Consider the following 72,089-nt stretch of genomic DNA (forward strand, 5'->3'; position numbering starts at 1 on the left):
AGATGAACACTGAGGTCTAACCCAAAGAATGTTCTAGCATATCAACTGCTACATTCCTTTTAAAAACTGTAGACTTTGGGGTAGTCAGATTCAAACCAGCTGTGGCTCGGTTAGGATCCCCAGTTGCCGACAACAGAGCTCACGTAAACTCTAGTTTAAATAGAAAAAAGACTTTTATTTTCAAAAGGAACTTGCACAGTTCCCAAATTCTGTGGGAGGGGGAGGGAGTAAAACCCAGGGGCGATGCAGCCAGGTACAACCCCCAAACACAGACGGACCGTGCCACAGAAAAATCCACTGCCAACTCCACCAGACACAGAAACTCAGCTCACACCACCAGCCCTGAACTCTGGCCGCTAGAACATCCACCACCATTCCCTTTACACACACACACACACGCATGCACACACACACACACACACACACGTGCAGGAAAATGTGAAAGATACACATTTAGTGACAGAACAGTAACTGCACACTAGCCCACACGCATTCCCCCTGGTACATACTTCCCAAGGTGACTGACTTCAAATTCACAGTATTGTGTGGGACATCCGACCGGTGTCCCAGCTGCAGGCAAGTCAAATCAAGGACGTGACCTTCCCTCTTAAAGAAACAAGAATCACATGGCAGGAAGGTTCCCCCGGATGTAGGAAAGGTATTCAGAAGATGCCGGACAGCAGAAGCATTGCTTCATTTCTCTTGTTGTTCAAGAAATCTTTGAGTGCCTACAATGTGTCTGCTGCTCTTCTGGGCCCTGGGATAAAACAACAAAATAGGGAAAAGTCCTCTTTCGTGAGAGTTTACGTTCTAAAGGGGCAGCCGGACAACAAACAAGGGAGCAAATAAATGTTCAACGTGTCGGATGCTGATTAAGTGCTACAAAATAAAACAAGCAGGAAAGAGGGGCAAAGAATAAGTGGGAGCCATCCTGACAGGGGGGTCCAGGACACGTCACTAAGAAGACTGCACTTGAGCAATAATACATAGTCTACTACCTCCAGGCAGAGACACCCCCAGCACATGCAAAAGCCCGGAGGTGAGCCAACTATGTTCTACACACCGTGATAAGTCTCACGGACCCTTTAGGCGGACGTGCGAAGCCCAGAGTCGAACTCTGTGTTATCTAGTATTCCTAAGAGCTTTAACATTTTTCCACACTTAAAATTCCCAACTCGCAACGGTGGGGGCCCGCAAGGCGCTTGTAAAAATCCAAGACTACTGAAGGAGGCCACCAGCAGGAAGCAGAGTTGCTTCCACCGTGGACACAACGTGTGCGGCTGTACACAGAGGTGGATTCTGGGTCAGCAAGAGCCAACCCTGGAGTCGAGGCCCTTGTTCCAATTCTGTGGTAGCTGCTACAGTAGCGTCTTATAAAGACAGAGATGTCCTTACCGCCAGACGCCTGTGTGTGGAGGGCAACACCTGACAGTGGGTGGATGACACTCCCCACATACTGACATCAACTCATTCTGAAGAGTAGCAAGATCAGCATTTGTACAAAGCAGCAAATGACTTTCTGCGCAATGTGTAGGAAGCGGATATAAATCCTGCCTGTGGCTTAATGTTATTTCAGTACGCACATTTCCATTCCCATACATGTGTTCGCTTGCTCACTCTACCGGCAGACCCTCAGTTAGGAGTTTGAGAAACAGCTAAGAGTTGGATGAAGTCAGAAGAGGGAAAGGATATTTGTTACAGATGATGTGAAGCCTCACAGAAACCAAGGATGGGAAAATGCTGGAAAAGAGACTCGAACCTCTATGGGCTCACTCTCTGCCCCATTCCTCTCTTCTCTCTTCTACTTTCTACACATTGGCTTCTGTTTTTCTGGTTGGAAACATGGCAGCCAACAGCCCTAAGCTTTACATGGCACAGTACAGGAATCTAAAGGGTTTGAATTCCAATAACAAAATTTCCAAGCATGAACCCTGTGATATAATAAAGAATATATCTGGGCTTTGTCCTTGGTTCCTTGCAGAGTTTCAAAAACCGTTGGAATTTCCTGAATGATAAATGTCTTTGTTATGTTAATGGAGTGATTTTTGGTGAGCTCCCGAAGATCAAAGATGGCTTCTGGGACAGCCTTCACTGTCTGGCTGTCATCAGAAAGACTTGGCATGTGACTAGACAATTGGAACTTCTCGGGAGGAAATGGGTGCTGGAGACTGAGTCTAATCACATGGCCAAAGATTTCATCAATCGTGCCTCTTAATGAAACCCCAACAAAAACTCAACACCAAGGCTCTTTCTGGTTGGTGAAGATAGAGATGTGCCAGGGAGTGAGATGCCCTGACTCCATGGGGAAGAAGCATGGAAGGTCTATGCTTGAAACCCTCCCAGACCTTGCCCTGTGCAGATTTTTCATCTGGCTGTTTCTGAGTTGTGTCTTTTATAATAAAATTATAATCGTGAATATAGCACTTCCTTCAGTTCTGTGAGATCTATTAAATTATTGAAACTGAGGGGTGCCTGGGTGGCTCAGTCGGTTAAGCATCCAACTCCTGACTTAGGCTCAGGTCATGATCTCGCCGTTAGTGGGTTTGGGCCCCATATCGGGATCTACGCTCACTGCACAGAGCCTGCTTCGGAACTTCTGTCTCCCCTTTCTGGCCTTCTGTCACTCGTGCACTCTCTATCTCTCTCTCTCTCTCTCTCTCTCTCTCTCTCAAAAATCAATAAACGTTAAAAAAAATACGGAAACTGAAAGAGCCATAGAAACCCCCAAATTCAGAGCAGGTCAGTCAGAAGTGTGGCTGACCTGGGGACCCCACTTGCATCTGGTTTCTAAGGTGAGGGCAGTTTTGCAGAGGACTGAGCTCTTAACCTGTGGAGTCTGGTGCGAATTCCAGGCAGTTAATGCCAGAATTGAATTGTAGTTAACCCATTTGGGAAGGGAACAACAGACTCTGACTAGCCAAGCCTAATTAATGAGGCCAAAATAGTGGGGTAATTTGATTAGCCCAGCTTGGATCTTCTTCCCACCCCAAACCAATGAATAGTCACATCTATAAACACAGCGACATCTATGGCAATCACACAAATTTAGAGGAGAGGGACACTTCCTAGAAAAGAGGTGTTTTCTCAAGCCTACTCAGATATACAGACGGCTCTCCGAGGCTAGAAATTCATGCAATCATGCCACGTAGCTAGTACATGTAATCCTGAACTTCTAAAATGAAAAAAAAAAAAAAAAAAGACACTTTCAGCAGCTAAAACGTCTTATATTAAAATTGAGAGTTTATAAATAGTAACTGGATCTTCTAAACAATCAGCTGTAAATTCCATGTGTCTAGGAAATTATTCGGTGTTTTTCTCAAGTATGTATTTTCTTTGGCAAAATAGATGAGTAGTCTCCTCCACGCAGCCCCGAAAATAAATATAAGGCCTATTCTGGCATTACATATGCGAGAGAGTAGTTTCCCATGTGGTATTGTGGTAAGCTATAATATGACTGCAAAGAACTAAAGCCTTGTAGATCTAAAAGAATAAAGACGGGGGTGAGTGAGTGGCTCAGTCCGTTAAGCGTCCAGCTTCAGCTCAGGTCATGATCTCACGGTCCGTGAGTTCAAGCCCCACATTGGGCTCTGTGCTGACAGCTGGGAGCCTGGAGCCTGCTTCGGATTCTGTGTGTGTGTCTCTCTCTGTGCCCTTCCTTCCCCCACTTGTTCTCTCTCTCCCCCCCCCCCCTCAAAAATAAATAAGCACTAAAAATTTTTTTTAAAAATAAAAGAATAAAGGTGAACATGATCTATGTTCAGTCACCAGGTACACACAAGAAAGAGGATGCTTTTACCCTGCTCTGCTACTGTCTGCCTACACAAGTCTGCCCTCACACCCTGAGAATGTGTTCTGTATCTCATACCACCCCAACACAGTACTTCATATATTAGCTCTTAGCTCTCTCTGTTGTAGTTGTCTGGAAATTCATCTGTTCCCCCAGAACACTCTACAGGAATTGAGAACACAGGCTGCCTTCTATTCTGTTTAGTCCTCAAGACAAGCGTAGTGCCTAGGACACAGAAGGAGCACAATAACTATCAGTTATATTTGCATTGTTTGTCTCTGGCAATGACCTAAATCCTCTTGAGTGTTGGTTTGCTTACGAGTAAAATGAAGGTAATTATAATCCTTACTTCACTGGGTTGTTATGAGGACTAAATGCTCCATAAATGCTGCTGTTGTTGCTGTTGATAACTGGGGCCCAGTCAGTAATCATTATTCACTGATTAGAAGCCATCAGGCCCAAAAGCAAGCTATTTATAGGTGGAGAAATCACAAGAGAATATTTCACAAGAGGTCCAAGTGACTGTTCTCAAAATAAGCAGCAAATGAAATCGCACTATTCAGACAGACGTCCCCTTTCCTGGCATCTCCATAGTCATTACACCCTGGGTATTATTAGAGCTTTTAAAATACATGTCAACCTATATTTACTACCTGTTACTCATTTGTTTGTAACAAATCACCAATGTAACTTATTAGAAGTCAGATAATATAATTTTAGTTTACTTTCTGCTGCATGTTTAAAAACTTTATTAGATTTTGTGGCATTGCAATACAGAAAACGACAATTCTGGTGCTTTTTCTCTTTGTTTCATTAAACGACTTTGCTCCAGAGTACTTGACGTTTGTTGTTTGCTTTTTTAGCAGTCCAGCTCTGTTCCTTACTAATTCATGTCCTCTACCCTGCAATGTTAGTCAATAAAATAAACATATTATGGAAGCAATTTATAATAGACACAAATTATGTCATTAAGAAATCATTCTTATGCTTAGGCTCTATGAAAATCAAGAATCATAACATCCCCTTAGTGCCATAAATTTTTAAGAAATTTCAAGACACACACACACACACACACACACTTTGAAAAGAGCAAATACACACGAAGTTCCAGCAGGCAAAGAAAATCTCTTTTTAACCCAAAATAACAATAATTCTTCGGAAGGAACCTCTGAGATGTCATCTAGAAAATAATGCTACTAAAAATAATGACAGGTGCAAGCTGAGAATTAGAACTATAGTTACACATGATACCCAGGCAACCCCTGAAAAAAGAAAATGATCTGTTTTCAAAAGTCATACTTACTGGGGCACCTGGGTAGCTAGTCAGTTAAGCGTCTGACTCTTGGTTTCAGCCTAGGTCATGATTTCCTGGTTTGTGGGTTCGAGGCCCGTGCTTGGCTCTGAGCTGACAGCTGTGGAGTCTGCTTGGGATTCTCTCTCCGTCCCTCTCTGCTCCTCCCCCACTGACTCTCTATGTCTCTCTCTCAAAATAAATAAACATTTTTCTTTAAAAAGTCACACTTGTCAAAGATGTATTTTGTAATTAGTAACGGCAATGCCATTAAAAAAATTTTTTTGTGGGGCACCTGGGTGGCTCGGTCGGTTAAGTGTCTGACTTCGGCTCAGGTAACGATCTCGCAGTCTATGAGTTCAAGCCCCACGTTGGGCTCTGTGCTGACTGCTCAGAGCCTGGAGCCTGTTTCAGATTCTGTGTCTCCCTCTCTCTCTGCCCCTCCCCTGTTCATGCTCTGTCTCTCTCTGTCTCAAAAATAAATAAACGTTAAAAAAATTTTTTTTTAATTTTTTTTGATGGAGAAGGAGAAGAAAGCTCACCAGCTAGAATTCAAATGTATTACCTTAAATAAAGGTACTTGACACTTGCCAACCACTGAATTAATTTGACAGAAAAACTGAAGTTATTTGAATATTAATTGCATGATGAGAATTTATGTTGGCCGGAAGCCATTTTTAAGAGCTTATTACTTTAAGGTGATTTCTAAAACTCTTCCATTAAGAACACTATTCCAAAACTCCCGGAGTGTATTTAAATGTGGAGTAAGCTGTCTACTGCCCAGAAGACCCTGCAAGCAGTTTCATTGAAAACACGCTGATAATGCCTCTGTCCTTTCAAATATACAAAAGTGATTTTGTTACTGAAATCACACATTCTGTCCTTAATTGAGATTATAATCGTCAGTCTTTGCCCCAAACAAGTTCTTAGGGAATTATACACCAGGTCGTCTACTTGATTTTGACCCACGGTAAAATGTCACAATTTGCCGTCCGTGATCACAACTTTGGCATCTCGATAGTGGCATGCGAGGCATGTCGCTTCCTGAATTGTTGCCAGCTAACGTTCATTTTGATATATGACTATCACCAGGGAAATTCAGACCCGTTCAGCCACTTATGTCTCACGTTAATACTCCCAAGAGGTTTTATGAAAGGCGCCAGCATTGCTACCCATTAGGAGTTGTCATGCAGTGTTTTATTTTGATATTTTACTTCACTGATTTTCATCATAGTTTCCTACCTAGGTTCCAGACACTATGACTGCATTCATAAACTTGCATATAATATGCATGTGAAATCATATTTCCTTCTTGGACGTGTTAGCAAAATTCCATCTGTCTGTTCCTTTTTAAACTGCTGAGTTTTCCACATTGAAAAGAGAATTGGGTTACAATTACCTACTGTGGCTTTTCATCAAAATAACGTTTTAAGTTGTATGTAATATTGTTCCATGTTATCCCTTGCCTGGGGAGTTTCAAAGATCTCACACACCCAGATTTTTCTACAATGAACCCAAAGACAGATTAAAGCATTTTCAAGTTGACAGGAATTTTTAGAGATTTTTCTAGCCTAACCCCGTCATTTTTCAGATAAGAAAGTTCAGCTCAAAAAGATTAGAGAAGCAGGAGTGCATGTGGGTGAGAATGTGAATTCTGGGGCCAGACTGCCTGGGTTCAAGGATGTCTCCACCACAGTCTTGTGGTGGGACGTTGCCAACTCACTTCACTTTTCTGTGCCTTCATTTCTGTGTCTGCAAAATTTTGACAATAATATCTGTTATATAGGGTTTATGTAAGAATTTACATGAGCTAATAGATTCATTACTAGGAAAAACAGTTCTTCTCCAGGCCCATAACTTCAGTGAAGAGGGAATTTCCTTAAGTACCCCTTAGTATGACCTTGGAAGAAGGGGTAGAATGGGGGAGCCCAGATCTTTGCCCTCCCTTTATCCTGGGATTAGCTACCCACAGAAGACTCAACTTTTGTTCTCTTCAATACGGGGTGCCCTTAGGATGCCCTTCAGTGGAAAACCTATCAGTCAACTAGCAAAGCCCAAGACTGAATGTAGAAATCTATCGTATCCCAGGGCTCAGCATTTGGGAGCCTGTCGTTTCTTGCCAGGCTGTCTGATAATAGCTTCATTTAAAGGTGATATCTGGTTCTCCATCTGACCAGTTGTTCTCTCTCTCATTTGGTTCAGAACTCTGGCAAGAAAACACCAACATAAAGTGCGTAGTTCAGAATGCTTCACACAGAATGAGCACTCAAGTAGCATTAGCTGTTAACCGTCATTATTGTATCTTGCTCTAAGTTGCTTCAACACCAAAATTAACATTACAAACCAGATCCCTTAATTACAGTGCTAAGAGCTGATCTATGAACAGAAAAAAAAGGACCTTTGATTATTTAATACAGTAGGGTCATATAATAATGTTTCGATTTCACAGTTCTTCAGATCCACTTAACAATCAATCCCTGTGCCCTTATTTGAAGCAAACATACGCTATAAATATTGACCAAATATTCTTTGGGACCTACAATTCAAATAACAGTTATTTATATTTTTGCATAAAATATTTAAGTCAGGGGTGCCTGAGTGGCACAGTTGGTTAAGCGTCTGACTCTTGATTTCACCTCAGGTCATGATCTCACAGTCGAGACTGATCCTTGCGTCGGGCTCTGTGTTGGGCATGAAGGCTGCTTGAGATTATCTCTCTCCCACACCCTCTGCCTTTTCCCCATTTGTGTGCATGTGCTGACTCTCTCGTTTAAACAAATTAAGTTGTATCTTGATATTTTGAGATACAAAAATATGGAAGTAAAAAAAAAACAAAACAGCCACGCAGTGTTCGTTTCTCACATGAAGAACCCACATTTCTTGGATTTGAGTTTTCAGTTTAAAAAATGCTTCATTCCTCATTTTTATAATTTGAGGTTATATTTTCCTCTTAAATTTGCTATTTGGCCCTCCCCACAATTACATATACATAGACACACACACATACACACACTCCGTATAGACCATACACATAGGGGGAATATTTTACTTGTTAGTAAATTTATTTGTTTTAATTTCGTAGTCTAATAAGAATTTCTATGAATGTTTGTACAGTAGAACAATGAATAAGAGATTTTAAGTTTCTTTAGAGAAATTCCAAGATCTTTTTCAATTGTGTCATTCATCATAAATCAGACCATATCAATTCCTTACTTAAAACCTCCGACATCTTCTCACCCCATGTAGAATCAAATCCTCTAGAGCCCTTTATGATCTGGCCCTGCCTCCTCTCTGACTTCACCTTCGGGGAACCCTCCCTGTCATTCAGGGCCTTCCAGCCAGTTTACCTCCTCGCTGTGCCGGGACATGCCAAGAGTATCTCCATCTTGGACATTTGAACTTGCTCTTCCCTTTGCCAAGAACTGTCTCCTGTCAGACATTTGCTTAGCTCACCCCCTCACTTCACTCAAATGCTGTCTCTCAGACCATTCCTCACCATCTTTGTTCAAAGGTCCCCACTCTCACACTCTATCACTCTGTATCACTTTATCTTGTCTCATTATCTTCATAGCCCTTATCACTACTTCATAATATATAGAGGTCACTTATTTCTTTATTTTTTTGTCCCCCCCTATTAAGATGGGAGTTACAAAAAATTAGAGATTTAATTTACTTTACACCTGTATCTCAAGAACTTGGCAAATATTAGGCACTCAAAAATGTGTTGAATTGATAAATAGCAAATGAATCCTTGGTGTGCCAGTACTTAGCAAAGTCCCCGGCTCATCGTGAGCACTGGATAAGTGATGGCTGAATCAATGAATAAAATGTTTTGTTCAATCAAAAAATATTGCACCCGGAAAAAAAGGTGTGACCCACGTGTCTTCAGACGTCTTAGAAACTTACCGGAGACAGAATAATTTTTAAATGATACATAATACTGCACTAAGCTGTATGCAATCAGTTCTACAGTAATTGTGTCTCAATCAATGATATAGCTAATAAGTTCATGACTGCTCACAAAGCAGAGTCTGATAAAGGCCGGAATTCTCAAGTCAGAATTCACTAGGTAACCATTTGAGATAAATCTTAAAGGACTTATCAAATTTGGATAGATAAAGAGGAGTTGTTGGGGGGGAGAATATCACAAGTAGGAAGAAAAAAAGCCAGTCGTGATGGAATTGTATTTTCTTTTTTTGTTTTGTTTTGGTTTTGGGTTTGGGCTTTGGGTTTTGGGAACTGTATTTTCTTAATATTTTTTCAAGTAAAAGTTTTCTGTTGGAAGTACAGTTGACTCTTGAACAATAAGGGTTTGAACTGCACAAGTGCAATTACACACAGATTTTATTTTTAATGCTTTTATTTATTTTTGAGACACAGAGAGACAGAGCATGAGCAGGGGAGAGGGCAGAGACAGAGGGAGACACAGAATTGGAAGCAGGCTCCAGGCTCTGAGCTGTCAGCACAGAGCCTGATGTGGGGCTTGAACTCACGGACTGTGAGATCATGACCTGAGCTGAGGTCGGACGCTTAACCGACTGAACCACCCAGGTGCCTCCTACACACAGATTTTTTTAAATAATACAATACTGTAAATGTATTTTCTCTTCCTTTAATTTTCTTAATAACATTTTCTTTAGCTTACTTTATTGTAAGAATACAGTATATGATTCATATACAAAATATGGGTTAGTCAACTGTGTTGACATTGGTAAGGCTTCCAATCAACCGTAGGCTATTAGGGGTTAAGTTCTGAGGGAGTCCAAAGTTATATGCAGATTTTCAACTGTGGGGAGGGGGGGGAGTAGGGGGGAGGTGCCCCTAACCCTTGTGCTGTTCAAGAGTCAACTGTACATAATATAACAGATTGCATCTCTTGGGCAATGTTGAGATTCTCATGATATGAAGTTTAGAATTAGGAAATAAAAATTAGAAGTTAATTATAATCACCCACATCTTTCTTCGTGTGCTAATATGCCCAATTATTTTTGCCTAAGGTAATTTAAGTAGAAGTAATTTAGTATCAGTATTAGTAAATTCTGCCTATTTAGAAAACTAAAATGCTTGTAGAAGAAAGGTTTTTAATATATTGAAGATATGGGAAGGGTACTGGAATATCTTCACATGGCCATATCCATAAACCTCATGCTTTTTATGATTACGAAATAAGTTATTGAAGATATTTTTAGAAATACTCATTATCTCCGATGTGCTCACTGTCTTAGCCTGTAGTTGACTAATAAGTAGCTTAAAAGGTATTCTCAGTTGCTTGTAATTCAATGTGGTAAAGCTGCTTATCAAAGTATGGTACCTCCACGTCCTGAAAGAATTAGCGTGGGCTCCAAAATTTCAATAGGTTACACCTTAGTGAAGGATCAGGACAGTATATAATTTGTAAGAATTCATGCTTCATTGCTATATCCTCATATTGAACTTCTGATGCTATTTGACATTAGTCACCAAGTCAAAGCCAACATCCTGTTAGTAGAATGCACCACTGCGTCCCAGGGGAGTGAGTCAAATTCTGAGCAGAGATACCGCTGCAACCGAGGTATATGACTCTCCACTGGTTCAAAAAAAAAAAAAAAACTCAAAAGAAATAGGTTTGAAGTGCACCATATTTCTTAAAAAACTGAAAAATTCGGGGCACCTGGGTGGCTCAGGCAGTTAAGCGTCCAGCTTCAGCTCAGGTCAAGATCTCACGGCTTGTGAGTTCGAGCCCTGCATCGGGCTCTGTGCGGACATCTCGGAGCCTGGAGCCTGCTTCTGATTCTGTCTCCCTATCTCTCTGCTCCTCCCCTGTTGTCTCTCTCTCTCTCAAAAATTAATAAACATTAAAAAATTTTTAAACAAAAAAAACCTGAAAAATTAAAACAGCTGAAAAATTGGTGTCTTACTGAACTGCAAGAATAAGTTAGTAAAATAATGCCCTCATTCAAAAAATAGTAAAGAATACCTGTTTCCAATTTCCTTCTTCCTCTTTCCAGTGAATATGTTGAAGCTAGAAAAGTGAAATAAACTATATTAAATAGAAATCCAATGGGTCTGCCTTCATTTGACATTATACAAGAACACATGCGTCATAGGAAAGGTATTTGTGAGGAGACCTTTCTTAATGAAATGGTCATCTTAAGGTCCCTCTACCCTCATTTTCCTGGAGAGAAACTTTTAATTTACATCACCATGCATGTTAACTGTTTTCCAATCAGTCTGTTATCAAGCATGTGGCATGGAAAAGAGTGTCTGCGTTTTTGAGGCTACCTGTATTCCCTGATCTTAGTAGATAGTAAGAGAGTGGAACCAATAATGGCTAAGGATTGAGTCAGAACTAAAAACTATATTTTTTCACTATCTGAACAGCTAAATTCCAATTTCATCAATCAGTTTCTTTTCATTTTCAAAGATATAAGCAGATATTATACAGATGAATGTTAAAAGAATTCACTGAATTTGCTTGAAAGATAAAGGCAATGTACAAAATGATAGTAAGACACATTTAACAACATCCGAATACAGTGACTGCGTGTAGACTCAGGATTTCAACTCAACAATTTGGAAAACATTGCTACACATGAAGTTTAAGCTGACGCTTCAAATTCTAATAATACTACCCATGAGCAATGTGGCATTTATTTAATCTTCCTCGATACCTGTCCTTACTGGAAAATGAGGGTAAAAGTTCTACCTCCCAGAATCACTGTGAGAATCAAATAAGATATTTCAAATGTGTATTGAGACAAAGTATGGGTGTGAAAATATTTCATAAATTGTAAAGTGCTAAGCACATGGTAATTGTAAATACATTTGATTTTTTTATTTGTGCAAAAGGACACAAAATGAGATTAGAAGGACATTCTATGCCCTTATCTAAAGCTGACCCATCCATTAATGTATTTGATTTTCAGTCTTCTGCCTATTCAAGGCCACACCGGCATTTCTCACCTCTCTATGCCGCATTATTAATGTTTTTCTTTTCAAACTAACCATTTCCTTCAACATACAAACATGTTGTTGTTATCCCATCTTTAACCACACTTTTATTCCCATCTTTGACTCCACTTTTCTTTGCACAAGCTACCATCTTTCACAACTCCCTTTAAGGCAAATCTCAAAGCATAGTCTAGAGTGACTATTTCAAATTCGTCTCCTCACATTCTGTCTTATGTCACTTTTGACGGACTTGCTGTCTCTCCTCTCTATAAAAAAACATTCTCATCAAAGTCACTGAAGACCCCCATGTTGCTAAATCTAAAGATCGATTCTTTTTGTTCATGTTACTTGATCGAGCAGCAGCATTTGATACAATTGATTCCATTGATATTGGTATGTGATATCCTTTTTTAAAACTCATCTTCCGGAATACCACGTTCTTGGATTTCTTGCCACCTGGCTGATCACCGCTTCTCAGTTTCCTTTTCATAGTTTCTTCTCTTTTGCCAGATCTTTTAAGATGAACATTGCCTGGAGCCCAGTCTTTGAGCCTCTTCTCTTCAATATCTAGATTCACTTGTAGTGAGCTCAGCCTCACAGCTTTAAGTACTATCTGTACCACAATGACTCCCAAATTTTCTCTCCTGAAATCTAAATGTGAATATCCAAACTTCTATTCAACATTTTCTCTTGGATATTGCAATAGGCAGAGTTCTAAGGTGGTCCCTCAAGATTCCTGGCCCCGGGTATACATGCCCTGAAAAATCCCTGGGACTGTAAACATGATGAATCTTCCTCCTGTGGTGATATGTTACATGGCACAGTTAAATCTTAAAAGGCAGGGTGGGGGTGATAAAATTAAGAGAAATTTTAAAAGCAATCCCTTTTACAATTACATCAAAAGAATAAAATACCTAAGAATAAATTTAACCAACGAGGTGAAAAAACCTACATACTGAAAACAATAAGACACTGATGAAAGCAGTTGAAGACAACACAAATAAATGGTAAGGTATTCCATACTCATGGATTGGAAGAATGAAGATTGTTAAAATGTACAAAGCAATCTACAGATTCAATGAAATCCCTATCAAAATTCCAAAGGCATTCTTCACAGAAATAGAACAAATAATCCTAACATTTATATGGAACCACAAAATATCCCACATAGCCAAAGAAATCTTGAGAAAGAGGACAAGCTAAGAGATCACCCTCCCTGGTTTCAAACTAATATTACAAACACAGGAATTAAAATAGTATAGTATTGGCACAAAAACAGACACATAGATCAGTGGAACAGAATAGAAAGCCAAGGAATAAATCTCCATATATATGGTCAATTAATTTACAGCAAAGAAGGCAAGAATATACAAGGGGAAAGACAGCCTCTTTAATAAAGATGGGAAAACTAGTCAGCTACATGCAAAAGAATGAAACTGGATCACTCTCTCACACTATACACAAAAATTAACTCAAAGACTTGAGTTTAATTAACTTAAAGACTTGAATATGATACCTGAAACCACAAAACTCCTAGGAAAAAAGCCTACACATCGACATTATTTTTGGAAATAATTTTTTGAACCTGACTCCAAAAGCAAAAATAAACATGGGACTACATCACCCTGAAAAGCTTTGCACAGTGAAGGAAACCACCTACAAAGTGAAAAGGCATCCTACTGAATGGGAGAAGATATTTGCAAACCATATATCTGATAGGGGATTAATATCCAAAATACATATAAATTACAGAACTCCTACAACTCTATAGCAAAAAAAAATATTTTTTCAATTAAAATATGGGGAGAGGATTTGAATAGACATTTTTCCAAAGAAGATGTACAGATGAGCAACAGGCACACGAAAAAATGCTCAACATTACTAATCATCACTAATCAAGAAAACACAAATCAAAACCACAATGAGACATTATTACCTTACACCTGTTAGAATGGCTATTATCAAAACAACTAGAAATGGTAACTATTGGCCAAAATGCGGAGAAAAGAGAACCTTCATTTACTGTTGGTGGAAATGCAAATTGGTGCAACCACTATGGAAAACAGTACAGAGTTTCCTCAAAAAATTAAAAATAGAATGATCATATGATCCAGCATTTCCACTTCTGGGTATTTACCTGAAAAAAAAAACCAAAACACCAATTTGAAAAGACAGGTGCACCACTACGTTTATTGCATCATTATTTACAATAACCAAGATATGGAAACAACCTAAGTGTTCACTGATGGGTGAATGGATAAACAGCATGTGGTATATATGTACAATGGAATACTACTTGGCCATAAAAAAGAATGAAATCGTGTCATTTGCAATGACATGGATGGACATGGAGGGTATTATGCTGAGTGAAATTAGTAAGACAGGGAAAGACAAATACCATATGATTTCACTTATATGCAGAATCTAAAAAAACAAAACAAAACAAAACAAGCACTCATAGATAACAGACAGCAGCCTGGTGGTTGCCAGAGGGGAGGAGAGTAAGGAGGTGGGTGAAATGGGTGAAGGGGAACAAGAGTTACAAACTCCCAGTTGTAAGATAAATAAATCACGGTGGGGGGGGAGGGCAGAGGGGGGCGGGGGGGGGTGGTATAATGTACAACATGCTGACTACAGTCAGTAACATTGTATTGCATATTTGAAAGTTGCTAAGAGAGTAGATCTTGAAAAGCCTCATCCTAAATTTAAAAAAAAAAAACTAACCAGATTTACTGCCTTAATCATTTTCGGTGTATACAAATATCAAATCATTATGTTGAATATCTTAAACTAATATGATATTATATGTTATATTAAATAAAATAATATTTCCAGAAAAAGGCAGAAATAATATAGGATGGTTAAGCATTTGCTGTTACCTATACTTTAACCTAATCATCTACTCTTTTTGAAACAGTTACTTATGTTTTCTAGTAACAGTTTGTTATACATAGCTCCTTTTCAGGTTGCTTGATACTTAAAGTTCAGGCAAATTGTGAATAATTTTTTTTTTTTTAAAGATGGGGGTGGGAGATATCCAGGTGGGCCTGACCTAATCACATGAGCCATTTAAAAGCAGAGAGCTTTACACAATACAGAAGTATATCAAAATGTCAAATCACTTACCTTAAATATTTAAAAATATTATGTTAACTATACTTCAATAAAATTGCAAGAGGCGAATGTCAAGCCCAGTAAGAAAATGTGAAAAATAATAATAAATAAATAAATAAAAGCAGAGAGCTTTAAAAAAAAAAAAAAAAAAAAAAACAAGCAGAGAGCTTTCTCCAGCTGGTCTCAGAAAAGGAAGTGAGAAAATTGAAGCATGAGAGGAATTCAACAGGAGGGAAATTTTCCTTTGCTGAGGGAGGAGAAGGCCATAGAGCAAAGACCTCAGGGTGGCCTCTAGTTGCTGAGAGCAGCTCCCACCTGACAGACAGCAGGAGAACAGGGACCTGAGTCCTAGCACCACAAGAAACCGAGTTCTGCCAACAACTTAAATGGGCCTAGAAGTGGATTTTTCCCCAGAGCTTTCAGACAAGAATTCAGCCTTCCCGACACCTTGATTGTAGCCTTATGAAACCCTGAACCGAGAATCCAGCCATGCACAGCCTGACTTCTGACCTACAGAACTCTAAGTGGGTGTTATTTGAATCCACTCCACTTCTGGTAATTTGTTACACAGGGAAAGGGCAGGGCAAAAGAAAGAAAAAGAGGGAGAGGAAGAAAGAGAGGAGGGGAGGGAGGGAGAGAGAGAGGGAGAGAAACAGAGAGGAAGGAGGGAAGGGAGGGAGGGAGGGAGGGAGGGAGGGAGGAGTAACTAAGAAAATACAAATGTGTAACAGGCACCCCGAGCTCATCATTTCCGAAACTGACCTGTGATCTTCCTTCAGAGGCTTCACCTCATTCTTCCCCATCTTCATTGATGGTACCTCCTTCCTTCAGTGGCTTGGGCCAAACACTTGTATTGATCCTTGACTCCTCTCTTTCTTTCACAAGCCGCATCTAAATTGTCAGGAAATCCTGTAGGCTCTGCTGTCAAAATCTATCCGGGTCACAATACTTGTTAGTACCTCCTCTGCTGCTTTTGTCCAAAACCCCACCATCGCCTCTCCCGCATTGACGGCACCGGCCTTTTAGCCGGACTCTCCTGCTTCCCCCTTACCCAATGTCTGCTCTCAGCACAGTGGCCAGGGGAGTCTTTGTAAAACTAGAAGTCAGATCGTAGAACTCCACTGTTCACAATGCTGCCACGAGTCCTCGTTTTACTAAGAGCGAGTATGACAGCAAAGAGAGAAACAGGCTTCCCGTCCTGTGACCAGGATCCCGAAGAGGAAAAAACAAGGAAAGAGGTATTTGAACAGAAGTTCCAACAGAGTCTAATTTTACCTCCAGCCACACTTCTCTTTTCATTGGACAAATTTATAAACAAACTCGGTAAAGGAAAAGTTCCCGATTATCTCAACACCCTCGAATTTTCTGCGAACAGTAAAAGGGCTAGACAAGTCTCTGCTTTGAAAGCTTCCATTGGAAACTGTTGTGATTTAAAATAAAAAAAAAAAAAAAAATTGGAAATTGGAATTCGTTTCCAGCACCTCTGCTATTTCCCAGCCACAGGACCCTGGCAGGCCCTATGGCCTGTGAGGCTCAATTTCTCATCTGAAATGGAAGTTTGCGAGGCCTGCCCTGCCCCATTCACGGGGCCACTGTAACAATTAACTGAGATTCTCATGTTTGGGGAAAATGCTCTAACGAAAGAGCTCTGTGCATATGTATATCCTTATTTATCACAAAAGTGCTTAGCAGTTCCCTGGTGAATGAGTGGCTTCTCAGCACCTCATCACTCCTCCTGGAGCCAATGAACCTCCCTATAAAGTTACAAAGATTTCCAGACCTGCAGGTGACCCTTAGGCTTGGGTGCTGGTTGCTTACCCTGTGACCAAGTAATGAAGAGCACGTTATGGCTCGTAAATTTTCAGAGCTGTCTTTTTTTCTGCAGAATTTGAAACGAAGGCGGAAAGGGGGATTGGCGCTATTTGGTAAATACATCCATTCCTTCCTCTTACACAGCGATCCCAGCGTTCAGATGTCAGCTAGTATTACAACAAATTTCAACTTCTGCCTTTCTTCATTTCCACATCCCCAGCCTTGCTGAGGAAAAAGAAAATGACAGAACAACCCCAGGAAAGAGCAGAGCAATGGTCCCAAGGAGAAGTAGCATTGTAGGAATGTGCTGTAGGTGCCTGCGTGAGTAATGCTGGTAGCATGGTGCTCAGCCGTGAGAGGTTTCTGGCCCGTTGCACTTCCCGTGGCATTGCCATCACATGTGGTGTGCCTTCCCAGTGTGATTCGGATATTATGACAGAGGCTACAGAAAAAAATACAGCCACTAGAAGAGAAGCCTGAAAACCAAGTAGGAAAAACCTTAGAAGAAAGAGCGATTATCATAGTCTCTAGAAGCCACAGTTTGGATTCCGATGAACCACACCACACCCACCACATATGAACTCAAACCAGAGCAGATCTTCGTAAGTCGTTTTACAAGGCCTGCGTTCTTTCACACCTCTGAGCTGTGTCTAGGGTAAGAGCTTCATGTAGCCTTGCCGTATGAGGTATCTTCTGTCTCTCTCCAAAGTCCATGTTCTACCTTCTGGGCGTTGATCTCTAACTGGGAGGCCAGCCTGTGTGAAATTCATCATCTGATGATGTCTAGTTGGGTCTAGCCAAAGGGGATCATTACCAGGAGAGCAGAAGGAAAAGGAGAGCGAGATCTCAGGTTGTATCGTGCCCCCCAAACCTGCATTCTCACACCGGGGGCACCTTGGGCCGCTGTGTCCCTCAACCAAGGTCGCTGTTCATCTCAAAGCATTACTGCCCCTCCTCCTGGTACTCAGGTCTCCATGCCCTCCAGCTTGTCCCTTTGGGTCTAGGGATTGTGACAGCTCTGTTATTAATGGCCCTGAAAATACTTTCCGTACACCATCACCACTGCTTTATAAATTTATTCAACCCTCCTCAAGTTCTCCAATTTGCAGGTAGCATCTGTTTCTTGGTGAGCCCCTGCCTGATACAGTTGCCAATTGAATGAGCATGTCCTAAATATTTCTTTACCTCATTTGTCAGACACATGACGTAAAAGAGCCCCTCGGTAGAAATTCTATCTAATTTTAGCACATCCTATATAAGAAGCGTCTTTATATTTTAATAACTATATCCTTCGAGGGGTGCCTGGGTGGATCAGTCAGTTAAGCGTCCAACTTCAGCTCCAGTTCTGATCTCACGGTTCGTGGGTTTGAGCCCCGCGCGGGGCTCAGCCCCACATCAGGTTCTGTCTGGAGCCTGACAGCTCAGGATCTGATGCCTGCTTCGGATTCTGGGTCTCCCTCTCTCTCTGCCCATCTCCTGCTCGTGCTCTCTCTCTGTCTCTCAAAAATAAATAAACGTTAAAAAAAATTTAAGTAAAAAAAAAAAAGTAGATCCTTCGAATCTCACCTTAAATGTCTCTTCTTCCAACCTGTATTCCCCACACCACGATCTCTTTTGTAGCATCTTGCTTTTCTTTACTATTGCCTACCACAGTTTCTTGTTATATACGTTTGTTTGTTTTCGTGTTCAATGCCTATTGCCCACCAGATCTTAAACTTCATGAAGGCAGCAGCTATGCTCCTTGTCTTCAGCACTGTGTTCCTCACCAAGGCACCCTGGACCATGATTGATGTGCAATAAACATGTGCTGAGTAGGTGACTGAGTTAAAATAGTTAAGGGGGAGAAGAGCCATCTAATTCCTCATGCCAGACACATTTCAACCTCAACACCTATGTAGCTTGCCCCACCCCCCCAATACAGGTCACGGTTATCATCCTCCTTGTTCCTTGCCTGCCCAAATACAAGCATTCCATAGCACCTTAAAGCCCTCATTGGTCTTCTTCCTCTCTCTACTCCTGTACATGAGTGTTGCTTCCCTAAAATAGACTGTAAGCATCTAGAATATAGAATCTATGACTTAGATTTATTTTGTATCCCCTATCAAGCACTTTAAATAGGAAAATCTATTGTATGGAAACCAATTTGACAATAAATTTCATATTAAAAAAAAAAAGAAAAGAAAATCTAGGACTGAGTCCGCCCTAGGCCAAGGGTTCTCCACAATGGCGCCAGAGCTATACGGCTGACAAAAGGGGCTCAAAATAACCTATCAGAAATATTTTACGTAACTGTGGGATGGATAGAGAAGGTCTAAGACTCAGACCTCATTTCAATTATGAGGCCTCTGTAGCGCATAATCAAATATCTTGCAGGCCCTGACTCCCATTCTGCATCATTCAGCCACATAATTCTTTGCCGAAACAGAAACATCCCTCATCAAAAAATGTTTATATCCCAACACAGAAAAAAAAAAACACATTAAAAACTCCTTAGCACTATTTTAAACCTACTCCAGCATGCCAGAATTTTTGCTGTACGTGCATCTGCCACCACTGGACTTCTACTGCCAAGGGGATCATTTCTTTGCCTATATTCTCCAGTGAGGAACTTATAGATGCAGTTTTCAGATCAATCCAGTCTCTGGTAAAACAGAGAGGAAAGACAGCACAAAACCCTGACAGCATTACCTGCCAGGCAACAACTTTTGATTCAGCATAATTTAAATCATGTGTCTAATTACCTAGTTATTTCAATAAAGCTGTGTTTTGTATTGACTTTTGGGAAAGCCTCCTTCGTTTGTTATTTTCTCCTACCCTTATGGGAAAAAAAATTTAAGAAACCAATAAATTTTTGCAATAGTCAAGCTGATTTCAGAGCTCATGACAATTGTATGAGCTAAAGTGCCTGCCTTTAATGAGGATACACCCTTTTAAAATAGAAACTTGAAACTTTCAGAAGGATGTATTGAGAAGTTTATTCTATTCCTTTGTGTTTTATCTTCTTCCTGGTTCTTACAAACGGGCCCTTTTGGAAGAGAAATGGATTCTGCTTAATCTGCCTTAGATCTGATCTGGCTTCTGTGAGAAAACTGTAGATGAGACTGACCAGACTTAGCCACACTTTGGGTTCATCTGGCCCAATCTGCAACATCTACAAAAAGCATTTAACTTAACTTCTTGCATCCTATCAAAGTTAGACGCTGTTGAAATAGCCCTTGAATTATTTCTTACCCCAAATCATACAGTATAAGGCAAAGGCTCCAAACCCAGAAAGTACCGTTGCCCAGACTGAGAAAAGTGAATTCTAAAAGCCCCTTTTGTTTTCCAACAAGGTTAAAATCACAAGTTCAACATGCGATAATGCATAGAAGATTGATACACAGTGTGTATAAACATGGTGACAGAGAATACCAAGAGCCGTCCATCCCATCATGACGCAGTTCAAAATTTGACGTTTGAACTCTCAACACACTTGGCGAACTTCCGGTAAGCTCTACCAATCATAATTAACCACTAATGAAATTTTACTAGGAAAAAAATTACAAGCCATATTCAAAATCTCTTTATGTCTGAGGGAGCAAATTCTGTGAGAATGATTGCCTTCCTATATAAGAGACTGCCACAGAAAGGCTCAGAAACAAATCCGTCCCCAACAGCTAATAATTCACCTATTATCAAACCCTCTAGAATCATAATACCTCAGTCCCAACTGAGGGGCTGCAAATATGTGACAAAACAATTGATGAATGGCAGTGACCAACTGAATTGGTAATGTGCCTTGGGATTTAGGAACTCCACCCACCCTATGTGTGAGAAGAATTTATGAAGATAACATGACATGCTAATATATTTTTACAGCTTAAACAAGATATTCCATGCCATTTTTGAGCACCACACATAGTTTATCAATATAACTCTTAAGACCTTTATCCCCTTTTGTTTCTTTGCCGCTGCACATAATATAATTATCAAAAAGGTTAAGACTTACGAGTGGAAGCATTTGAACCCTAGACAGAAGCTCTTTTTTTTCCTTCTTTCTCCATTTCTGTTGTGTTCATTGGTTCATTTTGGCTTTGGTTGTTTTTGTTGCAATTGTCTGACTACAATCTTCAGCCATGACAGAAACATAACAAAAAATTGTAAATGGCTGAGATGTGACCTTTGAAAAACTTTATTCTTCTTTGTCCTTTGAGATGGGTCAGGTGGTACATCAAATCCTAAAGCACCATTGGCTAGAGTTCAGGTATCTTTCAGAAAGAAACCAAGGTCACCACCTCTGAAGGACAAAACTGTTCGTTCATAGGTAGAAAAGACATCAGCTCTGTCCTCTCCCGGCTGTTGGTGAATGTCAGATCTACTTCTGAAAGCTGTTTTCATTCTCTAACACAGTTGAGCAGTTAATTATAGAAAAGTACTTCAAGCTTCTCTGCTTAATCACATTTAAAGTATAAAAAATGTATGCTGCTATATTGAGTGGTCAAGAAAATTCTTGTAAATTGAAAGAGTTAATATATACCAGGCTTGTCACTGCTTGTGATAAAAAAGAACAAGCAGCTAATAGATGGGGAGTCATTAATATATGCCTCACACAATGTACTTTCCCTGAATTAGCTCACTCAGTCCTTACACAACCCTAAGAGATAGAAACTATTATGATGGCTGTTTTCTAAATGAGGAAACAAGCTTCTGGAGTTTAAATAAGGTAAACAAAAACAAAAAGCCTAGTAAGTGGAAAGGCTGGAACCTTGAACTCGAGCTTAATCTACTACAAAACCCATGGCCATTAAAAGCTAGATTTAACAGTTTCTGCAAAATTCATACACACTCCATGTTGCTTTGAAATTTTTCAAATACAGAGCATGCCCTGGAATAAGATTTAACCATACCACAAGTCCTTTAAAAGGAAACAAATATGAGTGAGAAACACCACCGATTGTGAACAGCACGGTCTTGAGAAATTTACTCAAATTCACTAGGGTTCAGTTTTCTCATGTGTATGAAGCTTACAAGATTATTAAAAGGTAAGTAAGATCACATGCGTCAGTACATAGTAAAAGACCAATAAATGGAAGCATTCTCCCCGTTAATCCATTTAGAGATTTTCAATATTTAAGATAACTCAATTCAAAAATAAATGACCTTACACATATTTTCCCTCTTTCGTGCCTACCTGGCATGTAGCAGGTGATTTCATGACTATCTGTTGGGAAAAACTGAGTGTTTCCAGAAAGCCTAAGCAGGAAAATATTATCTGATTGGAACTCTAGCAATGACTTCCTCCTATCACACTTGGCCACTCAAGAATTTGTTATGTAAAATGGCAGTAAACTCAGATAAAGTTTATGCTCTCATGTAAGAGCATATCACATTCTGACACTGAAACTTCAAGTCACCAACACACAACAGGTGACCTCAGACATCTACAGAAGCATCACTTTAAAAAGATGTGCAAATACATTGCTGATAGAAAAAGATTCAACCATAGGTCTAGAGCTGTCCCACCCACTGGCCACATTGACTACTGAGCATTTGAAATGTGATTGGTTCAAGGATGCCTGGGTGGCTCAGTCAGTTAAGCATTGCACTCTTGGTTTCAGCTCAGGTCATGATCTTACAGTTCATGAGTTCGAGCCCCACATCAGCTCTGCACTGACAGCACAAGACGTGTTTGGGATTCCCTCTCTCCCTCTTTCTCTGATCTTCCCCCACGTACTCTCTCTCTCTCAAAATAAATAATAAAACTTTTTTAAAAATATACATATACATATATGTGTATATATATGTATATATATGTATATATGTGTGTGTATATATATGTGTGTGTATATGTATATGTATATGTATATGTATATGTATATGTATATATGTTTGGTCCAAAATGAAATCTACTCTAAGAGTAAAGTAAACATTAGATTTTGAAGACTTAGTATGGGGGAAAAAATGTAGTATTTCTCACTAATAATTTCATATTGACTACATGTTGAAATAATTCTATTTTGGGGGGCGCCTGGCTAGCTCAGTCGGTGGAGTGTGCAACTGTTGATCTCAGAGTTATGAGTTCAAGCCCCACATTTGGTGTAGAGATTACTCAAAACCTTAAAAAAAAACAAAAAAGAAAGACATGATTCTATTTTGGATGTATCACATGTAATATTAACATATATGAGACATAACATACACTAATCTCTATTCATACATTATGGAAATTAATCTCACATGTTTCTTTTTATTTTTTAATGTGCCTATTATAAACTTTAATAATGTGAACTTTACTGGTTCACATTTTATTTTAATTGTTCAGTGCTGTCTTGGAGTGTTTACCAAATCTAACCAAGGCAATTTAAAAATAATATAATTTATTAGTGAAGAAAACAGAAAACACAGGTAAGTGCAGAGTCTAGGAAACAGATTAAAAATCATTCAGTATATCTTCGGGACTGTTTAGAGAGAAATCATTCAGTATATCTTCGGGACTGTTTAGAGAGAGTAAACTCTGACTTTTAATGAACAATATTACTTAGTGAAATGGAAATAATTCTACAAAAAAATTAATTATTGCATTAATTATTTATTTACAAAAAAATTAATTATTGCTGGGGCTGTCATAACAAAAACATACTGCAGACCGAGTGGCTTAAACAACAGAATTTTATTTTCCCACAGCCCTGGAAGTCCAACAACAAGGTGGGCACAGGTTTGCTTCCCTATGAGACCTCTTTCTTTGATTGACCCATGGTCACCTTCTCATTGTGTATTCACTTGGTCTTCCTCTGTGTGATCACAGGTATGTGTCCTAATCTTTTCTTAAAAGGACACCTGTCATATCGGATTAAGACTGAACCTTTATGACCTCATTTTACCTTATTTACCTCTTTAAAGGTTCAATCTCCAAATACACTCGTATTCTGAGGCATTGAGGGTTAGAACTTCAACATGTAAATTTGGCAAAGATACAATTCAGCCCACAATACTCAACTATAATAATTTAAAGGAAACCCATTAGGAATATTTGCGGGGAGGCGGGGGGGGGGGGGTTGTTCCTGATTATAGAAAGTTTCTAATATATTACGGATCTCCTAAGTGAATCTACCTAGCTAAAGGGAAAACTCACTCCAAGTGATCAATATTTGTAATCCCACAGACATGCATTTCTCTTTACAGAAATACTTTGGACCTCTACTTTCTAAATCAACCTCTTGTGGGTCTTTTTAATACGAATCAGTCTCCCAGAGTTTAACCCTCCCTGGAAGGTAATACTTTTCTCTCCAGACACAGCGGAGGCATTCTGAGCATCATTGTACAGTCCAGTGCAGGGCAAGACTATGGACCCAACATTCATATCAGCTGAGTTTTCAGTTACCCTAACAAAGCTCTTTATGATCTATTGCAAATGTTTCTGAATAGCTGGTTGAGTTGATGTGGTATGATAGTTAACAAAGTCCTCAAAATGACACAGACTTGAGATTAAATCCCTGCTCTGCTAGTTTCTAACTATATGATTCAAAGAAGGTTGTTCAGCCTCTTGCATCTCAGTTTCTTCATCCGTGGTAGAAGAAAAATAAGGATCCTCCTAACTGTACGATGAGGATGAGAATGAAATGCCGTGATTTAATGAACTTCCTGCTCCAACAAATTTGAACAACTAGTTTTCTCCATCATTCTCTATTTCACCACCTAACACCCAGGTAGACAAGAGATGACAAGCCTTTTCACTTGCTTTCTTTAGGAACTCTGTATCTAGACACTGTGTTTGGTTTGTGGCTAAGGGGCCTATACCCATTAACACAAGCTGGAGTTGCAATTAAAGAAAAGTAACAAAAAAAGATTATGTTTTCAAAAGAGGTCTTTGAAAACGGCACCAAAAATACATTATAAGAGAAGAAGAGAGCACAGAAAACCAGTTTCACGAACCCCATCAGTAGATGTCTTGGGTGTAAGAAAAAGAAAAGGGATTAGAGAAGAAGTAGATTATTAGAAGTGTGTGGTTGGCAATATCAAAAGGGAATTCTGAGTTCAGTTTCCACCCAAAAAGGAATCCAGGAACAAACCCGGGGGAAACTGACCCAAAAATACTACACTCAGAGGTGAAACAAGAGCCATAAGGTGAGTCCAGCTTTCCTGACATATTGGAGAAACATGTTTGAACCAAATCTGAAAAAGTAAGAGCAAATTGTCTCACTTAATTGTAGGAAATAACAGGTGTTATGCCCCCCATGCATGCCCATTTGGGTTCCTTAGAATCCAAGAAGAATTTGAAAAATCTTGTCAACAAGACAAGCAATCTGGAGTGAAAAAATTGTTCCTGACTAGTCTTTCAGAAGGATTACCATAACATCTGGTTGGGATTGCATACTTACTTGAATCTTTCTTGAAAAACCTCTAACTTTAAAAAGGAAGCACTCAGTTGCTTCAGAAGTTGAGAACATTAATTACACGTGTTTTTTTTTTAATTTTCTGTCATTTTATGAAAATATATCCCACCAAGTAAATGTTGATCCTTATGTCAATGGTGAAAACAGCCCACTGAAGTGCTCTAGCTTTGTATTTCTTTTCCATGAGACTATTCTTTCTGTATACTGCTTGTAAGTTTAATCTAAACTACATTTGATAAAATTTTCCTTTTTTTAATTTTTTTAACATTTATTCTTTCTAGACAGAGCATGAGCAGGGGAGGGGCAGAGAGAGAGAGAGGAAGACACAGAATCCGAAGCAGGCTCCAGGCTCTGAGCTGTCAGCCCAGAGCCTGACACAGGGCTTGAACTCAGAAGCTGTGAGATCATGACCTGAGCCAAAATCAGGCGCTTAACTGACTGAGCCACCCAGGTGCCCCTCAAATTTTGTCCCTCAGGAACAAAACCAGTAATTGTGTTGTGACCCAAACAATTCGTATTGGTTTGTCACACTTGTCATTGTCTCATCACTAAGCCTGAGCCAGAAATCTTGAAGTTGCTGTAGGATAATAATATATCTGGCCTCTGATCCCACGAGGGTTTTTTAATCTGTGGTCAAAATATAGATGAGGATGTGGCTATTTGCGACGGTCATTGAATATAGAAATACTTTCACTTGGGTTCACAACTTAATCAGTTAATGCTTACATCCTCATGTCCCCTTTATGTGTTAAGTGGAGTTGAATGACTATTTATAAGAGACATCTAGAGACCAGATAGCTCAAACTTCTCTGGGAGATATAGACAGAGAGATGATAGATGATAGATGATAGATGATAGAGAGGGAGAGAGACCGAGATGATGATAGATAGATGACAGAATAGAGATAGATAGATAACGAGCTCTCAGTAGATAACAAAAATAAGTAAGGCCACCCTTTGGTCAAAGACAAGAAGAGCAATGTCGCCTAAAATTGAGAGTGAAAATGGGACAGAAAATCTTGAAGACTGGGGCACAGGTTCCAGCCAAACATTCTAACAAGCTCTGACATTTGCTTGTGTGCCTGAGAAGAACTAGTCATTCCAGTTTCCCGTATATGAATAGCCCTGTAATTAAAATGACTTTTTCACTTTTTTTAAATGGCAATTTTTTTTCCATTCTATGTCAGTCAAATGATCCCTGTACTTGTTGGTTTGCCCAAACCACACTTGAGCTGTTTGAGTAATCAGCCCATGATTTTGACTGATAGAGAGCCAGTCAAGAAGAAAAAAAAAAAGGTAAAAATTAGCAAAGAGTTCAGCCTTCCACTTTTGTTAGGTAGACATAGCCTTTGAATCAAGAAGTATGACATTTTCAGAAGAGTTCTCAGTACACATCGTAGATCTCTAATAGCAGCTACACAATGTACAGAGATATTCCATCACTATTAAAATCATTTTATCATCATCAGAATCATTCATGTCATTCCTTCACTTCAGCCAGGTGCAGAGGCAATTGCAAAGGTGTATTTTCAGGGAATAAATTATTACTGAGGAAAGTAAATGAATCTGTATAAATATACCTCCACAGGGAAGAGTTACATAAATAACAACAAAGCAATGCCCAAAATTCTGCAATCCAGAAAGGATGCTGTTTTATAACCAACTGATTACAAATATTTATTCCACACCTACTGTACATCATATTGGTCCTTTTGGGGGGTAAGTCAAATATAGAAAACAGTGATAAAAAAGACAGTTGCTCCAAGCATGCATAGTGGGTGAATTCTTCCTGATTATCTCTGTCTACGTGAGGAAATAAACATAGCTGAACCCCTTTGATGTGCCAGACACTGTTAAGTGCTGGGAATATAAAAATAAATAAGATGCAGTCCCTGCCACAGATGAAATCACAGTCTAATGGGAGAGAGACTACAGTTCTTACCATCTAACGTGCTAAGCTCTGTAACAGCATGACAATGATGGACAAGATACTAACACAACCATTTCACATAATCGATTCGGTTTGAAAATAAAACTGAGCATATTTTAACAGCAGCTGCAGTAGATGTGGAGTGATAGCTCCATTTTGTCTCCATCACCCCACGTGGAACTCAATCTCTCTAACCCTCGGAGGACTGTTCTCTGTAGAATGGATAGCTGGAAAGAAAGAGGTCATTCTTTCACCTTACAGACTTGTTCTGGGTGTGTGCCTTCCACAGCTGGTGTGTTTGCATTCTCAAGTCCACAACAATGGAATTCCCAGGTTCTGTGTTCCTTTCATGAGAAAATATGCAATTGCTTTGAGTTATTGGAAATTTCCCATTCCCACTGAAAACCTTCCACCTCTTAAATGTAAAACATCACATCCCAGTCACAACTTTTTCTCTTCACATATTCTGCACTCTCTTACTTTCATTGATACCTACCGTCAACCTCAGAGAACCTGCCTTATCTTCTTCCCTTTCTCTCCTCTTTCTGGTCTAGGCCTTTGGGGTCCATCCCTTCAGATATTCTGTTGTTAACATCCATTGGCTTTGACCTTGTTGATCTCCCTTCCAGTGCATAAGGACCGAAACCCCGTGGATCATTCTAACCACTGGTCTGTTCCACTAAATCTGGCGCCAGGAAGAAAAGTAGTTTACAGCCCTGATGGAGCCTTTGGGGCCAATCAGCAGTCCTTTACATGCCCCTAGTTGGCCTGTTTTCCCATGACCCACAAACAACTTCACTAATTACATTTATTATTTTTCAAACTCCTTTTTCAAACCTTGTCATTCTCATTTGCAGCAGATTATCTTGTCCTCTTCTCTTTTTTTTGAGTTTTATTTATTTATTTTGTGAGAGAGAGAGAGAACATGAGCAGGGGAGGGGCAGAGGGAGAGAGAGAGAGGGAGAGAGAGAGAGAGAGAGAGAGAGAGAGAGAGAGAGAATCCCAAGAAGGCTCTGCACTGTCAGTGTGGGGCTCAAACTCACCAACTGTGAGATCATGACCTGAGAGGAAATCAGGAGTCAGACTGAGGCACCCAGGCACCCCTTATGTTGTCCTTTTCTTAACACAGAAAACACAAATCATTTAAAAAGAACTTTCTTATAGCCCTGTTTTCCTATATATCTACATATATATATACCCCTTCTATCACAGAGAATGAGATATCTCACTTCCTGCCCAAAGCTAGTCCTACAATCCACATCTTTCACCCATTCAGGTCCCTGCTCTGCCTATCAGCTCTGTTTTCCCCTGTACTTTTGGGGTTTTACCCTCTGCATATGATATAGTCAAGCCTCTCCTTGTGGGAAAGCAAGCCCCCTCTCAACCCTGTGTCTTTCTTAAGCAATCTCTCTAGCTTCCCTTGACCCTCACAACCAAGTTACTTAAGAGTGATCTTTGCCTCCTGCCTACTTCTTCACTCACTGTAATTTGGTTTCTTTCTCCTATCTACAAAAACTGTTCTGATGAGACCAAATTGCTGTTCATGCTGTTCCCAAATTGCTATAGCCAGTGGATATTTAGCCACTCTATCTTTCTTGATTGTTCTGTAACATTTGACACTATGGTCAACTTTTTCAAACTCTTTTCTCTCCTGGCTTTTATAACATCATATCTCTTTGTGTTTCTTCTACCTAAATAGATACTTTTGGAGACTCATCTCTTATTTCTCCACTCCTTAAATGTTAGAGTACCCTCAAAGGCTTTATCCTCAGGCCTCATCAATTCTACATGCTAACTCAGTGTTACCTCTTAGGGTTTCAACGTTCACCTATACAATAACATCTCCTGACTCAACATGTCTAGACCTGATCTCACTGTGAATCCAAGACCACAAATGCATCTGAATAAAGAACAATTCTGTATGGATGTCTGTAAGGTATGTGAACACCTTAAATTCAGCACATTAAAAATTGAACTTGGGGGCTCCTGGGTGACTCAGTCCATTGAGCATCTGACTTCAGCTCAGGTCATGGTCTCGCAGTTCATGAGTTAGAGCCCTACATCAGGCTCTGTGCTGTCAGCACAAAGCTCTGCCCCTCCCCCACTCATTCCCCCCTTTCTATCTCTCTCAAAAATAAATAAACTTTAAAAAACGTTTTGAACTTGAATCCACAGGACACTGTTTAGAGATGTAACATGTAATTATAAAACCAGAATCGCTCTTGACATATATGCAGTTGGCCCTCAAACAATACAGAGGTTAGGGGCGCAACTCCCATGCAATAAAAAAAATCCACATATAATTTTTGACTCCCCCAAAACTCAACTACTAATAGCCTACTGTTGACCAGGAGCCTTACCAATACACATATATTGTGTATGTATTATATACTGTGTTTTTACAATGAAGTAAACCAGAAAAAAAGAAAGTGTTATTTTAAAAACCATAAGGAAAAGAAAATACATTTACAGTGCCATATTGTATCCAAAAAAAGTCCATGTAAAAATAGACTCGCACAGTTCAGACCCATGTTGTTCAACTGTATTGTCATTTTTTTGTCTTAACTTTAGAGGGAGCTTTTAGGAATTAATATCCCTTACGGTAAAAAAATCATGCGTCTAAAGTCAAGTGAATCTTGTAACTTATCTTTTTCTATAGATTTTTTCCCATAGAAATATGTCCAGAAATAAATGTTCCAAAAGTTAATAATGAATATTTCTGAGTCCAAGGACTTGGGGTGACATTTAACTTTCACTTTATGTCTTCTTGTACCTCTTTAAGTTTTATAGTGAGTTTGTACAATTTTTCAATAGTTTTTTTAAACTAATCTCATCTCCATCTCTCTCTGTATTTCCTGTTCACAAAATAACACCAAATGGTACCATCTCCTAATTTGGATGTAGTCCTTGATTTTTTTCCTTGCACCCACCTCCTCTTGAACATGTCTTAAATCCATTCGCTTCCTTTTCAGCCCCACTGCTCTGTTCTAAGTAAGGACTTCATTCTCTCCAACCTCAGCTCTTGCAGTGGCTTTTTGCCTCTAGTCTCAGACCCCTCCATTCCATACTCCATACTATTGTCAGAAGTTTGTCTCTAGAACCCAAATCCTGGCATGCCATATGCTGTTTAAAATCAGTAGCTTTCAGTAGCCTTCAGAATAAAATCTCAACTACTTGGAATGTCCTAAATGATCTACATGATCTGACCCATGTATTTTCAAAATGGTGACCTTAGACCTTAGGATCAGAGCAAGGTTCAAATCCAAATTCTCTATTTGCTCTCTGGTGACTCAGACAAGTTAATTAACCACTTTGGGGCTGTTTCTTTGCTCGCAAGCTGGAGCAAATGATACTTTGCAGAGTTGTTATGTTAGAGATAACTGCATTTAAGTAGTGGACATAACTTTAGGTGCCCAGTAAATGTAACTTATTATTTTTACTACTACTGCTTTTATTGTTTCCATATAGCCCTTGAGGAGGGACAGTGTCTTATTTACGTTTATATCTCCATCACCTGGGCCTAACATATTCAAGGAACTCAAGAAATATTGCTCAAAAAATAATACATGTAATATTTTGGACTCCTCTTGGTCGCAACTGGGCCTTTGTAGACTGGCTGTGAGCCCCTAAAATTCATCAGTTAAGTCATCTGATCTTTTCCATCTGAATCCAATCATAAAGTTAGTCTTGTGTCTGCATGCAGAGATTACAGAGAATTCTTCTAGCATGCTCCCTCGGTTGATTACTTAAAAATATCAATGCCACACTGCCCGTCTGAATTTGAAAAATTCACACAGTTCTGAGTCACACCAGATGAATCTAAAAATGTTTCTGTATATACATGATTATATAATGTCATAGCCTCTTATTCTACAAACGTCAACATTTGTTTTCTTGGATTACTAAAATTGATTTTAAGAGTTCAGATTCTAAAGTCAGATTTATCAATCCATTTGTATTTTGACCCTCATACCCTAAGTTAAAAACCACCAACAAATTCCAAAGTGCTTCAAAGTGCAAACCAATTACGACTTTGAGCAGTCATTAAATTAAATGCAGTGCATTATTTTGAGTAAAGAAAAAAAGCATTGTCTCTGTAAATTTTTATGGAGTACTCCAAAGGCAGGGTTTTCTCATCATCCTCTGAATAAACAACACCGTAAATTCTACAGACCAAAGAGTAAAATAAAAACAAAATTAAAAATTGGCCACACACACCTGCCTGCTTAGCCGTAACAGATGTGATTAATGTCACAATTTAGTACCCACGCAATAATGAGGTGCCCAAAGAGGACTTGGTAAAGGTAATTAATGCTAAATTCGCAGCAGTTTGATTTTTAACCTAAAAAAATTTGTTCTAAATAGTAAATATTTTCCTATATAATAATTAAAATGCCTTACATAGGCATGTTTTTTCCACTTCAATAGTATAAATCCAAGATTCTCCAGGGCTAACTGAATGACAAGCTAGTAACATCAATGAGATACACCATACAGCTATAAATGCCACTTCTAGAATTATTAAGATGATGCCATCAGAAATCACGATCCATTCACATTATATCTTGAAATTGTTGGCTGGCCTCCCCTAGACTCTACTAACCCACATTAAAACTCAATGGCAAGCTAAAAGTTGCATCCCCTTGTGGGGATGGATGGTGAACTTCTGAATGTACAACCTTTGATTCCAGTAGATATGGTGCTATGGTCTGAATGTTTGTGTTTCCCCCAAATTCCTATGTTGAAATCCTAACCCCCAAAGATAACGTTATTAGAAGGTAGGGCCTTTGGGAAATGACCAACTCATGATGGTGAAACCCTCGTGAATGGGTCTAATGCCCCTCTAGAAGAGGCTCCAGAGAACTCCCTAGCCTTTCTACCATGTGAGGAACACAGGGATAAAACTGCCAGCTATGAACCAGGAATAGAGCCCTCCCCAGAATACAACCATGCTGGCAACTTGACCTTGAAGTTTCCAGCCTCCAGAACTTTGAGAGATGAATTTCTGTTGTTTGTAAGCTACACTGTCTACAGTATTTTGCTACAGCAGCCAGAACAGACTAAGACACATACAGTGATGGAAAAATCTACTTGGGTAATTTGAGATCATTATATTAGCAAAGAGCTGGAAATTACATATAGAATACATGAGAATCTAAATGGATAAAATGTAATAACTATGAATAAAAATATTACATTTCCTATGACCAATTCCATTATATAATGAAATATATTGTTGGCAACTTTGCATTAGAAAACTGGAAGAGGGAGCCTGGGTGGCTCAGTCAGTTGAGTGTCTGACTTCAGCTCAGGTCATGATCTCACGGTTTGTGAGTTCAAGCCCCATGTCAGGCTCTGTGCTGACAGCTCAGAGCCTGGAACCCACTTCGGATTCTGTGTATCCCTCTCTCTCTGCCCCTCCCAGCTTGTTCTCTCTCTTTCTCTCTCTCTCTCTCTCAAAGATAAATAAACAACAAAAAAAAAAAGAAGAAAACTTGAAGGAGTAATTCACTCAGGAAAGTCTACTTAAATCAATAGAAAACCATATAACAACAGTACTTTTATTTTTTTATAAAGATTTTCTTTCAGATGATCCACAGTAGCTCAGAAACACTCATCCTGGATTGGTCAATAAAATGAAGGAAATTACTTAATAGTTTAAGTTAAGAAAATGACCCCCAGAATGACACTCACTACTGTAAAATGTATTCAAAGTAAAATCTGCTCAAGTGAACATCACCAAAAGCAACATGTCCGACTTATAATGCTAACACCTCAACACAGCAGTGGCAAATATCTTTATTACTTTCAGTTTAATGTAACAAAGCTGCCTACTGATAAGTTGTCTGCTCAAGTTTCTAGAGTCAATATAAAAGGAATATAATATACAGTATCGTATAATACTTTCTTGACCCCAGTTTATCCTAGAAATTATTTCTTTTTTATAATGTGTAATAGTCTTAAAGAACTGATCTAGATACCAATAAAGCGTGACTAATTTATATTTGGTTTATAAATAATAAATTAGTGGACAATGGAGACAGATTCTGTAACAGAGCAAAGAACTCACAAAGAATGCAAGAAGTGACGAAGTGTGAGATGGGGTAGCCAGCGCAGGCTAAAAGGTGATGATGTATGAAGTGTAGCTGAAAATCCCAAGGAAGGATGAAGTGAGAGGGCAGTGATCTTGGGGTGGTGAACGTCCATCTGTAAAGTAAAAAATTTTATCTGAGAGATTATTAAAATGACCAGAAGGAAGCTGGACAACTGGTGGGGCTGAATTTTGATAAATGGATAATATATAGAATATTAAGAGCAACACTCAACAACTAAATCTTTAAACACAATATAGATGTCCTGTCTTCAAATTATCTCCTGTCTTCATGTGACTGCAGTGATACATTTTCAGTAAGCAGTCCTCAAAGACTATAATCTGCCATAATTTAACCTCCATATGTGGATTGTTTTGAAACTCAATAATGTCATAATTTACTTTTAACAAATCCTGGATCCCAAGGATTACTAATGTATTTCTAAATCTCAGTGCTGATTTGTTTTAAAGACAAGATAGTAAGCTCCATGAAGACATCTGAAACACTTCTACAGTACCTGGCATATTGTATATGATCAAAAAGTATGGACTGAGTGAGTGGATGGATGGACAGACGGATGGATGGATGGATGGATGGATAGATGGGTGAGTGGATGGATGGATGGATGGATGGATGGAAGGATGAAGTCAAGATAAATCTGCAACCAAGCAAAGTTAAAACCACACCATAGGTTTTCCACATTACAGTGTGGTAGACCAAAATAGGTCAAAGAACATAAGGCACCTGGTGGGTTTTCCTGTACCATTTTTGGTCCCACTCATCAAGTCATCAGATTACAGGTTGCTTAAGCCAAAGGTTGCATCTGTGGCACCATCAGCACCCAGTTCTAGGGTTATATGCAGGATAAATTAAGAAAAGTTGTTGATCCACACAAATTCATATTTGTAACAATGTTAAATGAGAAGATTTCATCTAATAACATTGCTCTTCATAAACCGGGGACTATTTTTAACTGTCTTTTTCTTTCCTCAACTATTTTAATGAACTTCTGAACCAAACTGGGTATCTTAACTCAGCATAGCTTACTATATGAATGCATCTATTTCTTTTTGAAATGTGTAAATATGGCCTATAAAGGTGTAATTCCTGGTCTACCTCTGGTCTTCCTTATTCTCATCTTAGCCTTTAACACCATCCTTCATGCCAAACTACCTAAGATATTTTTGGTCCAAGTAGACATTGGTTTCATAGTAATAGGGATTGGGAGTTAATCTGACAATAATTATTGAAACATGCATTTTTAAAAATCTGACTTTGAAATAATAGTAAAGTCTTCTATTAAAATATAAACTTTTGGGTGGCCTGGGTGGTTCAGTCTGTTGAGTATCTGACTCTTGGTTTGGGCTCAGGTCATGATCTCATGGTTCGTAAGTTTGAGTCCCACATGGGGCTCTGTGCTGACGGAGCAGAGCTTGCTTGGGATTCTCTCTCTCCTCTCTCTGCGCCTTCCCCACTCGTGCTCACTCTCTCTCTCTCTCTCTCAAAATAAATAAACTGCATATATATGTATAAACTTTTGATTAATGTGTAAATTTGCTTCTATTTCAGCCTGTCTGAAATAGCCTTCCCATATTATCAACTCTGTATTTAACATTCAGGTGCTTTTACCACCACCACCCTTTGCTCCTAGTATCTCTCCTTTGCATGTATCCACTTTGTGTCTCTTTCCTTATGAAAATTTTACCCTGAAAAGTCTTGTGGTCATTCCTACTCCTTCTTCACTTACACTGCAAGTAGTGAAATGGCTGTACCTCTCAAAAACAGGAGCTACTAGGAGGAAAGTTAGTAAAGCTTATCCATGCTTACTGCTAATGAAAGAAAGATATAGAGACAGAATGTTATCAAGAGGGAAATTACTACTTTTAAGAATTTGAATAAAAGTTAAAATTTGTTTTTTGGAATAAGCAGGAATAATAGTAGGAATACCTGGGAATAATAGTCCTAGCACCATAACACACAGGCACTTTGGGGGAAAAATGCGCAGAATAGGTCAGAGTGCAGGGGGCAGTAAGGAAATCTATGGTCAATTAGATGCAGAGTGAAATTTATCCAAGATTTGGATTTCGAAGAGACCATATTGTTCCAATTCATCCCAGTTCTGCTCTTCACAATGAAGAAGAGAAAGTGAGCTGTCAATAGAGATCGCCTTTGTTTTATATATTTACAGGATGGGTATGAAGAGGAAGTGGAGGATGCACAATGTCCCCTCTGACCTATTTTCTTGTGTCGTGTGTCATACTGTACAGGGCATGACAATCAGTATGACCAGGATAGAGATAGCATACCTCTTCTTGGGATGCAGCAGTCATGCAGATGGCCAACAGTCGTGGTATCTTCCCTTTGAAGACAAAAGAGGAGAAGGGAAAATCCTTGCCATACACAAAGAAGATGACAGGCTCTGCCTAAATACAAAAGAAGAAAGCAAGGACTTAAAATGTACAACCTAGGCCAGTGGCCTTCATTACAAAAGGTTGGTTTTGAATTTAAGTATGTGCAATCTCTTCAGAATCTAGCAATCAAGAAAGCAATTACTTTCTTTGGGAAGTAATCCTGAAAAGTACCAGGAAAGAAGTGGGGAATTGAAAATAGAGAAAGGAAGGAGGCCAATCAAGGGTATGTTTTCAAGCAGGCTACAGTTATTAGTGACTAGAGTTTCAGTCCCACTGAAGAATCCAAGGAGACAATGAGCAATATGCCTCAGAGATAGCCCAAGCTAGGGATATTTGCCCTCCAGTTCTATCACACATTGCCCAAGAGCTATCCCCAAGGGGTCTGAATGCCTCAGCACTCCCTGCACGTCCTACCCACAGGCCAAATACACTCCAGTAGCCAGAGAAGATCTTACACAGAATCGCACATACTTGCTGCACAAAGCAGAATAGCTGGGCAGGTAAATGATGGGTACTGAGCAGATAGAACAAGGCATCAACAGCATTTGCTACCCCTAATTCCCATTAGATTGGACTCCAAAATACCAATATATTTATCATCTGATCAAAAAAATGAGGGAAGAGAAGTAAACTATCTTTGTATGAAAGAAAATGCTGCAGGTAAAAGAAGACTGGAGCATTAATTTAAAAGAAAACTTCCTTACTCTAAATTTCTTGGGCCTTTTAGAAACTAATATTAGGTTAGAACAAGGGTTGGTATTCTAAGACCTTCATGCCAAATACAACCTGCCAACTGTTTTCATACAGCTCCAAAGCAAGGGTTGTTTATATTCTTAAATGGTTGGGAAAAGGTAAGAAGAAGACACTTTCATGACCCGCAAGATATTTTCTATGATATGCAAATAGCAATGTCCATAAACATGTATTGGAACACAGCCACAGTCATTCAGTTATGCAATATCAATGGCTATGCTGTCCATGCCAGGGTTGAGTAGTTGTGACAGAGGCCGTACGGGCTTAAAAGCACAAGTTTTCTTCTCTGGCCCTTCACAGAAAATTTGCCAACTGTAATTTAGAACCTGACTCAGTCTCAGGTAATCTTCATGATAATAGTGATTCCCTGGGGTGGAGGGAAGGAACAGTCTCTTCCTTTTTTTTTTTTAAAAAAAGGAGAATTAAAACCCCTGATTAGGCTCCATCCGTCAGTCTATGGCTTCTTGGACAAGGATGACTGTTATCTTTTCCACCCCTAAATTGATCAGAGCAGAACAGTCTCCCATTACTACCAACATAAAACTTAAGGTTTCTCGGGGGTAAAGCATGTTCCTTAGAATGAGATTCTTACAAGTTGTAATAGAAATGGAATAACTTGAAGGTTTAGAATCGCTTTTTTCCTCCAATATGAAACATAACACTTTGCAAACACCTGCTCCATTTTGAGTTTCTCCAGACATAAATTCACACTGGAAACCAATGTTTGAACCCTTGAAAAGAAGCTAATTTTGAAACAGGAGATGAAAAGATACCACCCCACAGGGTAACTAGAGAGAGAGCGAGAGAGAGAGGACACAACAGCAGGTGAGAGAGAGTTTAATTACTATCATTTAATCATCAGGCACCAAGCTAATACATTATCAAAGGAATAAAGATTTAGATAAACGATTGGACAGAGAGCGAAAGAATTAAAACTGGTAACTTTCATCAGATCCCAAGGGAATCCAATATGCCAAGTTTAATCTGGCCTAACCACATGGTTCCTTGTTCCGTCATGGAAACAGGGACTAGATATGTAAACCAGGTCTTTTCCAGGGAGTGTTACAGTGATCTATGGGTATGCTATAAATCAGCATTGCGTCCCTCAGGATGCCAAAGTCCATTCTCAAGGCCTTGTTTACAGGAGAACATCAGTATTCTCTGGGCACACACGTCAATGCAAAGAGAACTTTAAATAGCACAAGAGAAAAGTGTTCCTGGTAGTCATACAGCCTATGAGAAACTTTGAAGTACAAATGAGAAGTGGAAGTGAATGTTAAACGTATGCCTTGTCCTAAAACTTCATGAAAAATGAAATGTACAAGAAAAGTTGGATCCCTGCCATGACACCCATTACAGTGTAGACTAAGGCTCTGACCTTTTGGGTTATACTTACTGTGTTTTTGACACATTTGGTCAATTAAAACGGGTGAAGTGTAATTTGTTTTTCTTAAGTTTAATACAGCACGTCAATAGAAGTTAACCAAAATTTATAGTTGGAACACTAAAGCTGCCACATGCACTTAAACAAATGAACACAATTTATCATGGTTGAAATAAAGAGAACATCACGGGCATTTGACTTTATACTTCACATAAGCGTGTTGCCAAATATAGGAAAGTAAGCTCCTTCTCACACTTCCAATGGAAAAGACATTTTAGTTCACATTAAATATTGGTGTGAAAAGTCTGGCAGGTATCCAGTCCTAAGGAGTGTTAACGTTGGCACTTCCACTGTGTACTTTTACTATAAATTGTTGTAGCGTTTATTTGACATGGAATACCCAAAGGATTGATGAGCAAAGAAAGGAAGATTTTTTTTTATTGTGCCATATTACCTTTTTCAGACATCTATACTAAGCCTTTACATCTTCCAAGTCTAAACAAGTAGCCACCTGTATTCAATCGGTGCAAGATATTTTTCATGAAACTATAGCTTGCCTTTTTATAAACCTATAAAAGCACACATTTTCCATTTTATTAGTCAGCAAAGCAGTGGTGGATTTAATAATAAAACTTATAAATGCAGTTTCTTTATAGACCGTTGAACTTTTTTTTTTTGCTTGTTTAAAATACCACGAGCACAACCAAATTTATTTCACAGTTTCTGTCTCTATCGCAGAGAAACAAGGAGCTACAATTTTGTATATCTTTACATTAAAAAAATTCACCTAGCACTCAGACCATTTATATAGCAGCCTACAGACTCCCAAAGATTTAAGAGAAACACAATACCGCTAGGGGAAAATTATCTGCTACAATCAAATACATGTATTTGATTCTGACATTCATAATATGTATGTCACTACATACAGCTACAGCAATCATGCACTTTGAATTTCTTTTTTTTTAATTTTTTCAATATTTATTGATTTTGAGAGACAGAGAGAGACAGAGCATGAGAGGGAGGGGCAGCGAGAGAGGGAGACACAATCAGAAGCAGGCTCCAGTCTCTGAGCTCTCAGTACAGAGCCTGATGCGGGGCTTGAACCCACGAACTATGAGATCATGACCTGAGCCAAAGTCAGACACTCAACTGACTGAGCCATCCAGACACCCCTTGCACTTTGTGTTTCTAAATAAATTTGTGTCTCTTTTTTAATTAAATATACGTATACAACATACACAATAATTAAATATATATATGCACAGAATCTTGCTATTATAAAATGAAATTTTAAGGTAGCAATACGTAACCCATATGATATTGGTAAGATTTAAAATAGCAATACACCTATCGATGAGGGAGATATAGGAGAGTATGCTGGAGGAAGTATGGATTGTTACAGCCTTTTGGAAAAACAGTCTGGCAATATCTGCTAAAATATAAATCACATACACTTTTCTTTTCTTTTCTTTAATTTTTTTTAAAAGTTTATTGATTATTGGGAGAGAGTGCGAGCCAGGGAAGTACAGAGAGAGAGAGGGAGGCACCGAATCAGAAACAGGCTCCAGGCTCTGAGCTGTCAGCACAGAGCCCGACGCGGGGCTCGAGCTCACGGACCGTGAGATCGTGACCTGAGCCGAAGTCAGACGCTCAACCGACTGAGCCACCTAGGCGCCCCTGTTGGCTGATTTTTTTAAACAAGGATTATTATTATATACGATGAAAGGGCTATTTGCATTGGAGAGAAAAAACTAAGAACTATAGAAAGAATATACTAGCTTAAATTTCTCTAAATAAAAATACTTACTACGGGAGAAATTTTTAAGGTTTGAAATGCAAAAAAAAAAAAAATCTTACTTTTCAAAGGAAAAAAAACGGGAAAAAGTCATGAGGAAAAGGATGTGGTACATGCCACCAATAGGCCTCACTATCCATTTTCCCCTTTTGTTTGCCATTATGAGATTGTCTTTGTGTTTCATCCGGACAAACTGGCACTGAGACTAAACACTGTATTTTGCATTCTCCTTACAGGTAGGAATGCAGGAAAGTGCCTAAGTTCTGCCAGCTGGTTATAAGCAGAAGTGAAGTATGCAATCCTCAGGCCTGGAACACGGAAGCGTCAGCGTGAGCCACATGCAACCACGCAGACCAGAGCAAGTCCAAGGGACTACATACAGCAAGAAAAGGCAAGGTTATCATATCATAACCCCGGATTGCATATGCTTGAATTGGCACAAATACACTTTTATTGTTTCAAAGTCACCGTCACTTTATTCTTTACGTTGTGAACAGTTAATACACTCTACAACAACAGAGGTTCGTACCTAGGCATGAGCTACCTTAACAAAACTTAAAATAGCAAATATTAATTCAGTGGTCAGTTGGCGATCAGCAAGAAAACGGATACAGTGGGCTGGAAAGTTGGTGATCCTTCTTGTCATGGTAGATGACGTGATAAACTGGACTCTTGGATTAGCTGTGGACTATAATATCTTACGAATACAGATCACATGCAGATAGAGCTTATGAGTGAGACCACCTGGGAAAAAACTATCAAAATACGGGTAAGAATTGGCTCTTTCTTGCCAAGTTTGGCAGTCCTGCAGGAGAGATCAGTTCAAGAGAATTAGAAGATATTTCTGTAGAGGCAGATTTTGCAGGAGATAAGACTGGCCCAGCCCTCTTCAAAACATCACTGAGAATGGGGACGGTCTAGAGGCAAAGATAGGGCCTTTTGCCTTCTCATCCAAGACTCCCCTTTCAGATGACCAGCCTTGTCCCGGGTGGGCAGAGGCAGCAGCTTCCAGGGTGGTCTGGGCGCCAGCATGAGTGTGGTCAGCAGCTACAGTGGGGCCAGGGAAGTGGGCAGGATCATGGTTGCATCAGTGAACCAGAACCTGCGGAGTCCCCTTAAGCTGGAGGCAGACCCCAGTATCAAGGCCGTGTGCACCCAGGAGAAGGAGCAGATCAAGACGCTCAGCAACAAGTTTGCCTCCATCGACAGGGCTGGCACCTGGGGCAGAAGAACAACATTCCGGAGACCGAATGGAGCCTGGGGCAGAAGAACAACATTCCGGAGACCGAATGGAGCCTGGGGCAGCAGAACACAACTCGGAGCCACAGGGACATGTTCTAGAGATACATCAGCAACCTTCAGCAGCAGCTGGACATATTGGACCAGGAGAAGCGAAAGCTGGGGTTAAAGCTTGGCAGCAGGCAGGGGCTGGTGGAGGACTTCAAAAAGCAGCACCAGGAGATCAAAGAGCACGCTGTCGCTGATGCAGAGCAGCGCGGGAGCTGTCCGTGAAGTTCACCAATGCCAAGCTGGCACGGCTGGAGGCACCCTGCAGTGAGCCGAGTAGGACATAGCATGGTAGCTATGCGAGTACAAGGAGCTCATGAACATCAAGCTGGCCCTGGACATTGGAGATTTCCACCTACGCAAGCCCCTGGAGGGCGAGGAAAGCTAGCTGGAGTCTGGGATGAGAACATGAGTATCTATACTAAGACCACCAGTGGCTACTCAGGTGGGCTGAGCTCAGCCTACAGGGTCCTCGTGAGCCCTGATCTCAACTATGGCCTGAGCATCTTCTAGTCTGGCGGGGGCTCCAATTTCTTCAGCTGTGTCAGCTCCTCCAAGGCGGTGGTTGTGAGGAAGATAGAGATCCACCACGTGAAGCTGGCATCCAAGTTGTCTGGTATCCTGTCCACCTGAGCAGCCACTGAGGTCTCTCCCAGCCACCCCTCTCATGGCGGCCATAGAGCCTTTGGGGGAAGGAGCTGTGCTGGGGACTGTCAGAAACAGGAGGACCCACCTGAGGCTCCGCTTCAGTCCTCAGCCTGCCAGTGGGAGGAGTCTAGTGCCCTGGCTACCCCATCTTGCTCATGTCCCCACCTAAAAGCCAAGTCAAGGAGCCTGGGTGACTCAATCATTAAGCATCCAATTCTTGATTTGAGCCCAGGCATGATCTCAGGGCAGTGAGATCGAACTCCACGTGGGGCTCAGGGCTGGGCATGAAGCCCACTTAAGATTTTCTCTCTCTCTCTCTCTCTCTGCCCATCCCCTGTGTGTGCTCTCTCTGTCTCTCAAAATACACATTTAAAAACTAAAAATATAAAAAAAATAATAAAAGCCAAAAGCCAATTCAAGTGCCTTTTCCCAAATAAAGCCTCAGACGGCTCTTCCAAACTTCACACAAAAAAAGTATAAAGGCACAAGATAATAAATAACAAAGGAAAAATAAATTGACAAAATTTCGAAAACCATGAGTCCATGCTGTGTAATTCTATGAAAATAAATGTGAAAACCCAGGTAAAACTGTCAGTTTCATACAAAATACATTTATCAAATTTGACCTTCTCTGTCCAGGTATTAGTTTTCCATTGCTGCCATAAAAAGTCACCACAAACTTGTGGCAGAAAACACCACGTATTTATTATTTTATAGTTCTTAAGACAGAAATCTACTATGGGTCTCATTGAACTAAAATCAACATGTCAGCAGGGTGGTTCCTTTTATGGAGGTTCTAGAAAAGAATCTGTTGCTGGCTCATTCACATGTTGGTAGAAATTATTTTCTCGTGGGTGTATGAACAAGGTCCTTGTTTTCTTACTGGCTGTCAGTTAAAGGCTATTCCTGCTTCTAGAAGCCACCCATATTCTTTGGCTCATGGTCCCTTACTCCATCTTCAAAGTCAGCGATAGTAAAACATTGTATCTCTCTGACCCAGCAAGAAAAATTATTTACTTTTAAATTCTCAAAAAATTAGGCAGTTCAGGATAATCTCTTCATCTGGAGGTCCCTACCCTTAGTCACATCTGCAAAAATAACCTAGTCATAGGTTCTGGGGGTTAGGGCATGGATATTTTGGGGGCCATTGTTCTCCTATCACAGATTCAAATATGCATTTCTTATATATATATAAAAATTTTGGATTACATTTCAAAAGAGAAATGGAGAAATGGCCCTCAAAAATGACCATGTGCAGATAGTTTCACAGGGAACTCAGTCAAACCTTCAAAGTGGAGATAATCCAATGCTATACAAATTTTTCTAAACATAGACGTTTCCAAAAATGCTTTTACAAAAAAAGAAGTATCAATACATAAACCTAATAAAATAGCATAGTAAAGAAAAACAGAAACCAATCTTACCTTGGAATATTGAGGCAAAAAATCTTAAGCAGAATATTAGGAAATAGAATCCAACCGCTCATTTAAAAATTAATATATCATAGGGGTGCCCAGGTGGCTCAGTTGGTTAAGCATCCAACTTGGGCTCAGGTCATGATCTCACAGCTTGTGAGTGCGAGCCCCACGTCGGGCTCTGTGCTGACAGCTCAGAGCCTGGAGCCTCCTTCATGTTCTGTGTCTCCCTCTCTCTCTGCCCCTCCCCCGCTCATGTTGTCTCTCTCTGTCTCTCAAAAATAAATAAACGTTAAAAAAATTAATATATCATGACCAGTTTATTACATGAATGCAAGAGTGATTTGATATTAAGACAGTGGCTCAGACAGTTAAGTGCCTGACTCTTGATTTCAGCTCAGGTCATGATCTCACGATTTGTGAGATTGATCTTTGCATTGGGCTCTGCACTGTCAGTGTGGAGCCTGCTTGGGAATCCTCTCTCTCCCTCTCTCTGAGCCCCTCCCCCACTCATGCATGTGGGTGCACACTCTCTCTTAAAACAAATAAATGAAACTTAAAAAAAAAAAAAGAAAGCCATTACTATGATCACCATCTGAAAAGATTTTTTAAAATTACTTGACTATGACATAGACACTGAAAAAAATGCAACTAAATTCAAAAGTCATTTCTGATAAAAGACTTCATAAACTAGAAAGCCATAGATGTTTCTTTAAATTAATAAAATGAATTTCCCTCAATCTTAAAGCCAGCATATTATTTATTATGTAGACACTAGAAGCATTTGCACTAAGATCCAGAATAAGGCAAAATGGCTGCTATTCTTTTTAACTATTTAACACAGAATCAGACTTACTAGCTAGTGCAATGAAACAAGAGAAAAGAATTTGAGATAAAAGAATCGGAAAAGAAATAAAATCATCTCTACTTTCACCTGGTATAATACTTTACTTGAATATCTGAATCAATGATAAAATTATTATAAATAAAATAATTCAGTAACTTAGTAAGATACAAGATTATACAAAATTTTGCAGCCATAATATATATAAGTAATAACCAATCAGAAGATATAATGACAGAATAAAGACATCAACAAAAATAAAAATAAACATTTTGCAAATTAACAGTTATATACAAACCCTCTATGGGTGACATGGCAAACACCCTATAAGAAAAAAGGAAATTGAATGAATGGACTCTTCATTAGAATCACTGAACTGAAAACAGGTATCAGGTCTCCTCCTAGTTAATATGAATGTAATGTGATTTTCTAAAAAAATATATAAATGAGATTTTTTTTCTAGAATTAGGTAAGTTGGCTCTAAAATCCATGTATGTATTTAAATGCATTTAAAATTATATGATAAGCCACTTATTAAAAAAAAAAGCCAAGAGGAAACTAATTAGCTCTCCTATGTATCAAAACATGGCATATGAACAAACAGCCAACCAAATACAACAAAAAGGAAAGTTTAAAAATAAACACAACTACATATGGAAATTTAGAATATAATTGAGACAGCATTTCACACCTGTGAGGACAAGATGAACTCTTTAATAAACAGTGTTGTGACAAATGGATAGTCATTTGGAAAAAGAAAATATGTAAGAGAAAAAAGATAAACGCCAATCTAGGAGAAAACATACAAAATGTATATCAAAGATAAAGAACTAATCTGGGGTGCCTGGCTGGCTCAGTTCTTGGGGTCATATCTGAGCCCCATATTGGGTGTAGAGGTTACTTAAATAAATAAATAAATACACTAACTAACTAATTTTAAAAAAAAGAAGAAGAAGAAAAAGCTAATCTTCCAAATATACAAAAAACTCTGGGGGCGCCTGGGTGGCTCAGTCGGTTGGGCGTCCGACTTTGGCTCAGGTCATGATCTCGCGGTCCGTGAGTTCGAGCCCCCCGTAGGGCTCTGTGCTGACAGCTCAGAGCCTGGAGCCTGTTTCAGATTCTGTGTCTCCCTCTCTCTCTGTCCCTCCCATGCTCTTACTCTGTCTCTCTATAATAAATAAATGTTAAAAAAATTAAAAAAAAAAAAAAACTCTGGGCAAGGACGAGTCACTTTTTTTTTTTATTCTCTTCCAGCTTTACTGGGGTGTAATGGACAAAATTTTAAATTATTTAAATTGAAATAATTACATTTAAAATGTTTGTTCATATTTTATTAAAATATGTGTATTCATTCTGAAAATGTTTATTGAGAACCTACTTCATGTAAAGTTTACCGCCTGAATTTGGGACGCGGGTTAACAATGTGCGTGGACATCTCTGTTCAAAGTAGGAAAATCCCCTCGAAGGCCTTTCCCCCTCAGTAGCATCTCCTTTGGCAGTCAGGAGCAACTGCTCTACTAATTTCTCACACATGTTTTTCATTTCACGATTTGCCTTCTTGAGGATCGTGGAATGCAGAATAAGCCACGAAAAGGACTATAAATATCCTTTGATATTTTAAGATAAGAAAAATATCCCTATTCATCATGATATTTATTTGAAAACTTGTAAAATGCAGCTCCTCAGGATATTTTTATTAGAATATAAGGTCCTAATTTTAAAAGTAAATTTCAGTACCATCTTTTTTTGCAACCAGTAAAGTAGTCAATTATGTGTTACTTTAACCCTGATTTTAACTTGAAATATCTAATAGGACAGTAATTGCATTCTTCTCAATTCAATATCGGCCTCTATATTTTACGTCACTCACAGCTCTAAGAATTCTGAGCTTGGAGTCCTCCATTATTTCTTACTCAAACATACAGAGTTCAAGTTGCTTAATATCTTATTTAATAATTTTAAACAATGGTAACGAAATTGTTACAGTTTTCCCTCCTAATGGGTTATTCTTTTTACCATAAAGGGAGTCCAGGAGACAAGGGCAACCTAGGCTTCCCATCTGACAAGAGAACTATACCCACTTTTGTATTATTTACACAACAATGATCAAGGCCCAGGGCATTTCCTGGGGATTAATGGCTGACTGGGAGATTGGCTGAAGGCCATTAACTTGAGGCAGTCATTAATTTTCTTTAGAAAACCTGGTTTAAAGTCATTATTTTGATTATAAGATCAATAACACACACCCCTCATCACCACCACCACAAGGAACTCACTGGAAATAACTTTTTTTCTGGAATTTTTCATAAGTACCTTCAATCTGTAGGTTTGAAGAAAATATTTTTAAAGAAATGCCACTGAAACCAACTTAGTAACATTGACAAGCCTCATCACCTAATCATCAACGTCATGTACATCTGTAATGGTTTCCTGTCTGCCCTGATTTAGGAGTCAAGCTAAAAATAAAGTCTCTCTCTCTCTCTCTCTCATTCTCTCTCTCTCTCTCTCTCTCCCCACCCTTGCTCTCTTCCTCCTTCCCATCCTCCTTTGTTTGCTCCCTCCATTCCTCCTCCCCTCTCTCTTTCCCCCTTTCCTTCCTAGCGGCTTTTTTTCGGCAAGTTTCCACTGAAGGTGTAAATCTGCAAAAGCAGCATGTGGTGGGGCACACAATGTATAAATTATTGGAGAGCAAGTGGAATTATGACTCTACAGTGTTCCTCAGAAATAAATGTGTGTGTGAAAGGACTGTTCCTTCTTAGCAACTTAACTGAAATGGATCTAAGAAAACTGGAATTCACGCCATTAAATAGGCCTAATTTGCCTTGTCACTGCTTGGATGGTCTGAACACTGAGACCAGCAGGAGGAGGACCCTGACCCAAACCCCAGTCCAGGAAGACAAGAGCACCAAAAGGCATTGGAGCCCTGAAAGAAGCAAGAAAACGTATTGTAAAATAAATGCTAAAGAACCTTAGGAACTGCATTTCAGCACAGGAAAGTGTATGATTAGGGCAGCACCACATCAAGTAGGGGGGGAGTTCTCGCCATCGATGCTCTAGCTCAGACCTATTTAGAGATTTAGTTCAGATCATCCCTCTTCTGCCTCTCAAAAGTCCCTACATTCTTTTAGGCTAGGAGAAGAGTACAACTAACTTCCTAAACAGTAAATATGATAGTTAAAGAAACTGCATCAATCCATTTTCCCCATCTTTAAGATAGGGATAATGTGAATTACATTCTCATGTGCTATTCAAGGGCAAGGTATTATTATTTAATGTAGTAAGAATGACTAGTCACCTAAGATGCACTAGAAACAGCACGTGAGGCATGATATGAAATTGGAGCCCCCACCCACCTTCTTTCTCTTGATCTAATTTCCATTCCAGCCACTCCTTACCCTGGAAATAAGCGATACTGTCATATTCTCACCTGTCAATGAGCTTACATCACTTCCTTGTAGATCCATCTCTTGGAGACTATGACATAGCTCTATGTATCGGGTATTTCCTTCCCTCCTTCCCTTATCTCTATTCCTCCCACCCCCACTAACCCTCCACCACCACCACTGTGTATATTCAATGCACAGACAGGGAGAAGTGGTGAGTCAGGAAAAGCAAAAGAAAAAAGGCTTTGAGAGTGAAAGGCAGAAATAATTGGTTGGTGCTGAACTCCTGAGGTTAATGGACATCCATCCTTCCCACAAGTAAGGAAAAACCACAGTAAGTGACTAAGCTGATGAGAAATATAAAAATAAATTTAAAATAATCCCCATTCCTTAGGAGCTTACAATCCATTAACAGAAATAAAAAAAAAAAAAAGAATACAAATTGTTGTAGCATGAATTAGTAGGCAATAAGAACCATGTGATAGACCCTAGTCTATGAGTGATTTGTTAGTTTGGTGTTTACTTCTGGTTGGGAGAATCAAGGAGAACTTCATGAAAAAGATGACTAAATAATCAGACACTGCCTTACAAGCAAAGAGAACAGCTTAAGTTGTCAAGGATAAAAATATGGGGGGATTGTCTGAGAATCATGAACACTTTGACTCGTCTAAAACATGCAGAGTACAAAAACACTGTGAGACATAGCTAGTATAGATTGAGGTCAAATAAATCGTAGAGGTCTCCAAAGGCCAGCTAAGAAATCCTGGGCAAAGAATGAAAGATTTGAATAAGATAATGATGTGAAAAGAGTTGTATGTTAAGATCAATCAAATATCAAGAGATGTTTAGAATGGATTGAGGGGGAAAATTGGATATGAGTCAATTACGATGCAATTTAAAAAGTTCAAAGCTGAGCTATCTAGACTTGTAAGTCATGTAGCATCAGTAGGAATTGAAAGGAGATTAATAAAAGAGCCAGTGAGTAGATGTAGGCTATTGGCAAGGTCCTATCTTTCATGTTGGGTGGTAGTTCATTTCATTATTGTCATTATTATTATTTTAAAACAGAAGAACAAACAAATAAATAAATAAAGTGTGGGGGGCACCTGGGTGGCTCAGTCAGTTAAGCTCTTGATCTCAGCTCCACTCCGACTCTTGATCTCAGCGCAGGTTTTGATCTAAGGGTTGTGAGTTTAAGCCCCATATTTGGTTCCACCCTGGGCATGGAGCCTACTTTAAAAATATTTTTAAAAAATAAAATAAAATGTGGCCATGAATGGACCAATGATGAAAGTTTTGTGAACCAAGGATTATAACTAATCTGTGTCCCTAAAACTTAAAAAATAATAACAAAATTTCTTCAGGAGGGAAACGCCCTGAAGAATAATACTGTCCCTTGAGAGAAATGGCTTACTCCACCAGAAATAAAAGGGGGGAGGGGGGAGGACCTCAGGATACAAATAAACCTGGCCCCGAATTCTGGCTCTTCTCTTACAAACTCAATGACAGAGTCACCAGCTTAACTTCTTTAAGTTTATTTGTTCTCACTGGGAAAATAGAAACATTTATACCTACTTTAGAAGATATTGTGAGACTTAGATGATAACAGTGTTTTATTGGCAAATACTAGATGCTCAGTAAAGGGTGATTGATTACATAGGTGTAACAACTATATGTGATTGATTACAGTATAGAGGGAAATGAATAAAACATTATTCCAAGGCTTTGAGCCTAGATAGATGGCTAAAAATAATCATGTTATTCATGGAAATATAAAAGTCAAGAAGTATGAAACAAATTTTAGGAAGATTTTTCCATTTTATCAGTTTTCATCTTATACAACCTATATAAATCCCATACCATCACTAGAACATTCAAATATTTGAAGACATAAAAGCCAAAATATATTAAAATATAATATAATTCATATTTAATGAAATACATAAACCCACATATCCAAGACATGTCATGATCAAATAACTTAAAATCTTTGTGATAGGAAGGTCTTGAAAGTAGCCAGAGAAAAAATATATTACACAAAAAGAAACTAAGATAAAGATGCCATCAGATTTCTCATCAGAAAAAGACAACCCAGAAGATAGTGGAAAAACATCTTTAAAGTTCTGAAAGGGGGGGCGCCTGGGTGGCTCAGTCGGTTAAGCGGCCGATTTCGGCTCAGGTCACGATCTCGCAGCCCGTGAGTTCGAGCCCCACGTCGGGCTCTGGGCTGACAGCTCAGAGCCTGGAGCCTGCTTCGGATTCTGTGTCTCCCTCTCTCTCTGCCCCTCCCCCGTTCATGCTCTGTCTCTCTCTGTCTCAAAAATAAATAAACGTTAAAAAAAATTTTTTTTTTAAATAAAAAAAATAAAGTTCTGAAAGGGAAAAAAAAAAACTGTCAACCTCAAATCCTTTATTCAGCAAAACAACAGTAAACTAAACACACTTTTCAAATATACAAAAGCTGAAAGCATTCATCACTAACACAGCTGAAGTTCAAGAATTGATACAGAAAGTCTGCCAGCCACAAGAAAAATGATATCAGATGGAAATCATAAGCTACACAAAGTAACAAAGAGCACCAAAAATGGCAATGACATGTTTTTTTAATTACTCTTTTCTTATTAGTTAAGTATCTTTATATTTTAAAGTTTATTTATTTTGAGAGAGAGAACAAGCACAAGTGGGGGGTGGGCAGAGAGAGAGGGAGAGAGAGAATACCATGTGGACTCCACACTTGAACTTGAAGCCATGAGCCATGAGATCATGATCCAAGCTGAAATCAAAAATATATGACAATAATGACAGAAAGGCTGAGAGAAGAAAATGTGATAAAGATTTTATGTAGTATGTAAAGCAGTATAATATCATCACTAGAAGTTAGAATATGATAAATTTAAAGATGTTTACTACAAACACCAAAGCAACCACTAAAATCACACAACGAAGAGTTCTACCTAATAAATCAACAACAAGAATTAAAGGGAGCAATAAAATATTCAATAAATCCAGAAGAAAACATTTAAAAAAAGATGACAAAGGAGAATAATGAACAGATAGAACAAATAGAAAGCAAATACCAGGATTTAAACTCCACTATATTAATAGTCTCATTAAAATGTTAGCGTTCTAGGGGTGCCTGGGTGGCTCAGTCGGTTGGGCGACCGACTTATTCAAGAGAATAAGGGAAAAAAAGAACAAAGAAAGCTGAATAATAGCAGAAGGAAGAAAATAATAAAGATTAGAGCAAAAATAAATGAAATAGAGGCTAGAAAAACAATAGAAAATAACAACAAAGCTAGGAGTTGGCTTTGTGAAAAGATAAAATTGACAAAACTTTAGCTATACTAAGAAAAAAAGATGAATCATATAAGTAAAATTATAAATGAAAGAGGGACATTACAACTGATACCACAAAAATACAATGGATCATAAGAGACTACTATGAACAATTATATACCAGTAATTTGGACAACCTAGAAGAAATGGATAAATTACTACAGACATACAACTTACCAACATTGAATCATGAATAAATAGAAAATCTGAACAGACCTAAAACAAGTAAGGAGATTGAATTGGTAATAGAGAATTTCCCAACAAATAAAAGACCAGGACAAGATGGTGTCACTGGAGAATTCTACCAAATATTAAAGAAGAATTAATAACAATCTTTTTCAAACTCTTCCAAAAAACTAAAGAGGAAGAAATACTTCCAAACGCATTTTATGAGGCCAACATTATCCTGATACCAAAACCAGGCAAGGACACTATAAGAAAAGAGAATTATGGACCAAAAGCCCTGATGAACGTAGATGCAAAATATTAGCAAACAGAATTCAGCATATTAAGAGGATCATACACCGTAAGCAAGTGGGATTTATCCTTGAGATGCAGGAATATTTCAAATGCGTAAATCAGTGAATGTGATACATCACATTAACAAAATGAAGGATAAAAATCATAGGATCATCTCAATAGATGCAGAAAAAGCATTTGACAAAATTCAACCCCCTTTCATGATAAAAAGTGTCAACAAATTAGGTATAGATGGGATGTACATCAAAATAGTAAAGGCTATTCATAATAGCATTATAGTGAAAAGTTAAAAGCCCATTTTCTAAGATCAGAAAAAATACAAGGATGCCCACTCCCATAACTTCCATTCAACATAGTACTAGAAGTCCTAAATACAGCAATTAGACAAGAAAAAGAAATGAACGGCATCCAAAATGAAAAAGAAGAAGTAAAATGATCTCTTCAGGTGATGTGATCTTCTATATAGGAAACCCAAAAGACCACCAAAAACCTGTTAGAGCTAATAAACAAATCTAGTAAAGTTTCAGGATACAAAATCAACATGCAGAAATCAGTTATGTTTCTGTACACTAAAAATGAATTATCTGAAAGAGAAATTAAGAAGCAATTCCATTTATAGAAGCATAGAAACAGTACATACTTAAGAATACATTTGACCAAGGTGGCGAAAAACCTGTTTACTGAAAATGTTTATAAGACATTGATAAAAAGAAATTGAAGAACACAAACACATGGAAAATATCCCATGCTTGTGAATTGGATGAATTAATTTTATTAAAATTGTTCATACTATCCAAAGCCATCTATAGAGTCACTGCAATCGTTATCAAAATTCTAATGTCACATTTCTCAGAAATTAAAAAAAAAAGACTATTCTAAAATTTGTATGGAACCACAAAAGACCACAAATAGCCAAAACAATCTTTAAAAAGAACAAAGCTGGAGGTATCACATTTCCTGATTTCAAACTATATTACAAAGTTATGGTAATCAAAACACCATGGTACTGGCATAAAACCACATACATAAACCAATGGTACAGAATAGAGAGCCCAAACATACAGCTACACATATACAGTCAACTAATCTTTGACAAGGGCACCAAGAACACAAAATGGGGAAAGAATAGTCTCATCAATAAAAGGTGTTGAGAAAACTGGATATCCCACATGCAAAAGAATAAAACTGGACCTTTATTTTATACAACTCGCAAAAATTACAAAATGGATTCAAGATTTAGATGTAAGGTCTAAGACTGTAAAATTCCTAGAAGAAAGCACAGAGAAAAGTTTCCTTTGTCTTGGCAACAAAAGCTAAAATAAACAGGTAGAACTACATCAAACTAAAAACCTTTATAGCAAAGAAATCAATAAATTTAAAAGGCAGCCTATAGGATGGGAAAAAAATGTTTATTTACAAACCCTATATCTGAGGTAAATATCCAATATATATAAGAAACTCATAAAACTCAAGAGCAAAAAAAAAATCCAATTAAAAATAATCAAAGATCTGAATAGATATTCTCCCAAAGAAGACATATAAATGGCGAAAGGTACATGAAAAAGACAGCCTACATCACTAATCATCAGGGAAATGAAAATCAAAATGTCAATAAGATATCATCTCACATTGCTAAAAAACTATTACCAAAAAGACAAGAGATAAGATGTTGGCAAGCAGGCAGAAAAGGGAACCCTTATATACTGTTGCTGGAAATGTAAATTCCCCTTATGGAAAACACTACAGAGATTCCTCAAAAGAATTTAAAAAATAGAATTACCATATGATCCCACTCTCGAAAATATACCCAAAGGAAATAGAAGCACTATATTGAAGAGACATATGCACACCCATGTTCACTGCAACATTATTCACAGTAGCCAAAATATGGAAATAACCTAAGTGCCCATCAGTAGATGAATAAACAAAATGTAGTGTATATGTATATATATAATGGAATATTATTCAGCCATAAAAGTGAGTTCTTGCCATTTGAGACAACGTGGATAAACTTGGAGGGCATTATGCTAAATGAAATAAACCAGACAGAGAAAGACAAAGACTGCATGGTACCACTGATATATGGAATCTTTTTCAAAAAAGGAAAGCTGTAGAAACAGGGTGGTGATTGCCAGGGGCTGTGGTGAGGGAAAAGTGGGAGCTGTAGGCCAAAGGACACAAACTTCTAATTGTAAAATGAATAAGTTTGGAGAATATAATGTACAGCATGGTGATTATAGTTAATAATATGGTACAGTATACTTAAAATTTGCTGAGAGAAGATCTTATGGGATTTCACCACAAAAGAAAGAAAGAAAGAAAGAAAGAAAGAAAGAAAGAAAGAAAGAAGAAAGAAAGAAAGAAAGAAAGAAAGAAAGAAAGAAAGAAAGAAAGAAAGAGAAAGAAAGAAAAGGGAGAGTTAATCACGTGAGACAATGTATATGTTAATTATCTTGATGTTGGTAATCATTTCACAATGTATATGTATATCATATCATCACATTATAAACTTTAAATACATATGACTTCATCTGTGAATAATTTCTGAGTTAAGCTGGACAAAAAACAAATAAAAGCACCTTGTAAAATAAGATACATATATGTGTGTGTGTGTGTGTGTGTAAACTATTTCTAAGGAATGCTCAAGAAAACAGGTAACAATTTCATCCAGCAAAGAAAAAATGGCTGGCTCTGTGACAAACAGAAAAGAGACTTCCTTTATTACCTGGATTTAAAATCATTCAAGAAATTAAAAAACAGACTTGGCACTCAATTACTAGACTGGAGTACAGGGCCAAGTTAACAAGATAAAATTAACTTTTTATAAGGTTTTCCTCTTGACACCAGAAAAAGTAAGCAACTAAAAAATAGGAAATATGTGACAAGCACCCCAATAAAAAAAGACATGAAGCTTTGGGCTGTCCATTTAATATTTATAAACAGAATCATGCAGGTGCCAAGAAAAAGACTCATGTTCAGTTGAACTCAATATTTATTAATAATCTACCGGGTTGGGGCGCCTGGGTGGCTCATCAGTTAAGCGTCCAACCTTAGCTCAGGTCATGATCTCACGGTTCACGAGTTCGAACCCAGCATCTGTCTCCCTCTCTCTCTCTGTCCCTACCTCGCATGTGTGCATGTCCTCCCTCTCTCACAAAAATAAGTAAATAGACATTTAAAAAAAGATTTTACTGTATAATAAGAGCACAAAAATGAAAAAGAGATCTATCCTGTTCTGAAGAAGATACATACTGGAAAATATAGGTATATTAATGTATAATTATATAGAACATACTAAAAGCAAAGGCAGAAACATACAGTGTCTGAGGGAAGCGGAGAAGACAACACAGAAAACATCCAGAAGTTCAGGGAAGATCTCCCAGAGGCAATCTCTCTCAAGACCTTAAGCTGCATTGCTAGCAGTGCGATGTGTTAAATAGGGAATGTGAAACCTTACCTCTCTTCATGCTTACTACAGCATACCTCCAATACCAATACCGTGGTCTGTCTTCAGTTCCCCTGAGAGATGGGAGAAGCAGGACAGGACGACAAGGAGACTCGGAATTTTTCCGTACAAGAAACGATTAAAGGAATTAGGGCCTGGAAAGAAAATAAAATCTCAGGAATTAAATCCTTCTACTTTTCTCAAGCGCCATCACCGAGGAGAAAGAATAGCATGTCTTTCTTCGAGGAACCGGTACCAATAGGCGGATGCTACAGGAAGGTATCTAAACCAGTTCCATTTAAAAACCATATACTTTACCCATCGGAAGACCATGGATGGCTTGTGTTGCCACTGAAAATGGAGGTCAAATGCTCCTCAGAAAGGCTGTGAGGTGATCCCTCAGGTAATAACTAAGGTTAACCCCAGTCTTAGGAGATTCGAGACTTCTTTGGAGATTCTAGACTTCTTAGGAGATTCCTCCACTGAAAAGGGAGGTCAAATACTCCTCAGAAAGGCTGTGGGGTGATTCCTCAGATAATTTCTAAGGCTAAACCCAGTCGCAGGAGATTCTAGAATTCTCATAATAGTCTTGCATAGATTTACATTAAAACCACCTCATTTTCATTGTGCTTTATGGTTCAAAAACACTTTTGCACACATTATTCCACATGAATTTCACAGTTACCTCATGACAAAGCCCAGGCCAGGGTTATCATCCCCTTTTCACAGAGGGGAAGTTCAGAGAGAATCCAATAGCTAACATGGAGTGGTGTCTGATCCCTAACCCAGGTCTCCTGATTCCAAGCCAGTCATTTTTTTCATTTTAATTTATTCATTTACTTAAGTAACCTCTACACCTAGTGTGGGGCTTGAACTCACAACCCCAGATCAAAAGTTGCATGCTCTTCTGACAGAGCCAGCCAGGAGCCCCAAAGCCATTTTTAAGTGTGTCAATAATTCTCTATATTCTCCTGCTACATGTCAATCCAGCAAAGTTGTCATCCAAATGAGAAAAATGACATAAATGAAATGACTTCTGCATAAGTTAAATTGACTCAGTTTAAAGCACTGTTCTTCATTCATACATTAGACCTTTCTTAATTTTTGGTGTTAAAAGGTACTCTCAATTATTAAATGATAGAAGTATTTGTTTCATGTCCATAACTGACTAAATCAAATTTTGACCATCAATATACGTTCCCCAAAAAACTTTCTGGAGATTTTGCTGGTCCGTGCAATCCCAAATCTGGAAAGCATCAAAGAAGAGATATGAATAAGATAGAATTTATGGGACTGGCTACAGCAATTGGGGAAGTATAAGCGAAGAAAATACAGTAGATGGCTGTTTTAGCCCTGTAGAAGTGCAGACTATTCCAGAAGCAAGCTATCAAAGAAAATTCGGAATACAATTCCACATACACATCCCCACCCCACCCAGCTGCTCTTGGAATCAATTACCTGAAGCCATAATGTATATGAAATCCGCACCAACAGAAACTTCCTGGGTGAATTTCCAAAGTGGCCTGAAATAACCCTGAACTAGGATCTAGAAGTTTAAAAAGCAAAGAAAACTGTGTGAGAATAAAGCACAGGGCAGATACAACATTCAAAACGAGTTGCTATTTATGCACAAAACATTGTGTCTGACTGGATATCCATGCACCCTAAAGACGTTTAAGGCACGTAAAAACTAACCAAGCTTGGGGCTCCTGGGTGGCTCAGTCGGATGAGCGTCCGACTTCGGCTCAGGTCATGATCTCGCGCTCTGTGAATTGGAGCCCCGCATCTGTGAGTTCGAGCCCTGTGCTGACAACTGGGAGCCTGGAGCCTGCCTCAGATTCCGTGTCTCCCTCTCTCTCTGCCCCTCCCCCGCTCATGCTCTGTCTCTCTGTGTCAAAATAAATAAACATTAAAAAAAAAAAAAAAGTAAGCCAAAGTGAGCCATCATGTGCTATCATACCCACGTGTGGATTTCATAAAGCTGAAATCACCTACAATTCAACTTTTACCCAGTTTTAATTTGCTTGAGGTATAATCTGGCAGTGTGTGAAACCAATTGATTGCTCTATTTTCTTTCTAATTTTAAGCCACAAATCCCCGGAGAAACGCCGCATTTATTTCCCCCACTTTACCTACAAAACAAACAGCCAGAGCACAACTTATTTTAACAATGTGGATTATGGAATGATTAAGTCAATCACCGCAATGAGAGGGGATCACCAGGACTGATGAAATAAGTAGCTTTGGAGTGCCCCTCCCCACATAGGGGCGCTGGGAGACTGAACTGCAGGCGTCGTTAAGCCTCAAGGCGCTGGCTGCAGGGAATCCAGAGCCTTACCTCTGCACTCCATTCACAAAGCTGAACGGATGGTAATTAATTCGTGATTAGTTCATTTCAGCTAATATATGAGCCTAAGCTTTTGCTGAGTGATGTAATATTTCAGAAGTAGAACTGTGCGACGGAATTTATTGGACTTCCTGAAATCACCAATGTAATTGTTTTTGCTGTTCACATATTAGGCGCAGTCTCAAGGGGGAAAGCTGATTCTTCTCATATAATACTCTTTTCCCCCCGAAGTTTGAAAGTCTGTCATCTTTCTCAATATATTCACTTCGTTAAATAGTTTACAGCTTGCAAGAGGGTCACAAAGTCTGAGTAACAAAATGACTGTCCTGACAGATTTAAACAATAAAACCACCAGATTGTTACATAAATGTTTTTCTCAGAGGCTGTTTCTGAAACACATACTAAATGCAAATATTGAAACACCTGCATGCCAAGCCCAATTCTTTTAACAGATGTTAATCCCTGTGCATTTAACCAATGGATTTAGATCACACAAATGTAACTTGCCCCCTTCAGACTATCTTGGAAAGCTACCAATTACTTTATTTCAAATTGACAAAGAAGCTATTACTCCCTATGTTATAATTTCTATTTTATACTTTATAATGGGAATATCTGAAGGCAAGCAAAAAAATATGGTAAGCCAAGTTGAAACTCAGACAAAGCCTCTAAAGTACATCACAGGCAATTATGTAAGTTGTCTATTTTAGCATGGAAGTTTTACAAAGATCCGTAAGGTTACAAAATTTAAAAATTTTTCTGCATGGCTCTGGAGATTGAAATTCTCAATTTAACGCCTCACTAATCAGGACAACCCACCGAAGAGCAGTCATCTTTTTTCCTTCCATTCCCGAGATCTGGTGGGTACCTTAGCTGATAGCTAAAGCCTTCCTTAGGTTATTTCCTGCTTGAGGATGTCTCTAAGAGATCTTATTTTTAGGGCAGTTTTAGGTTCACAGCAAAACTGAACAGAAGGTGCAGAGATCTCCCATCTACCCTCTGCCCCCACACACGCATAGCCTCCCCCATTATAAACATCCCCCACCACAGTGCTGCATTTGTTACAACTGATGAACCCACACTGACACATCATAATCACCCAGAGTTTACATTAGGATTCACACCCAAAGGATCCATAGTTTACATTAGGATTCATTCGTGGTGTTTTACATTCTATAGGTTTGAAAAGATGTGTGACTACATGTATCCACTAAAATTTACCATACAAGGGCCTCGGGTGGCTCAGTCAGTTAAGCATCCAGCTTCAGCTCAGGTCATAATCTCACGGTTTGTGAGTTCAAGCCACGCATCGGGCTCTCTGCTGTCGTGACAGAGCCCACTTTGGATCCTCTGTCCCCCTCTCTTCTTTTCCCCTCTCCAACTCACGCAGGTGTGCATAGGAGCATTTGCACTTTCTCTCTCTCCCTCTCTCTCTCAAAAGTAAACATTAAAAAATTTTTCCATACAGAATATTTCATTGCCCTAAAGATCCTCTGTGTTCTACCTACTCATCCCTCCCCTAATCCTAGCTTTTTAAATTCTTCTTTAATCACCTCCCCAGTTTTCCAGCCTTGAATCATTGTTATGAGTCAGTCGTTCAGTAATAATGAAAATTATCGCTCCAGGACCCCCCACTGGGCGCTTGACATACATGATCTCATTTAACTCTCGGAGATGCCAATAAGTAGGTTTTATTTTCCACAGTTACTGTTAAAATAACTCAGCAGACACGTGTAATTTAACCTGACTCCCTTAATGAATAAGTGGTAGAGTCCAAATTTTAACCGAGCCTCAAAGTCTATGCTTTTCACTGAACTGTGATGCTTCTCACACATCTATAAAGTCACATTCTGTAAAGGAGCCTTTTATCTTCATTTTAAAATGCATGCTGTTCTTGTTGTTTTGAGAGACAGAGAGAGAGAGAGGGAGAGAGAGAGAGTTATGCAGAAAAAAGGGAAGCTACTTGGGGCGCCTGGGTGGCTCAGTCGGTTAAGCGTCCGACTTCGGCTCAGGTCTGATCTCACCATTTGTGAGTTCGAGCCCCTTGCTGGGCTCTGCACTGACAGCTCGGAGCCTGGAGCCTGCTTCCGATTCTGTGTCTCCCTCTCTCTCTCTGCCCCTCCCCCACACTCGCACTGTCTCCCTCTCTCTCTCTCTCTTTCTCTCCAAAATAAATAAACATTAAAAAAAATTTTTTAAAGGAAAGAAAACTACTTGGACTGCCAAATTATTCCAAATATATGTGCTGGCCTTATTCTCTGCTTCTGGACCAGAAGCCAGGCTGCCACACTAGAGCAGATACCTAGTTAGCTTTCAATAAATATGGACTTGTTCCTTATGAGTTAGTATCTATGTGGATTATGCTATCTCAGAATATTCCCTGCTACCTCCTGCCACCTATCTTGTGCACATTGCATGGCCCTATTTATCCAAGGACCTTTTGGATGAAAGCAGCCAGATTTGTGTATGAAAGTTACTTCCATCCCTTATGTTTAATCAGAGATAAATCAACACAATTCACTAACACACCAAGATTAAACTCCAGTAACATCAAGCCAAGAGCTGGCTGTAGAATCCTGGCCTGCTACAACTATGAAATCATAAAAACTTCCAGATTCGTAGTTAGGAATTCTGTTTCTTTGGTCACTAAAGCAGACAAATGGGACATTACAGACAATTATTTATCATTTTGTTACCATGGACAACCTTTCTAACTGTGGCCTTTTCTCATCCTCCTATATATTCTCTAATACCATCTATAATATTCATTACTGTAGTGGATACCAAATAAGCTCCAGAAGTAGTTTCTGTGTTCTAAGACCTTAGAACTTCCTTGAGAAAAAAACTATTAACTCGTATGAAACCATTAGAAACAAGAAAGTATATATTAGAAGGTTCGTTTAAAAATCCTGGTGGGGATGGGGCGCCTGGGTGGCGCAGTCGGTTAAGCGTCGGACTTCAGCCGGGTCACGATCTCGCGGTCCGTGAGTTCGAGCCCCGCGTCAGGCTCTGGGCTGATGGCTCAGAACCTGGAGCCTGTTTCCGATTCTGTGTCTCCCTCTCTCTCTGCCCCTCCCCCGTTCATGCTCTGTCTCTCTCTGTCCCAAAAATAAATAAACGTTGAAAAAAAAATTAAAAAAAAAAAATCCTGGTAGGGGGGTGCACCTGGATGGCTCAGTCATTTACCAGGTTAACCGTCCAACCCGTGGTTTTGGCTCAGGTCATGATCTCAGTTTGTAGCTTTAAGCCCCTTGTCAGGCTCTGTGCTGATGGCCTAGAGCCTGCTTTGGATTCTCTCTCCCCACCTCTCTGCCCCTATCCACCCCCTCTCTCAAAATAAACTTAAAAAAGAAAGTTAAGAACTTAGGTAAATTACGAAAGAGGGGTGCTTGGGTGGCTCAATAGGTTACGCATCTAACTTTGGCTCAGGTCATGATCTCACTGTTCTTGAACTCGAGCCCCACATCAGGCTCTCTGCTGTCATCACAGGGCCCGCTTCAGAGCCTCTGTCCCCTTCTTTCTCTGCCTCTCCCCCACTTTCGTGTGGACTTGCTCTCTCTCAAAAATAAAGTAACATTTTTTTTTAATCCTGGTAGGGTTTATAATTACAATGGAAGTTCCAAGAGAGTTTCAAGAGAGATAGCATTTCACTAAAATGTAGGAACCAAGAAGGCTGAAATAAGGTAGCTCTTATAATGTTGATTTTCAGGGATGGGTAGTATTAAAAAGGATATAATAGAGTGAGGGTAGTGTTGAGAAACAATTCTTCATGGGTCTGTCACATTTCTGCATTTCTTACAAGTAGAGGCACTGTCATTGTTCCAAACTATCTTTTTAGGGATGTTTGTGTAGCTAACCACCTTGGAAGATAGAGATAATGTCTTTCTCTAGGGCAAAGAAGCAGGCATTCTTAACCCCCACCAAAATGACTAAAAGATTCAGGTCCTTCAGACTAAGGGTTCCTCTCTTGTAATGCAACCCACCATGCTTGTATGCATCACCTACTCTTTATGTGGTCCTGCAGGAGTGGTGCTCGGGACACCAACATAAATGCTAAGCCCTGGCTACTGCTATTTGCTGTGAGTCGTGAAACTATGGCAGCTAACTTACTAGCTTGCAAGCAGGGTAAAATAACATACCCTTTGCAATTTCTAACGGGCATATTTGAGGCAGAAGCCATATACTGAATAAAGGCCTACTAACAGGAATATGCAGGGGGAAACACAGAAAGATAGGAGTTTCTCTATGTAGTTCTAAACAGCAAACGGAGGGTGCCCGGGTGGCTCAGTCAGTTAAGCATCCAACTCTTGGTTTCGGCTCAGGTCATGATCTCATGGTCTGTGGGATCGAGCCCCATGTTGGGCTCTGTGCTGACATCATAGAGCCTGCTTTGGAGGCCACCTCTCTGCCCCTACCCCACTCATTCTCTCTCAGAATAAATAAACATTTAAAACATTAAAATAATAAATAAACAGCAAGTGTAGTAGGTCCTTATAGCTGAGCTAAGAATGAACAAGCCATGGGGCACCTGGATGGCTCAGTCTGTCAAGCATCCGACTCTTGATTTCGGCTTGGGTCATGATCCCAGAGTCATGGGATTCAGCCCCACATCGGGTGAAGTGTGGAACCTGCTTAAGATTCTCTCCTGCTGCTCTCCCATGTGCACTCTCTCTCTCTCTTTCTCTAAAATAAAAGAAAAATCAAAACTAAGGGTGCCTGGGTGGCTCAGTCAGTTAAGCGTCTGACTTCGGCTCAGGTCATGATCTCATAGTTCGTGAGTTTGAGCCCTGCATCAGGCTCTGTGCTGACAGCTCAGAGCCTGAAGCCTGCTTCAGATTCTGTATCTCCCTCTCTCTCTGTCCCTCCCCCACTCATGCTCTGTCTCCCTCTCTCTCAAAAACTGAATAAACATTAAAAAAAGAAGAAGAAAAATTAAAACTAAAAAGAATGATATAGCCAGATTCTGCCAAGAGAGTTAATTATAGCCCAGGCTTAAATTGACTATATTTGGAGAGACATTTTTTTCTTCTAGGTGACATTTGAGGTAACGTAATAATACATTGAGTTGTGATCTGTAGCAGGAGAGAATCAATACACTTCCCTAAAATTGCCAACACATCACAATGGGACTTTGAAAAGTCCTGTCCCACGTGATTTTTATGCTCAAAATAATAGGAAAAAAAAATCACAATATTGGCATAGTTTCTTTTCAGTGAATTAAATTTAGACTTTATCAATTATGTTTCCCTTTCCATGTTAGTCACTGGACGTTCAGAGCCAAATTGAACTTGGCTTTACTCACATGGGTGTGAATTGTTCTATTCCAATTCTCCCCAGCTCTGACCTTCACATTATATTTCCTCATGCATACTTTTAAAAAATTTCTTAATGTGGGGCACCTGGGTGGCACAGTGGGTTAAGCGGCCAACTTCAGCCTAGGTCACGATCTCACAGTTCAAGGGTTTGAGCCACGCATCCGGCTCTGTGCTGACAGCTCAGAGCCTGGAGCCTTCTTCAGATTCTGTGTCTCCCTCTCTCTCTCTGCCCCTCCCCACTCTCTAGCTTTCTCTCTCTCTCTTTCTTTCACTCAAATATAAACATTAAAAAAAAATTTTTAGGGGTGCCTGGTGGCTCAGTCGGAAGTGCCTTCCGACTTCAGCTCAGGCGGTTTGTGAGTTCGAGCCCTGCGTCGGGCTCTGTACTGACAGCTCCGAGCCTGGAGCCTGCTTCTGATTCTGTGTCTCCTCTCTGCCCCTACCCCGCTTGTGCTCTGTCTCTCTCTGTCCCTCAAAAATAAATAAATAAATGTAAAAAGAATTTTTTTAAGTTTTTTTAAAATTTCTTGATGTTTATTTATATGAGAGAGAGAGAGAGAGAGAGAGCACAAGCGGGGGAGAGGCAGAGAGAGGGATACAGAATCTGAAGCAGGCTTCAGTCTCAAAGCTGTCAACACAGAGCCCAAGCCCGACATGGGCTCCAACTCAGGAGCCATGAGATCATAACCTGAGCAGAAGTCAGATGCTTAACCAACTGAGCTGCCCAAGTGCCCCTCCTCATGCATACTTTTAATCTTATTTTACATATTCATGTATATCCCCTCAACTCCTCTGGAATGAGGTAAACCTTTAATTAGTCAACAATACTTCACTGATTATTGAAATAACTAAGCAAGCTTTGCTGAACCTATTAACTGCTTGCCCAAAATTGCGCCTTCTTTTCTCCTTCTCCTTCCGAAGGCTAAAGGGGAAATTTTATGTTGAAATATATGTCGAGCAGGGAATGTGACTACACTCTTCAGCTTGTGGATACTGCATAATTTTCGGCTCATTCAGCAGACAAACCCAAAAGCCAAGAGAGGGACAAAGGGAATGAGCACGAAACAACATAAGTTCTTCCCCAAAAGTCCTAAAACGCCCCATGATCGTGAAGAGAGAGGGTGCGATCCAGATCGTGTCGAGATACCACAATGATTGGCTCTACATAAAAGTGTACAAAGAATGTGCTTCTAGACTAGTTGACATATCTGGGCTGAAGGCATCATATCAGTAACGTGTCCTGCTAAATTGTACTTTTCACCTTCACGTCTGTTTACAAGCATTATTTATTGACACAAAACACCACATGGTTTAATTAAGTTGAAATAATTCGGAGCAGGGAATGGTGCCTAGACAATCAGAAGATGCTTTCCAAATGTTCTTCCAATGGAAGTATGTGGAATCCCTAAAATAACAATAATTATTTCAGCACCATAAATCAAGCTAAAATATTTGTTTCCAGAAATGTCCAGTAGAATGAACACCTTCCAGACCTATGTCATCTCAACATAATACAGCTGTCTGGAACAACACTGGAATTTCTCTGTTTTTCTTTTTTAACGAGAAAGCACCTTTTGAGGCATGGATGATGATAGGTGAGATTTACAATATCATATTTAGGAGCCTAGGGAAAGAGTAAATAAGAGAAAGATAACTCTAATGCTTTGAAGAAATGATTTGTAACTTCACTTATAAGGAGCTTCTCTAAAAGGCAATTAAGTATGCAAATGTAAGGGAAGCAGGGTTCAAGGCTTCAGGAAATCATGAAGGATTGGAAAGAATGAGGTTTTTAACCAGTGGCAGGCCATAAAAATAGATGAGAGGATCTATTTAAGTCTTCCTCTAGATTACACCTCTCTAGAGTAGTGCTCCACTGCAGAGGTTAAGAGCCAGACTTTGGGATCAGACAGATTACCTGGATCAGTCAAGCCCCATCACGTCCTCTCTATGTTCTTGAGAAATTGCTGCAACCCCAGTTTCTTCATCAGCAAAATAGACATAGGAAGGTTGTTGTGAGAAACAAATTACATAATGCCTGGAAAGCACATCGAATAATGCCTGGCTCACATAAACTCCATACATGGTAGTTTTTTTTTTATTATTACTTTTTGATTTAATGATCGAATTTACTGCAACAATGCAGTGCCAGATGTATTTTCTATTTCTGATTTTATGGCTCTATATTTAAGCCTGTATTGTAGGCAGAAGTCTACTGTTTTCTACAGGGCCTTAATTAATCGGATTATAACGTTTCCAAGGACACCTAACTTTTTCAGAGCACTAGAGTTGTATTTAATGCTAAATATGTCACGTGTCCTTTTATTTCCCAACCATTATTGGAAAGCTTGATTTGACACTTTGTCTCGACTACACGAACCTTATTAATTTAAGCAGATGATAAACCTTCCGAGTAGAGCCTTCCTGGAGATTCCCAAATGCAAATCACACATTCTGAAATCTTCTCAAATGTTAGACACATCTTAATTGTGTTATTTATCACACATCTCAATGGGCATTTCCATACAATCTCTCTGGATGTATCAGAAATAAGACACAATATTAAATGCAGAGATGCTGTCTGCGTTTTAAGAAAATCAAGTCTTTTTTTTATAAAACCTGACTGGGTGACGAAATTGACTACAGCATTAATGCTGTACCCAACATTTCATTGTGAAGTAGTTAATGTCAAAAGAGATATAACTTCATTAAAACTAATCACTGCAATAACTTGCAACAAATTTCAATCATATGTTAAAAGACACATATAAAACAGGCAAATCAGAGTGCAATTTGTGTTACAAAGAGCTGTGTTGTTTACAGAAGAACATTTGATCTAAAAAAACTGTGAAAGAACTGTGAATTAGGGGCGAGTGTCACTATTACTTGAGAAAAACAATCCAAAATTAAACAGTCCTGGATTTTAATATATCAAGAAGATACATGGTTTTACCTAGAAAATTTATATTTATAACTAATGTAATAGGACTGAACCGTTGTGCTAATTGAGGAAATGTATGATTACTTATTAGTTAAGAACTGAGTAGCTGTTCTGTGATTGTCCTAACACCTTTGTTTTATCCTCCTCTGTAAGATTACCTGCCTTTTGGCTGGCCTCCTCAACCTGGATAGGTTATAATATAATAAGGGACCCACGGATCTTTTTTTTTAAGTATATTTATGTATTTTGAGACAGAGTGCGAGCAGGGGAGGGGCAGAGAGGGAGAGAGAGAATCCCATGCAGGCTGTGCATGCAGTCAGCACGCGGAGCCTGATGTGGGGCTTGAACCCACAAAAGCCGTGAGGTCATGACCTGAGCCAAACACAAGAGTAGGTCACTTAACCGACTGAGCCACTTAGGAGCCCCCGGGATCCACAGACCTTTTTTGTACACAGCCAGATAGCATAGATGATACCTATAGACAGCACATAACCAAATGGGTGTGGCTGTGTCCCAATACAACTTTATAAAAACAAGTGGCAGGATAGATTTGTTGACACCCCCCTGCATCTTGTTTCTGCAAAGAAAACTCTCTTCTTACCTCCTGACATAAGTTAAAGAAGAAAAAAGGGAATATATGCACGCATTGACCACCTGACCCAAATGTTTTCTCAAATATCTGAAGAGTTCAAGATGAAAAATCGGGTTAAAAATGTAATTGCCCACCTCAACTGTAAAAGTTGCCCTAACCTAACAGTAAGTCTTGCTGCTCAAAGATTTCTTTTCACTGTATGTGTAGATCACACAAAGATCTATTTAAAAGCTATTTATTGGGAATGCAAGCTGGTGTAGCCGCTCTGGAAACCAGTATGGAGGTTTCTCAAAAAACTAAAAATAGAACTACCCTACGACCCAGCAATTGCACTACTAGGCATTTATCCACGGGATACAGGGGTGCTGTTTCAAAGGGACACATACACCCCCGTGTTTATAGCAGCACTATCAACAATAGCCAAAGTATGGAAAGAGCCCAAACGTCCATCGATGGATGAATGGATAAAGAAGATGTGGTATATATATATACAATGGAGTATTACTCGGCAATCAAAAAGAACGAAATCTTGCCATTTGCAACTACGTGGATGGAACTGGAGGGTATTATGCTAAGTGAAATTAGTCAGTCAGAGAAAGACAAATATCATATGACTTCACTCATATGAGGACTTTAAGAGACAAAACAGATGAACATAAGGGAAGGGAAACAATAATAATATAAAAACAGGGAGGGGGACAAAACTTATGACTCATAAATATGGAGAACAAACTGAGGGTTACTGCAGGGGTTGTGGGAGGGGGGGATGGGCTAAATGGGCAAGGGGCACTAAGGAATCTACTCCTGAAATCATTGTTGCACTATATGCTAACTAAATTGGATGTAATTTTTTTTAAAATAAAAAATAAAATTAAGAAAAAAAAGCTATTTCTAAGGGCGGCTGAGTGGCTCAGTCAGTTAAGTGGCTGATCCTTGATTTCAGCTCAGGTCATGATCTCAGGGCTTATGGGCTCAAGCCCCGCATACAGCTGCTCACTGACAGCATGGATCCTGCTTGGGATTCTCTCTCCCTCTCTCGCTGCCCCTGCCCCCCTCAAAATAAATAAATAAGCATTTTTTAAAAACTTAATCTATAAATAAATAAATAAATGCTATGTCAAATAAATAAATAGATAAAAGCATAAATTTCCTCAAAGAGAATATTTCTGGAAAACTTAAATGTTTTTCACTTTCTAACACGAGTAACTCTTTTCCAAAAGGTGAGAACAGTTAGAAATTACTAAACTTGCACTTAATGTATTGCTCTCTTCAGCTGGGAAAAAACAAAATTCAAATTCTGAATATTGTGGTACATAAAAAGAAAACACCATGAGCAAATGTTTGCACTTAAGGGAAAACTAAATGTGGTTCTAGCTAAATTCTAGGCTGGAACTAAATATTCTAAGAAAAGTGATATAGGTATAAGGTAGCTGTCATCCTTTATTTTTATATACTCATTCATTTATTACACACACACACACACACACACACACACACACAGCACACTGTGTGCCAGTACCTTTCAGGCACCAGGAATACAGTAATATGAAAACAGACAAAAAAGTTCACAGAGCTTATATTCTAGTGGAGGGAGAAAAAGAATAGGCAAAGGAGGGGCGCCTGGGTGGCTCAGTCGGTTAAGCGTCTGACTTCGGCTCAGGTCACAATCTTGCGGTCCGTGAGTTCGAGCCTCGCGTTGGGCTCTGTGCTGACAGCTCAGAGCCTGGAGCCTGTTTCAGATTCTGTGTCTCCCTCTCTCTGACCCTCCCCCATTCATGCTCTGTCTCAAAAATAAATAAACATCAAAAAAAAATTTTAAAGAATAGGCAAAGGAAAAATGTAAAATATATAATGTATTAGATGACAATAAGTACTATAAAGAAAAATAAAGTAGGGGAGGAAAGTAGGAAATACAGAGTCTGGGAGTTACAATTTCATATAAAGCAGACAGCCAAGGAAGTCCTCATCAAGAATGTAATATTTGAGCAGCACTTGGATGGCTTAGTCAGTTAAGTGTCCGACTCTTGGTTTTGGCCCAGGTCATGATCTCAAGGTTCGTGAGTTCCAGACCCACATTGGGCTCCAGGCTGACAGCATGGGGTCTGCTTGGGATTCTCTATCTTCTTCTCTCTCTGCCACTCCCCTGCTCATGTTCTTGCTCTCCCTTTCTCAAAATAAACAAACTTAAAAAAAAAAAAAAAAGAATGTATCATTTGAGTGTAGACCTGGAGGCGGTGAGGGAATGAACCAAATATGAGGAAAGAGTAGACTAGGCAGAGAGAACACCAAGTGCAAATGCCCTGAGGCGAGAAGGTGCTTGGTGAGCTGGAGAAGCAGAAAGGAGGCCAGTGTGTCGCATATGTAGTGAACAAGGGGAGCAGTAGAAAATTGAGTGAGAAAGATGGAGGAGGGGATAGTGGAAGGCAGGGAGGGAAAGTAGGTGAACGATCTTAAAGAGTTTTAACAGAGGAGTGACTTTTTTTTTAATTTTTTTAAATGTTTATTTATTGTTGATAGAGAGAACACAAGGGGGGGAGGAGAAGAGAGGGAGGGAGACACAGAACCTGAAGCAGGCTCCAGGCTCCGAACTGTCAGCACAGAGCCCAACACAGGGTTCGCACCCACAGACCGTGAGATCATGACCTGAGCAGAAGTCGGACGCTTAACCGACTGAGGCACCCAGGCGCCCCCAAGGAGTGATGTATTAATAGATCATTTTGGCTACTGTGTTGAGAATAAACTGGAGAGTCGAGGATAGAAGTGGGGAAAACCAGTTAGGAAAATATTACAGTAACCTGGTGCGATATATGGTGGCTTGGACAGAGACGTTCCTATTTATTCCCCTGAATGAATACTCTCCGGGAAAGAAACAGGGAGACAGCTTAAAACACAAGTCTTGTTGCTGTTCAGCCGCCTTCCCTTTGTGAGGGATCCAAGAGAGGTTTTCGGGGTATTCAAGTGAATGGAATCTGAGAACCATATGCAATATCTCATAGGGTTTTCTCTGCAGGATCAGACGTTCTAGATTGATAACATTAAACTGGGGAGGGGCAGAGAGACGGTGGAACGGAGGATCTGAAGCAGACTCTTCACTGAGAGCCAAAAGCCGGATGTGGGGCTTAAATGCACAAGCCATGAGATCATGACCTGAGCTGAAATCAAGAGTCGGACGTTTAACCGCCTGAGCCACCCAGGGGCCCCCGAAGTCTTCATTTAAATGCCCCACTGAACCCCCTCCTCCAAACATCTCAAGGTCTAGAACTATTCCTTTCCTATGCCCCTCAACATCTGCTCATTGCTTCCCAAGTCCGAAAGCCAATTACTGGCTAAGCTAATTCATGTTAGATGGCAAATGATACAATTTTCCTTTTGGGAGATAGTTCCTAAAATCCCAAGGAAACAATAGATAATGGTTGAATTTCAGACTCAGTGACTGTCCGGTAGGGTCAAGAAAGGGGGGTATTTCTCTGCTGGGGATCCCTGAAGTCACATTCTGTAGGTAGCTATGGACACCATCTACGTACAGACATATAAAGAATAGTAAAACAAATTTTCAGTTCACAGAAGCATGCTTCTTTCAGCAGTGCTTCATCACATATATTTCTAAAATGTCAATGTGAGGTTTTTCTCTTCAAGAAATGACTGTAACTGCATTGATTTTTTGTGTGTGATGAAATGATATTATCCACTCACAAAGAAAAAAACGATCAATGGCACGCATCAACATGGATAAATCTTAAAAATGTAATGAGTTGAAGAAAGAAAAAGAAAGAGTCACAGAGGAATACATCCAGTAGGGCTCCATTTATTTAAAACTCAAAACAATGAAAATAAACTATAGATGGCTTATGGATACATTTATAGGTGACCAAACCAGAAAGAAAAGCAAAGAAACGATTAGCTCAAATTTCAGGCAAGCAATTCCCTCCATGAAAGAGGAAGAAGCAGAAGAAAGTTTTGGTTCCTAAGATAAAGAAATGTCCTAATTTTTAGCTGTTACAGTGGATATTCATTACATTATTATTCTTGAAGCTGTACATATGTCCTCTTTCAAATGTGTATTGTATTTCATAATAACAAAAGAACACCAAGCACTATGAGAAACCATGCAAAGAAAATAATACTTACCCAAAACCTACCACCCAGAGTTAAATATTAACAACCTGCAGGATATCTTTCTTTTTATACACATGCACACGCACAAAAATTTACGTGTATGTAAAATCATATACTGTCGATACTGTTTGCAGCCTGTTCTTTTTTTCGACAATACACGATACACATTGTTGTGAGATGAACTCCATGACATGTAATCAAAGAAACACATTGTGAACTAAGAACTCACACAAAAGGGAATGTTCCCACCGAATGTGATTAAATATATTTCCCTCAGATCTCCAGGATTCACATGGCAAGAGAATTTTATACGTTCCAAACAAATTTCCAGAGAATGCCACACAAAGCTGACCTTTCCGACAAAAGTAAACTTAGCCATACAACATCTCTTTAATCCACAGTCAAACCAGATTTTTTCACTTGTAAGCTAAATACTTCTTTACTAGGGAACAAATGTGCCAAAAACGATATTCATCATTTTCAGCACAGAAAAAAATAACCATATTACATCAGAGCCCATAAAATATTGAAAATGGAGGAGTTATTTTCCCACTTCTGACCTTCATATCATGTGTAAGACATAGCCATACAGCATTTAAGTTCTTTTCTGTTAATTACAGAATTATTTCCATCTAAGACCCCAAATTATCTCTCAATCACGGCAACATTTATGAATCCTAATTGCCTGTTACTACTGTGTTAGTAAACTATTGTTTTAAACTGACATGCCTTCTGGACCAAGTTATTGCCATGAACAAACTACTTGCTAGCCAGAGCCTCAGTAAATATTTCCTATGAACTTGAATTTTTCAATATGGCAAGCCGCAACTGGTAACCATACACTTCACACTCATGGCTTTCTATAAATGTTTTAGTTTGAAATAATAAATGCTTTTAAAAATACCTCCACTTTGATAGGAAAACCCTATTCACCTCACAGCTCATTCCCACTTTTTAGTAATTTTTCTCTCATCAAGTTGACTCAAATTGAAAACATATCACCAAGAACTGAGCCACATAACAGCTTGACAGAGGTTCCAGAATTGAGGCTGAGGGGCCAATGAGTGGGACCTGAGAACTTGCGGAGAAAGGGATTTTTCTTATCAAAACATGATCCTACGTTTGGAAACGTGCTCACAAAAATAATTTTGGCTAAGTCAATTCCGTGCTGTTCCAACCATCCCCCAAACTGTGTTTTTATCAGTCTGAAAGATTGTAAGACTCCACACCTACAATTCAAGTTTCTCATTTCCTCCTAAATAAACTAAATTGAATTTCTGTGGCTATAGCCGTTAGAAAGGATTTTCCCTTTGTAAGTGAATGCAACGTGCATCGATACTCCCAATTCATTAAACCTTGTCGTTCACAAAGCGGGAGACTTCCAGAACAGCAGTAACAGGCCAGGCTTTATGAGATTTGAGGCAAACACTGTGATCAGAGTGAGTGAAAATGTCTCAGCACAACCAAGAAAACTCTATTGAGGAGTTCGAAATGGAAGACCCTCACATCTGGACACAGGGGAGGATTGCAATGTTTAGATGACCTTCTTCGCTCTGTGTTGCTGCGTGCATGTCTGCCTTCAATAAACCAATTTGTCAAACGGCATATCACCTAGGAAAATGCAAGATAGTTCATCCAATCCATGTAAAAAATTGTGCCGCTTAGGTAGGAAAGATACTCACGAGTGGACCCAAAGCTTGTGAAGTGTTGAACAAGATAAGAAGCAAGTAAACTTTATTTTATTGTGGAATACCAGATAGCCACCTTAATTGTCAACTTTCATCCTCATTCATATGTGTGGTAAAGGTCACTAGTCCTGAAGTTCTATGGATTCTGCAGGTACCACTTACAGACTAACAAGTCGACAGGTTTTCTGTGCCAAAAATAGTTCTCGTCCCCTTCATGATTTCACAGGACACACACCACAGTGAGCAGAACATTAATAATGGATCTGCAGACAAAGAAAAAGATTGCATGTGAGTTGCCATATGTGTACAAAGAGAAGGAACAACTTCGAATTACGAAGAAGGCTTCAGCCTCGGGTGGTTTCCATGAGGTACCAGCTTGACAAAGATATCAATAAGTCATAGGAGATTGTCCTGCTTCCCTCACCTAAGCAACCATTTGTGTTGTCTTGGTCACATTAATTTTTTCTACCTTAAAATTTGTTTTGTCCATTTGATTTGTTTTCTTTGCATTTTATATATGGAAATATGAAATATGAAAATGTATGTGGAAATATCTTCTAACAAAATAATTATTTTTCTTCA

General features: G+C 39.2%; 1 long non-coding RNA gene and 1 pseudogene across 1 annotated transcript; one reads left to right on the top strand and one right to left on the bottom strand.

Annotated features, from left to right (window-relative positions):
• Positions 1 to 10,889: 10,889 nt before the first annotated feature.
• Positions 10,890 to 21,481, bottom strand: LOC128314414 (uncharacterized). Its single transcript, XR_008296033.1, has 3 exons — positions 16,174 to 21,481; positions 15,911 to 16,053; positions 10,890 to 11,097 (listed from the first exon to the last, which is right to left on the bottom strand). It is a non-coding gene; the product is annotated as an uncharacterized LOC128314414 (long non-coding RNA).
• A 13,898-nt stretch (positions 21,482 to 35,379) lies between these two features.
• Positions 35,380 to 41,185, top strand: LOC106989253 (keratin, type II cytoskeletal 8-like; annotated as a pseudogene).
• Positions 41,186 to 72,089: the final 30,904 nt, after the last annotated feature.

The sequence above is a fragment of the Acinonyx jubatus genome, chromosome B1 (genome assembly GCF_027475565.1).
Source record: "Acinonyx jubatus isolate Ajub_Pintada_27869175 chromosome B1, VMU_Ajub_asm_v1.0, whole genome shotgun sequence".
Classification (NCBI taxonomy): Eukaryota; Metazoa; Chordata; class Mammalia; order Carnivora; family Felidae; genus Acinonyx; species Acinonyx jubatus.